General features: G+C 39.1%; 2 protein-coding genes and 18 non-coding genes across 20 annotated transcripts; 1 reads left to right on the plus strand and 19 right to left on the minus strand.

The window, feature by feature from the left end:
• Positions 1-10,186: 10,186 nt before the first annotated feature.
• TRNAS-GCU lies at positions 10,187-10,268 on the minus strand. Its single transcript has one exon. It is a non-coding gene; the product is annotated as a tRNA-Ser (tRNA).
• Positions 10,269-10,758: 490 nt separating this feature from the next.
• On the minus strand, positions 10,759-10,840 carry TRNAS-GCU. The gene has a single exon. It is a non-coding gene; the product is annotated as a tRNA-Ser (tRNA).
• A 512-nt stretch (positions 10,841-11,352) lies between these two features.
• TRNAS-GCU lies at positions 11,353-11,434 on the minus strand. Its single transcript has one exon. It is a non-coding gene; the product is annotated as a tRNA-Ser (tRNA).
• A 490-nt stretch (positions 11,435-11,924) lies between these two features.
• TRNAS-GCU lies at positions 11,925-12,006 on the minus strand. The gene has a single exon. It is a non-coding gene; the product is annotated as a tRNA-Ser (tRNA).
• An 822-nt stretch (positions 12,007-12,828) lies between these two features.
• TRNAS-GCU lies at positions 12,829-12,910 on the minus strand. Its single transcript has one exon. It is a non-coding gene; the product is annotated as a tRNA-Ser (tRNA).
• A 468-nt stretch (positions 12,911-13,378) lies between these two features.
• TRNAS-GCU lies at positions 13,379-13,460 on the minus strand. Its single transcript has one exon. It is a non-coding gene; the product is annotated as a tRNA-Ser (tRNA).
• A 552-nt stretch (positions 13,461-14,012) lies between these two features.
• Positions 14,013-14,094, minus strand: TRNAS-GCU. The gene has a single exon. It is a non-coding gene; the product is annotated as a tRNA-Ser (tRNA).
• A 1,147-nt stretch (positions 14,095-15,241) lies between these two features.
• Positions 15,242-15,323, minus strand: TRNAS-GCU. Its single transcript has one exon. It is a non-coding gene; the product is annotated as a tRNA-Ser (tRNA).
• A 512-nt stretch (positions 15,324-15,835) lies between these two features.
• On the minus strand, positions 15,836-15,917 carry TRNAS-GCU. Its single transcript has one exon. It is a non-coding gene; the product is annotated as a tRNA-Ser (tRNA).
• A 490-nt stretch (positions 15,918-16,407) lies between these two features.
• On the minus strand, positions 16,408-16,489 carry TRNAS-GCU. The gene has a single exon. It is a non-coding gene; the product is annotated as a tRNA-Ser (tRNA).
• A 467-nt stretch (positions 16,490-16,956) lies between these two features.
• Positions 16,957-17,038, minus strand: TRNAS-GCU. Its single transcript has one exon. It is a non-coding gene; the product is annotated as a tRNA-Ser (tRNA).
• Positions 17,039-17,657: 619 nt separating this feature from the next.
• Positions 17,658-17,739, minus strand: TRNAS-GCU. Its single transcript has one exon. It is a non-coding gene; the product is annotated as a tRNA-Ser (tRNA).
• A 460-nt stretch (positions 17,740-18,199) lies between these two features.
• On the minus strand, positions 18,200-18,281 carry TRNAS-GCU. Its single transcript has one exon. It is a non-coding gene; the product is annotated as a tRNA-Ser (tRNA).
• A 498-nt stretch (positions 18,282-18,779) lies between these two features.
• Positions 18,780-18,861, minus strand: TRNAS-GCU. The gene has a single exon. It is a non-coding gene; the product is annotated as a tRNA-Ser (tRNA).
• A 467-nt stretch (positions 18,862-19,328) lies between these two features.
• On the minus strand, positions 19,329-19,410 carry TRNAS-GCU. Its single transcript has one exon. It is a non-coding gene; the product is annotated as a tRNA-Ser (tRNA).
• A 443-nt stretch (positions 19,411-19,853) lies between these two features.
• Positions 19,854-19,935, minus strand: TRNAS-GCU. The gene has a single exon. It is a non-coding gene; the product is annotated as a tRNA-Ser (tRNA).
• A 951-nt stretch (positions 19,936-20,886) lies between these two features.
• On the minus strand, positions 20,887-20,968 carry TRNAS-GCU. The gene has a single exon. It is a non-coding gene; the product is annotated as a tRNA-Ser (tRNA).
• A 443-nt stretch (positions 20,969-21,411) lies between these two features.
• On the minus strand, positions 21,412-21,493 carry TRNAS-GCU. The gene has a single exon. It is a non-coding gene; the product is annotated as a tRNA-Ser (tRNA).
• A 19,602-nt stretch (positions 21,494-41,095) lies between these two features.
• Positions 41,096-43,476, minus strand: LOC111791022 (14-3-3-like protein). Its single transcript, XM_023672196.1, has 4 exons — positions 42,355-43,476; positions 42,107-42,229; positions 41,853-41,969; positions 41,096-41,433 (listed from the first exon to the last, which is right to left on the minus strand). The coding sequence occupies exons 1-4, from the start codon at positions 42,823-42,825 to the stop codon at positions 41,371-41,373; spliced, it is 774 nt and encodes a 257-aa protein (XP_023527964.1). The 5' UTR covers positions 42,826-43,476; the 3' UTR covers positions 41,096-41,370.
• Positions 43,477-50,638: 7,162 nt separating this feature from the next.
• LOC111789910 (zinc finger protein CONSTANS-LIKE 2-like) lies at positions 50,639-52,483 on the plus strand. Its single transcript, XM_023670629.1, has 3 exons — positions 50,639-50,903; positions 51,254-51,632; positions 51,897-52,483. Exons 1-3 carry the CDS (start codon positions 50,665-50,667, stop codon positions 52,293-52,295), a joined length of 1,017 nt encoding a protein of 338 aa, XP_023526397.1. The 5' UTR covers positions 50,639-50,664; the 3' UTR covers positions 52,296-52,483.
• The last annotated feature ends 6,331 nt before the right edge of the window (positions 52,484-58,814 follow it).

The raw sequence follows: 58,814 nt of genomic DNA on the forward strand, positions 1-58,814 counted from the left end.
AGAACGAACCCAATAAGTTTCTGCACCCCCAATGAATGTTTCCATAGAACACCACGAAGAGAAATAACCTCAGGAACGTGCCCAATTGAAGAAAATCAGTTTTGGATTGAAATTGGGGGTAAGTTTCGAGTTCCTATCTACGGTCCCTTTAACTTCAAATTGAGAATTCCTTAAGCTTCAGAGGATCAAGTTGAGTAACTTTGACAAAGAAATCGAGAGCTGAAACGTCGTAAAATAGGCTGCCCAAGAGAACAAAATTAAGGTCCCACACTCAAAGTCATTCCTCCAAATCATTCATTTAGCTTGAGAAAAAAAAAATAAAAATAAGGGAGAGGTTTCATGAAAAAAATCGGCCTTGAAAATCCTTAGAATCGACTACCCAATAAAGAATCCCATTTTTTTTTGCTCCGACGTGAAAACTAATCTTGGACGAACTTTGGAAGCGAATATCTTAGGCTACAATCCACGAGAAGGTACGAAATCAATCCCTAGCTCTTCCTTGTAACACCATCTTTAAGGTTCATGAAACGTTGTAAATGTGGCAGCAGAGGCCGAGTTTCAGACGGTGGCGCATGTAAAAAAGCGCGTCTTCTTCCGGTCCAAAGGAAGAAGACGATGACGTGGCTGGTTCAACTGAACCAGTCATGTGAACTCAAAACCTGACCTTCCATTGGTTTTTCTCAATTTTAACCCCATTCCAGACTAGTTCTCATGAAAAACTTTATGGTTCCCGAAAGTAGACACAATAAAGAGTCTGTGGAAGAAAATATGTGGTAATTTGGTTACCGGAAGCTTAAGAACGGGAGTCTTGAATGTCGACAACGAGGTAAGTAACCACCTTGGACTTTTTGTTAAGAAATACTTGTAGGAATCACTTAGATTTCCATATGAACCCTAAACCAAGTTTTAGTGAAGGATATTCGAAAGAAAAACTCAAAGAACCGTGAGTTAAGGCCGTGAACCGATCAAATTGCCTGAGATTTAGGTAACATTAAAATAACCCTCTAGATGAACTTCGCTGCATATAAAATTTTAATGTTGAGCATAGTATAGCATTTTGAGGTTATATATTAAATTTGGTGGTCACTCGATAAGGATAAGTAGGTAAACCAAGAAATGGTGCAAAATGACCATTATATCCCTAAGGATATTTACCTACGGTTCATGACCTAGATGACCTCCAATGCTATGAAACTTTGTAATACGTCTTATTTTATGATGCTTGATGATGTGGTGAAGTTTGAGAGCCATTGAAACTCGTTAAGTAGCAAAACCAAGAATTAGGGGTAAAATGACCAAAATGCCCCTAGGATTACTCATGATAATTCAAGGTCTATACGTGCTCCAAATGATTTGCTACTTTTGATAAGGTCTATTCTTTAGGGCATGAAGATATGTTTGAGATTTCAAGTTGATTGGAGCAAGTTTGGAACCTAAACCAAGTTAGGACCTAAGAAACACCGAGGAAACACCATAAGACTAAGACTCTTTTAGAAGCCTCTTCTAAAGAACTCACTTGGAATTTATGACCTTCTAGACTAACTCACGCTAAGATGGGCCATACGATTAAAAATGCAAGTTACAACTTATGCCTCAAGGAACTATGGACCTTAGAAACTTACAAGATTGAGAACCAAGAACAATACCAGACAAGCTTTACAACGACCCAAGTAAGAAGAATGCTAGATGTCAGACACAAAAACTCAAGAATGCTAGTAATACTCTAATCATATCCAAAGGGACCCATGAACTCCTACCAAGCGATGCTTTCTGAGGCCCAAGAATTCCTCTTCTAGGTGGGATGCCCTGCACCATGTTTCTTTCCAAGATGTCATGTTTGGCCTCAATTTTCCCTTATCTGGATAAGATGCCCTGCACCATGTTATGGGTACCCAAAAGATTTGCAGGATTTCATGTTTATGTATGCACTAAGCACGTGACCTTTATGTTCTATCATGGGGAGTAGTCTAGGGCCATGATGGAACAAGAAGAGAGCAATTACCTTAGCCAAGAATCAAGAACCTCCTAAGACCNTTTGATAAGGTCTATTCTTTAGGGCATGAAGATATGTTTGAGATTTCAAGTTGATTGGAGCAAGTTTGGAACCTAAACCAAGTTAGGACCTAAGAAACACCGAGGAAACACCATAAGACTAAGACTCTTTTAGAAGCCTCTTCTAAAGAACTCACTTGGAATTTATGACCTTCTAGACTAACTCACGCTAAGATGGGCCATACGATTAAAAATGCAAGTTACAACTTATGCCTCAAGGAACTATGGACCTTAGAAACTTACAAGATTGAGAACCAAGAACAATACCAGACAAGCTTTACAACGACCCAAGTAAGAAGAATGCTAGATGTCAGACACAAAAACTCAAGAATGCTAGTAATACTCTAATCATATCCAAAGGGACCCATGAACTCCTACCAAGCGATGCTTTCTGAGGCCCAAGAATTCCTCTTCTAGGTGGGATGCCCTGCACCATGTTTCTTTCCAAGATGTCATGTTTGGCCTCAATTTTCCCTTATCTGGATAAGATGCCCTGCACCATGTTATGGGTACCCAAAAGATTTGCAGGATTTCATGTTTATGTATGCACTAAGCACGTGACCTTTATGTTCTATCATGGGGAGTAGTCTAGGGCCATGATGGAACAAGAAGAGAGCAATTACCTTAGCCAAGAATCAAGAACCTCCTAAGACCTCCCATGGTACAACATGCTCATGACTTTGACTACGCTGCTTGGAACACATGAAGCCTTGAGTGTAGGTATTCAAACTGTATTATAGGGCAAGCCCTTGGATGTAGGTTTTCAAATTATGCTGCTTGGAACGCATGAAGCCTTGGGCATTGGTTAGCAGACCGTATCAAAGGGCAAGCACTAAGGTGCGGGTTTAGACTACGTCGCTTGGAACTCATGAAGCCTTGGACGTAGGTTAAGACTGTTTCGCTTGGAATGCATGAAGCCTTGGATATAGGATTGTGAGGTGCATGGCTAGCCGTAAATCCTAGGGGGAGCGTCTTGGAGAACGAACCAAGAATAGAACAAGAACCTAGAAAGTACCAAGAACCAAGAACAATAGTTCTAAGGCCCTTAGACGATAACCAAGGTTTTAGAATCAATGGACCAAAGTCCTCACGATAGATCAAGATAAGAACCCCAGGTCAAGAACAAGAACTAGAGGGCCTAAGTACTTACAACAAGAACAAGACAAGAAAGGATGCTTACTGAGTCTTTGTACTCATTCTTTATTCTCCATTTTTTTCAGGTAATAAGGAGCTGGTCGAGGTCAAGGTCGAGGTCGAGAGCGGACTCTAGAGCAGGTGCCATAGACGAACCTCACCTGTCGTCCTCAACCCCTTTGTTTTTAAATTTTTGTGTCCGTTCCTTATTTTGTGATTTAATCATTATGTTGTACTTTAAATTACTAATGTGTGCACACTATTTTGTTATAATATAATTTTTTTTAAAATTTAATCGTTTTATTTGCAAAAAATTTACCCATCCTTTTGGAGTCATCGAGTCAGCCTGGTCCTTACAGCAACCAGTTGATAATATAAGCTACAATGTTGAAGGTGTCAACTCAGAAATGAGGTGAAAGATGGGAGTGAAAGACAAGAGCTAGCCAGTCTCAGTCACATGACAATATTTTCTCTTAGCACGACCATTTTGAGCAGGTGTATATGGACAAGAGAATTGATGGTGGATGTCAGAAGTACGTAAAGTGAGTTTTGAAACAAGTGCTAGTAAGTTTGGCACCTTCATCACTTTGAAAAACCTTGATACGAGTAGAATATTGCTTTTTCACAAAATTTGGAAATCGAAGAAAAAAATAGCAAAGAAATCAGATTTAAATTTTAAAGGGTAAAGCCAAGTGAATCAAGAATAATGATCAATAAAAATAGCATAGTAAAGAAAATTCAAATTGGATTTGACGAGAGAAGAACCCCAAAGATCACAATGAATAAGATCTAACACATGAGACGACCTACGTTCATTGCAGGAATAATGTAATCAATGGCGTTTTGCAAGGTGACAAGTACTACATAGTGATGGAGAAGGCAATAAAGACATAAAAGAAAGATGACATTTTTTATTTAAAAAAGAAATAATAGAGTAATTCACATGACCCAAGCGAGCATGCCCTAAATCATATGAAGCACGTAAAGATTTGTTTCTAAGGACAGAAATAAAGGAAGAGTTAACGCGCTCCAGCACATATAGCCCTCCATCATATAGCCCTCCATCTCTTTTACTGGTTGCCACCACCCTTCTTGTTTGACGATTCTGGATAGTAATATGATTATTAGTAAATGTAATGGAGAGAGGAAAATCATACGTTAATTTACTAATTGAAAGAAGATTTTTAGTGAGACGAGGGACAACCAAGACATCTAATGAGTGAATTTTTGGAAGAGGAGGAAGAGTACCCGTGTAGGTAATGGGTAGGGATGCACCGTTTTCTACGATCAAAGAGTTCTTACCCATGTAATTTTTATAATGATCGAAAATAGATGGATCAGTGGTCATATGAGCCGAAGCCCCAATGTCCAAAAAACAATTAGCAGCCTCGAATCCAGCAATAGAACAGGACGTGTTAAAGGCTTCAGCAAGGTGAGCATGACCTGAATCAGGTTGAGTGTGTCGTTGGTTGCAACGGTCAGCATAATGGCCCTCCATGTGACATATTTGGCAGCGAGGGGGTTGACGACCCAGACCCGAGTGGGTTCGTCCTCGGTTGGAAGAGATTTGTTACGGGAATGAGAATGACCTTGTTGGTTGCTAAAGGAAGCAGGGTGACTTCCATGGGGTGCGAAAACAATTAGTGGCTATGAATGTCATAGGAGTGGAGTTAGAAAACTCAAGGGAGTGCTAGAACAACTCAAAACTTTCAAGTTTAGAGACTAAATCTACAAAATAGGATAGGCGGGTGAGACCTCGAGTAGTAGAAAAAATTAAAAAATCAGTGCCGAGTCCACGAAGGAACTAGTGCACTTTCCCAATGTGCTCAACACGTCTACCAATGGTATGAAGTTGATCACATATTTTTTTGAAGGTACAGACATACTCAACAACAAGTTTGGTCTCGCGTTTCAATAGCTACAAGTCATCCTTGAGTCTAAGTTCACGGGCTTTCGAACGATGATTGAACGTCGTTTCCAATGCGAGCCAAACGTAACGTGCAGTGGAGAGATCAACGAAGACAACGATGGCTTCCTCGGTGAGAGAGGAGAGCAGGAGACATAGAAGCTGTTGACCGACTGCTTTTAGCGCCAAATATTTGGTGTTGAGTGTTGAGATGGTTTCTTGATTAAAGCAAGGTGATGAAACCATAGTTCCATCAACATAGCGAGCATGTCTTATGCCTTTTTTCCCATACGTAAATAACTTGGAATTTTTGAAACTCGTGTTGTATGTCTTTTAAATCACGCAAAATTTAACTTATTGTCGTTTTTCGAATTCTTGAAACCTCAAAAATTGGGAAGTGACAGATATAGGCCAGCATGTCTTGTGTCTTTTTCCCCGTTCGTAAATAACTTGGAATTTTTTAAACTCGTGCTGGAGCAGAAAAATCTTTTAGTGGTGGTCTTCGGCTGTTACAAAAAGAAAAAAGAAAACTCTACGTGTTTGTGAGCAACGGGCCAAAGCGGACAATATCTTTTAGTAGTGGTCTTGCACTGTTACAAAAATAAAAAAGAAATTTTTATCGCCTGAGAGATTCAAACTCTCGTGGGAAAACCCCATGTACATTGCAGGCACACACCTTATCCATTCGACCAAAGCGACCTTTTTGTTGTATGAATGATTCTCGAATACACTCTCAAGGAGAGGGAGAAGTTGGTCACATATTTTTTTTTTTAAGGTACACGCATACTCAACAACAAGTTTGGTGCCATGTTTCATCAGCTGCAAGTCATCCTTGAGTCTCACTTCACGGGCTATAGTATGATGGTTGAACGTAGTTTCCAACGCAAGCCAAACGACATGTAGTGGAGAGACCAACGACGACAATAATTACTTCCTCGGTGAGAGAGGAGAGTAGGAGACATAAAAGCTGTTGATCGACTTCTATCCGCTCCAAATATTTGGTGTTGAGTGTTGAGAGGAGGTTTCTTGTTCAAAGCAAGGTGGTTACCATTGTTTCATCAACATACCCCTGAATGTCTTTGTGCCTTTTTTACCAACTGTAAATAACTTGGAATTTCTGAAACTCGTGATGTATGTCTTTTAAACCACGTAAAATTTATCTTATTATCGCTATCCAATTTCTTGAAACCTCAAAAATTGGAAAGTGACTGATATACCCCAGCATGTCTTGTGCCTTTTTTCCCGTTTGTAAATAACTTGAAATTTTTGAAACTCGTGTTGTATGTCTTTTATACTGCGCAAAATTTATCTTATTTTCGTCGTTCGAAGGGAATAATAATGATCAATAAAAATAGCATAGTAAAGAAAATTCAAATTGGATTTGACGAGAGAAGAACCCCAAAGATCACAATGAATAAGATCTAACACATGAGACGACCTACGTTCATTGCAGGAATAATGTAATCAATGGCGTTTTGCAAGGTGACAAGTACTACATAGTGATGGAGAAGGCAATAAAGACATAAAAGAAAGATGACATTTTTTATTTAAAAAAGAAATAATAGAGTAATTCACATGACCCAAGCGAGCATGCCCTAAATCATATGAAGCACGTAAAGATTTGTTTCTAAGGACAGAAATAAAGGAAGAGTTAACGCGCTCCAGCACATATAGCCCTCCATCATATAGCCCTCCATCTCTTTTACTGGTTGCCACCACCCTTCTTGTTTGACGATTCTGGATAGTAATATGATTATTAGTAAATGTAATGGAGAGAGGAAAATCATACGTTAATTTACTAATTGAAAGAAGATTTTTAGTGAGACGAGGGACAACCAAGACATCTAATGAGTGAATTTTTGGAAGAGGAGGAAGAGTACCCGTGTAGGTAATGGGTAGGGATGCACCGTTTTCTACGATCAAAGAGTTCTTACCCATGTAATTTTTATAATGATCGAAAATAGATGGATCAGTGGTCATATGAGCCGAAGCCCCAATGTCCAAAAAACAATTAGCAGCCTCGAATCCAGCAATAGAACAGGACGTGTTAAAGGCTTCAGCAAGGTGAGCATGACCTGAATCAGGTTGAGTGTGTCGTTGGTTGCAACGGTCAGCATAATGGCCCTCCATGTGACATATTTGGCAGCGAGGGGGTTGACGACCCAGACCCGAGTGGGTTCGTCCTCGGTTGGAAGAGATTTGTTACGGGAATGAGAATGACCTTGTTGGTTGCTAAAGGAAGCAGGGTGACTTCCATGGGGTGCGAAAACAATTAGTGGCTATGAATGTCATAGGAGTGGAGTTAGAAAACTCAAGGGAGTGCTAGAACAACTCAAAACTTTCAAGTTTAGAGACTAAATCTACAAAATAGGATAGGCGGGTGAGACCTCGAGTAGTAGAAAAAATTAAAAAATCAGTGCCGAGTCCACGAAGGAACTAGTGCACTTTCCCAATGTGCTCAACACGTCTACCAATGGTATGAAGTTGATCACATATTTTTTTGAAGGTACAGACATACTCAACAACAAGTTTGGTCTCGCGTTTCAATAGCTACAAGTCATCCTTGAGTCTAAGTTCACGGGCTTTCGAACGATGATTGAACGTCGTTTCCAATGCGAGCCAAACGTAACGTGCAGTGGAGAGATCAACGAAGACAACGATGGCTTCCTCGGTGAGAGAGGAGAGCAGGAGACATAGAAGCTGTTGACCGACTGCTTTTAGCGCCAAATATTTGGTGTTGAGTGTTGAGATGGTTTCTTGATTAAAGCAAGGTGATGAAACCATAGTTCCATCAACATAGCGAGCATGTCTTATGCCTTTTTTCCCATACGTAAATAACTTGGAATTTTTGAAACTCGTGTTGTATGTCTTTTAAATCACGCAAAATTTAACTTATTGTCGTTTTTCGAATTCTTGAAACCTCAAAAATTGGGAAGTGACAGATATAGGCCAGCATGTCTTGTGTCTTTTTCCCCGTTCGTAAATAACTTGGAATTTTTTAAACTCGTGCTGGAGCAGAAAAATCTTTTAGTGGTGGTCTTCGGCTGTTACAAAAAGAAAAAAGAAAACTCTACGTGTTTGTGAGCAACGGGCCAAAGCGGACAATATCTTTTAGTAGTGGTCTTGCACTGTTACAAAAATAAAAAAGAAATTTTTATCGCCTGAGAGATTCAAACTCTCGTGGGAAAACCCCATGTACATTGCAGGCACACACCTTATCCATTCGACCAAAGCGACCTTTTTGTTGTATGAATGATTCTCGAATACACTCTCAAGGAGAGGGAGAAGTTGGTCACATATTTTTTTTTTTAAGGTACACGCATACTCAACAACAAGTTTGGTGCCATGTTTCATCAGCTGCAAGTCATCCTTGAGTCTCACTTCACGGGCTATAGTATGATGGTTGAACGTAGTTTCCAACGCAAGCCAAACGACATGTAGTGGAGAGACCAACGACGACAATAATTACTTCCTCGGTGAGAGAGGAGAGTAGGAGACATAAAAGCTGTTGATCGACTTCTATCCGCTCCAAATATTTGGTGTTGAGTGTTGAGAGGAGGTTTCTTGTTCAAAGCAAGGTGGTTACCATTGTTTCATCAACATACCCCTGAATGTCTTTGTGCCTTTTTTACCAACTGTAAATAACTTGGAATTTCTGAAACTCGTGATGTATGTCTTTTAAACCACGTAAAATTTATCTTATTATCGCTATCCAATTTCTTGAAACCTCAAAAATTGGAAAGTGACTGATATACCCCAGCATGTCTTGTGCCTTTTTTCCCGTTTGTAAATAACTTGAAATTTTTGAAACTCGTGTTGTATGTCTTTTATACTGCGCAAAATTTATCTTATTTTCGTCGTTCGAAGGGAAGTGACAGATCACATATCGGTTAGAGAAGAGAACAAAGCATTCCTTATAACAGTGTTTAAACCTCTACGCGTTCGTGAGGCAATAAGCCAAAGCGGACAATATCTTTTATTAGTGGTCTTGGGCTGTTACAAAAATAAAAAAGAAACTTCTATGCATTAATGAGGCAACGGGCCAAAGAAGACAATATCATTTAGTAGTGGTCTAGGGCTGTTACAAAAATAAAAAAGAAACCTCTACGCATTCGTGACGCAATGGGTCAAAGCGGACAATATCTTTTAGTAGTAGTCTTCGACTGTTCCACAAATAAAAAAGAAATTATCGTGGCCTGGGAGATTCAAAACTCCTGCAGCGAAACCCCATGTACTTAGCAAGCACACACCTTAACCACTCGACCAAAGTGACTTTTTGTTGTATGAATGAGCCTCGAAGAGACTCTCAAGGAGAGGGAGAAGTTGGTCACATGTTTTTTTGAAGGTACGGGCATACTCAGCAACAGGTTTGATACCGTGTTTCATCAGTTGCATGTCATCCGTGAGTCTCAGTTCACAAGCTTTTGAATGATGGTTGAACATAGTTTCCAATGCGAGACAAACGTCACATGTAGTGGAGATACCAACGACGACAACAATGGCTTCCTCATTGAGAGAGGAGAGCAAGAGACAAAGAAGCCGTTGATCGACTGCTTTTCACGCCAAATATTTGGTGTTGAGTGTTGAAGAGGTTTCTTGTTCAAAAGAAGGTGGTAGAACCAATATTCAATCAACATAGCCCACCATGTCTTTTGCCTTTTTTACCGTCTATAAATAACTTGGAATTTTTGAAACTCGTGTTGTATGTCTTTTAAACCATGTAAAACTTATCTTATTGTGTCTTGTGCATTTTTCCCCTTTGTTAATAACTTGGAATTTTTGAAACTCGTGTTCTGTCTGTTATACCGACAATATCTTTTAGTAGTGGTCTTGGACCATTACAAAAATAAAAAAGAGAAGCCGCATGTATTTAGGGGCCACACGCCATAACCACACGACCAAAGCAACTTTTTTGTTGTATGAATGAGTATCGAAGAAACTCTCAACGAAAGGGAGAAGTTGGTCGTGCCATCAACATAGTCCAGCATGTCATTTATACTGCACAAAATGTATCTTATTGTCGCCGTAGAGTTGAACAATGGATTCCATTAATAGTGTTGAAACTGAGTGGAAACTTGCCAAAAAAGAAATTTTCGTCGCCTGAGAGATTCAAACTCTCGCGGGGAAGCGCCATGTACTTAGCAGGCACACGCCTTAACCACTCGGCCAAAGCGACCATTTTGTTGTATAAATGAGTCATGATGAGACTCTCGAGGAGAGGAAGAAGTTGGACACATATTTTTTTGAAGGTAGGGACATACTCAGCAACAAGTTTGGTACCGCGTTTCATCCTGCATGTCATCTTTGAGTCTCAGTTCACTGGAATGATGGTTGAACATACTTTTGAATGCGAGCCAAACGTCACATGCAGTGGAGATACCAACGACGACAACAATGGCTTCCTCGGTTTGAAAGGAGAGTAGGAGACAGAGAAGACGTTGATAAATATTTGGTGTTGAGTGTTGAGGAGGTTACTTGTCCAAAGCAACGTGGTAGAACAAATTGAGTGTTGAGGAGGTTACTTGTCCAAAGCAAGGTGGTAGAACAATCCATCAACATAGTCCAGCATGTCATTTATACTGCACAAAATGTATCTTATTGTCGCCCGTAGAGGAGAACCAATTATTCCTTGTAATAGTGTGGAAACTTGCCAAAAAAGAAATTTTCGTCGCCTGAGAGATTCGAACTCTCGCGGGGAAACCCCATGTACTTAGCAAGCACATGCCTTAACCAATTGGCAAAAGCAACCATTTTGTTGTATGATTGAGTCTCGAAGAGACTCTCAAGGAGAGGGAGAACTTGGTCACATATTTTTTTTTGAAGGTAGGGGCATACTCAGCAACATGTTTGGTACCGCGTTTCATCAGCTGTATGTCATCCTTGAGTCTCAGTTCACGAGCTTTTGAATGATGGTTGAACATAGTTTCCGATGCATGACAAACGTCACATGCAGTGGAGATACCATCGACGACAACAATGGCTTCCTCATTGAGAGAGGAGAGCAGGAGAAAGAGATGTGGTTGATCGATTGCTTTCCTCGCCAAATATTTGGTGTTGAGTTTCGATGAGGTTTCTTGTTCAAAGCAGGTGGAACCATTGTTCCATCAACATATCTAGTGCTTAATACTTGGTGTTGAGTGTTTATCATCAACATAGTCCAGCATGTCATTTATACCGCACAAAATGTATCTTACTGTCGCCGTAGAGTTGAACAAAGGATTCCATGAAATAGTGTGGAAACTTGCCAAAAAAAAAAATTTCGTCGCCTGAGAGATTCGAACTCTCGCGGGGAAACCCCATGTACTTAGCAGGCACACGCCTTAACCACTCGGCCAAAGCGACCATTTTGTTGTATAAATGAGTCATGAGGAGACTCTCGAGGAGAGGAAGAAGTTGGACACATATTTTTTTGAAGGTAGGGACATACTCAGCAACAAGTTTGGTACCGCGTTTCATCCTGCATGTCATCTTTGAGTCTCAGTTCACGGGAATGATGGTTGAACTTACTTTTGAATGCGAGCCAAACGTCACATTCAGTGGAGATACCAACGAAGACAACAATGGCTTCCTCGGTTTGAAAGGAGAGTAGGAGACAGAGAAGACGTTGATAAATATTTGGTGTTGAGTGTTGAGGAGGTTACTTGTCCAAAGCAACGTGGTAGAACAAATTGAGTGTTGAGGAGGTTACTTGTCCAAAGCAAGGTGGTAGAACAATCCATCAACATAGTCCAGCATGTCATTTATACTGCACAAAATGTATCTTATTGTCGCCCGTAGAGGAGAACCAATTATTCCTTGTAATAGTGTGGAAACTTGCCAAAAAAGAAATTTTCGTCGCCTGAGAGATTCGAACTCTCGCGGGGAAACCCCATGTACTTAGCAAGCACATGCCTTAACCACTCGGCCAAAGCGACCATTTTGTTGTGCAAATGAGTCATGAGGAGACTCTCGAAGAGAGGAAGAAGTTGGACACATATTGTTTTGAAGGTAGGGACATACTCAGCAACAGGTTTGGTACCGCGTTTCATCAGCTGCATGTCATCTTTGAGTCTCAGTTCACGAGCTTTGGAATGATGGTTGAACATACTTTTGAATGCGAGCCAAACGTCACATGCAGTGGAGATACCAACGACGACAACAATGGCTTCCTCATTGAGAGAGGAGAGCAAGAGACAAAGAAGCCGTTGATCGACTGCTTTTCACGCCAAATATTTGGTGTTGAGTGTTGAAGAGGTTTCTTGTTCAAAAGAAGGTGGTAGAACCAATATTCAATCAACATAGCCCACCATGTCTTTTGCCTTTTTTACCGTCTATAAATAACTTGGAATTTTTGAAACTCGTGTTGTATGTCTTTTAAACCATGTAAAACTTATCTTATTGTGTCTTGTGCATTTTTCCCCTTTGTTAATAACTTGGAATTTTTGAAACTCGTGTTCTGTCTGTTATACCGACAATATCTTTTAGTAGTGGTCTTGGACCATTACAAAAATAAAAAAGAGAAGCCGCATGTATTTAGGGGCCACACGCCATAACCACACGACCAAAGCAACTTTTTTGTTGTATGAATGAGTATCGAAGAAACTCTCAACGAAAGGGAGAAGTTGGTCGTGCCATCAACATAGTCCAGCATGTCATTTATACTGCACAAAATGTATCTTATTGTCGCCGTAGAGTTGAACAATGGATTCCATTAATAGTGTTGAAACTGAGTGGAAACTTGCCAAAAAAGAAATTTTCGTCGCCTGAGAGATTCAAACTCTCGCGGGGAAGCGCCATGTACTTAGCAGGCACACGCCTTAACCACTCGGCCAAAGCGACCATTTTGTTGTATAAATGAGTCATGATGAGACTCTCGAGGAGAGGAAGAAGTTGGACACATATTTTTTGGAACGTAGGGACATACTCAACAACAGGTTTGGTACCGCGTTTCATCAGCTGCATGTCATCTTTGAATCTCAGTTCACGAGCCTTGGAATGATGGTTGAACATACTTTTGAATGCGAGCCAAACGTCACATGCAGTGGAGATACCAACGACGACAACAATGGTTTCCTCGGTTTGAAAGGAGAGTAGGAGACAGAGAAGACGTTGATCGACTTCTTTCAACGCCAAATATTTGGTGTTGAGTGTTGAGGAGGTTACTTGTCCAAAGCAAGGTGGTAGAACAATCCATCAACATAGTCCAGCATGTCATTTATACTGCACAAAATGTATCTTATTGTCGCCCGTAGAGGAGAACCAATTATTCCTTGTAATAGTGTGGAAACTTGCCAAAAAAGAAATTTTCGTCGCCTGAGAGATTCGAACTCTCGCGGGGAAACCCCATGTACTTAGCAGGCACACGCCTTAACCACTCGGCCAAAGCGACCATTTTGTTGTGCAAATGAGTCATGAGGAGACTCTCGAAGAGAGGAAGAAGTTGGACACATATTGTTTTGAACGTAGGGACATACTCAGCAACAGGTTTGGTACCGCGTTTCATCAGCTGCATGTCATCTTTGAATCTCAGTTCACGAGCCTTGGAATGATGGTTGAACATACTTTTGAATGCGAGCCAAACGTCACATGAAGTGGAGATACCAACGACGACCACAATGGCTTCCTCGGTTTGAGAGGAGAGTAGGAGAAAGAATGCGAGCCAAACGTCACATGAAGTGGAGATACCAACGACGACAACAATGGCTTCCTCAGTTTGAGAGGAGAGTAGGAGAAAGAGAAGACGTTGATCGACTTCTTTCAACGCCAAATATTTGGTGTTGAGTGTTGAGGAGGTTACTTGTCCAAAGCAAGGTGGTAGAACAATCCATCAACATAGTCCAGCATGTCATTTATACTGCACAAAATGTATCTTATTGTCGCCCGTAGAGGAGAACCAATTATTCCTTGTAATAGTGTGGAAACTTGCCAAAAAAGAAATTTTCGTCGCCTGAGAGATTCGAACTCTCGCGGGGAAACCCCATGTACTTAGCAGGCACACGCCTTAACCACTCGGCCAAAGCGACCATTTTGTTGTATAAATGAGTCATGAGGAGACTCTCGAGGAGAGGAAGAAGTTGGACACATATTTTTTTGAAGGTAGGGACATACTCAGCAACAAGTTTGGTACCGCGTTTCATCCTGCATGTCATCTTTGAGTCTCAGTTCATTGGAATGATGGTTGAACATACTTTTGAATGCGAGCCAAACGTCACATGCAGTGGAGATACCAACGACGACAACAATGGCTTCCTCGATTTGAAAGGAGAGTAGGAGAAAGAGAAGACGTTGATCGACTTCTTTCAACTCCAAATATTTGGTGTTGAGTGTTGAGGAGGTTACTTGTCCAAAGCAAGGTGGTAGAACAATCCATCAACATAGTCCAGCATGTCATTTATACTACACAAAATGTATCTTATTGTCCCGTAGAGGAGAACAAAGCATTCCTTGNATGAGCTTCGAACTCTCGCGGGGAAACCCCATGTACTTAGCAGGCACACGCCTTAACCACTTGGCCAAAGCGACCATTTTGCTGTATGAATAAGTCTCGAAGAGACTCTCAAGGAGAGTGAGAACTTGGTCACATATTTTTTTTGAAGGTAGGGGCATACTCAGCAACAGGTTTTGTACCGCGTTTCATCAGCTGTATGTCATCCTTGAGTCTCAGTTCAGGAGCTTTTGAATGATGGTTGAACATAGTTTCCAATGCGAGACAANTGAATGAGTCATGATGAAACTCTCGAGGAGAGGAAGAAGTTGGTCACATATTTTTTTGAAGTTAGGGGCATACTCAGCAACAGGTTTGGTACCGTGTTTCATCAGCTGCATGTCATCCTTGAGTCTCAGTTCACAAGCTTTGGAATGATGGTTGAACATACTTTTGAATGCGAGCCAAACGTCACATGCAGTGGAGATACCAACGACGACAACAATGGTTTCCTCGGTTTGAAAGGAGAGTAGGAGACAGAGAAGACGTTGATCGACTTCTTTCAACGCCAAATATTTGGTGTTGAGTGTTGAGGAGGTTACTTGTCCAAAGCAAGGTGGTAGAACAATCCATCAACATAGTCCAGCATGTCATTTATACTGCACAAAATGTATCTTATTGTCGCCCGTAGAGGAGAACCAATTATTCCTTGTAATAGTGTGGAAACTTGCCAAAAAAGAAATTTTCGTCGCCTGAGAGATTCGAACTCTCGCGGGGAAACCCCATGTACTTAGCAAGCACATGCCTTAACCAATTGGCAAAAGCAACCATTTTGTTGTATGATTGAGTCTCGAAGAGACTCTCAAGGAGAGGGAGAACTTGGTCACATATTTTTTTTTGAAGGTAGGGGCATACTCAGCAACATGTTTGGTACCGCGTTTCATCAGCTGTATGTCATCCTTGAGTCTCAGTTCACGAGCTTTTGAATGATGGTTGAACATAGTTTCCGATGCATGACAAACGTCACATGCAGTGGAGATACCATCGACGACAACAATGGCTTCCTCATTGAGAGAGGAGAGCAGGAGAAAGAGATGTGGTTGATCGATTGCTTTCCTCGCCAAATATTTGGTGTTGAGTTTCGATGAGGTTTCTTGTTCAAAGCAGGTGGAACCATTGTTCCATCAACATATCTAGTGCTTAATACTTGGTGTTGAGTGTTTATCATCAACATAGTCCAGCATGTCATTTATACCGCACAAAATGTATCTTACTGTCGCCGTAGAGTTGAACAAAGGATTCCATGAAATAGTGTGGAAACTTGCCAAAAAAAAAAATTTCGTCGCCTGAGAGATTCGAACTCTCGCGGGGAAACCCCATGTACTTAGCAGGCACACGCCTTAACCACTCGGCCAAAGCGACCATTTTGTTGTATAAATGAGTCATGAGGAGACTCTCGAGGAGAGGAAGAAGTTGGACACATATTTTTTTGAAGGTAGGGACATACTCAGCAACAAGTTTGGTACCGCGTTTCATCCTGCATGTCATCTTTGAGTCTCAGTTCACGGGAATGATGGTTGAACTTACTTTTGAATGCGAGCCAAACGTCACATGCAGTGGAGATACCAACGACGACAACAATGGCTTCCTCGGTTTGAAAGGAGAGTAGGAGACAGAGAAGACGTTGATAAATATTTGGTGTTGAGTGTTGAGGAGGTTACTTGTCCAAAGCAACGTGGTAGAACAAATTGAGTGTTGAGGAGGTTACTTGTCCAAAGCAAGGTGGTAGAACAATCCATCAACATAGTCCAGCATGTCATTTATACTGCACAAAATGTATCTTATTGTCGCCCGTAGAGGAGAACCAATTATTCCTTGTAATAGTGTGGAAACTTGCCAAAAAAGAAATTTTCGTCGCCTGAGAGATTCGAACTCTCGCGGGGAAACCCCATGTACTTAGCAGGCACACGCCTTAACCACTCGGCCAAAGCGACCATTTTGTTGTGCAAATGAGTCATGAGGAGACTCTCGAAGAGAGGAAGAAGTTGGACACATATTGTTTTGAAGGTAGGGACATACTCAGCAACAGGTTTGGTACCGCGTTTCATCAGCTGCATGTCATCTTTGAGTCTCAGTTCACGAGCTTTGGAATGATGGTTGAACATACTTTTGAATGCGAGCCAAACGTCACATGCAGTGGAGATACCAACGACGACAACAATGGTTTCCTCGGTTTGAAAGGAGAGTAGGAGACAGAGAAGACGTTGATCGACTTCTTTCAACGCCAAATATTTGGTGTTGAGTGTTGAGGAGGTTACTTGTCCAAAGCAAGGTGGTAGAACAATCCATCAACATAGTCCAGCATGTCATTTATACTGCACAAAATGTATCTTATTGTCCCGTAGAGGAGAACAAAGCATTCCTTGTAATTGTTTGGAAACTTGCCAAAAAAGAAATTTTCTGTCGCCTAAGAGATTCGAACTCTCGCGGGGAAACCCCATGTACTTAGCAGGCACACGCCTTAACCACTCGGCCAAAGCGACCATTCTGTTGTATGAATAAGTCTCGAAGATACTCTCAAGGAGAGGGAGAACTTGGTCACATATTTTTTTTGAAGGTTGGGGCATACTCAGCAACAGGTTTGGTACCGCGTTTCATCAGCTGCATGTCATCCTTGAGTCTCAGTTCACGAGCTTTTGAATGATGGTTGAACATAGTTTCCAATGCGAGACAAACGTCACATGCAGTGGAGATACCAACGACGACAACAATGGCTTCCTCATTGAGAGAGGAGAGCAGGAGAAAGAGATGTCGTTGATCGATTGCTTTCCTCGCCAAATATTTGGTGTTGAGTTTCGATGAGGTTTCATGTTCAAAGCAGGTGGAACCATTGTTCCATCAACATATCTAGTGCCTAATACTTGGTGTTGAGTGTTTATGAGGTTTGTTGTTCAAAGCGAGGTGGTAGAGCCATCAACATAGTCCATCATGTCATTTATACGATGTTGAGTGTTTATGAGGTTTGTTGTTCAAAGCGAGGTGGTAGAGCCATCAACATAGTCCCATGTCATTTATACCGCACAAAATGTATCTTATTGTCGCCGTAGAGTTGAACAAAGGATTCCATGAAATAGTGTGGAAACTTGCCAAAAAAGAAATTTTCGTCGCCTGAGAGATTCGAACTCTCGCGGGGAAACCCCATGTACTTAGCAGGCACACACCTTAACCACTCGGCCAAAGCGACCATTTTGTTGTATAAATGAGTCATGAGGAGACTCTCGAGGAGAGGAAGAAGTTGGACACATATTTTTTTGAAGGTAGGGACATACTCAGCAACAAGTTTGGTACCGCGTTTCATCCTGCATGTCATCTTTGAGTCTCAGTTCACGGGAATGATGGTTGAACTTACTTTTGAATGCGAGCCAAACGTCACATGCAGTGGAGATACCAACGCCGACAACAATGGCTTCCTCGGTTTGAAAGGAGAGTAGGAGACAGAGAAGACGTTGATCGACTTCTTTCAACGCCAAATATTTGGTGTTGAGTGTTGAGGAGGTTACTTGTCCAAAGCAAGGTGGTAGAACAATCCATCAACATAGTCCAGCATGTCATTTATACTGCACAAAATGTATCTTATTGTCGCCCGTAGAGGAGAACCAATTATTCCTTGTAATAGTGTGGAAACTTGCCAAAAAAAAAAATTTCGTCGCCTGAGAGATTCGAACTCTCGCGGGGAAACCCCATGTACTTAGCAGGCACACGCCTTAACCACTCGGCCAAAGCGACCATTTTGTTGTATAAATGAGTCATGAGGAGACTCTCGAGGAGAGGAAGAAGTTGGACACATATTTTTTTGAAGGTAGGGTCATACTCAACAACAGGTTTGGTACCGTGTTTCATCAGCTGCATGTCATCTTTGAGTCTCAGTTCACGAGCTTTGGAATGATGGTTGAACATACTTTTGAATGCGAGCCAAACGTCACATGCAGTGGAGATACCAACGACGACAACAATGGCTTCCTCGGTTTGAAAGGAGAGTAGGAGACAGAGAAGACGTTGATAAATATTTGGTGTTGAGTGTTGAGGAGGTTACTTGTCCAAAGCAACGTGGTAGAACAAATTGAGTGTTGAGGAGGTTACTTGTCCAAAGCAAGGTGGTAGAACAATCCATCAACATAGTCCAGCATGTCATTTATACTGCACAAAATGTATCTTATTGTCGCCCGTAGAGGAGAACCAATTATTCCTTGTAATAGTGTGGAAACTTGCCAAAAAAGAAATTTTCGTCGCCTGAGAGATTCGAACTCTCGCGGGGAAACCCCATGTACTTAGCAGGCACACGCCTTAACCACTCGGCCAAAGCGACCATTTTGTTGTATAAATGAGTCATGATGAGACTCTCGAGGAGAGGAAGAAGTTGGACACATATTTTTTTGAAGGTAGGGACATACTCAACAACAGGTTTGGTACCGCGTTTCATCAGCTGCATGTCATCTTTGAGTCTCAGTTCACGAGCTTTGGAATGATGGTTGAACATACTTTTGAATGCGAGCCAAACGTCACATGCAGTGGAGATACCAACGCCGACAACAATGGCTTCCTCGGTTTGAAAGGAGAGTAGGAGACAGAGAAGACGTTGATCGACTTCTTTCAACGCCAAATATTTGGTGTTGAGTGTTGAGGAGGTTACTTGTCCAAAGCAAGGTGGTAGAACAATCCATCAACATAGTCCAGCATGTCATTTATACTACACAAAATGTATCTTATTGTCGCCGTAGAGGAGAACAAAGCATTCCTTGTAATAGTTTGGAAACTTGCCAAAAAAGAAATTTTCGTCGCCTGAGAGATTCTTACTCTCGCGGGGAAAGCCCATGTACTTAGCAGGCACACGCCTTAACCACTCGGCCAAAGCGACCAGTCTGTTGTATGAATAAGACTCGGAGAGACTCTCAAGGAGCGGGAGAAGTTGGTCACATATTTTTTTGAAGGTAGGGGCATACTCAGCAACAGGTTTGGTACCGCGTTTCATCAGCTGCATGTCATCCTTGAATCTCGCTTTGGAATGATGGTTGAACATACTTTTCAATGCGAGCCAAACGTCACATGCAGTGGAGATACCAACGACGACAACAATGGCTTCCTCGGTGAGAGAGGAGACAGAGAAGACGTTGATGGACTACTTTCCACGCCAAATATTTGGTGTTGAGGAGGTTACTTGTTCAAAGTAAGGTGGTAGAACAATCCATCAACATAGTCCAGCATTCATTTATATGGCAAGAAATGTATCTTATTGTCGCCCGTAGAGGAGAACAAATTATTCCTTGTAATAGTGTGGAAACTTGCCAAAAAAGAAATTTTCGTCGCCTGAGAGATTTGAACTCTCGCGGGGAAACCCCATGTACTTAGCAGGCACACGCCTTAACCACTCGGCCAAAACAACCATTTTGTTGTATGATTGAGTCTTGAAGAGACTCTCAAGGAGAGGGAGAACTTGGTCACATATTTTTTTTGAAGGTAGGGGCATACTCAGCAACAGGTTTGGTACCGCGTTTCATCAGCTGCATGTCATTCTTGAGTCTTAGTTCACGAGCTTTTGAATGATGGTTGAACATACTTTTCAATGCTAGACATACATCACATGCAATGGAGATACCAACGATGATAGCAATGGCTTCCTTGGTGAGAGAGGAGAGTAGTTGTGTTGAGTAGGAGTGTTGAGTAGGTTTCTTGTTCAAAGCAAGGTGGTAGAACCATCGTCGCCTGAAAGATTCAAACTCTTGTGGGGAAACCCCATGTACTTAGCAGGCACACGCCTTAACCACTCGGCCAAAGCAACCATTTTGTTTTATGAATAAGTCTCGAAGAGACTTTCAAGGAGAGGGAGAACTTCGTCACATATTTTTTTTGAAGGTAGGGGCATACTCAGCAACAGGTTTGGTACCGCGTTTCATCAGCTGTATGTCATCCTTGAGTCTCAGTTCACGAGCTTTTGAATGATGGTTGAACATAGTTTCCAATGCGAGACAAACGTCACATGCAGTGGAGATACCAACAACGACAACAATGGCTTCCTCATTGAGAGAGGAGAGTAGGAGAAAGAGATGTCGTTGATCGATTGCTTTCCACGCCAAATATTTGGTGTTGAGTTTTGATGAGGTTTCTTGTTCAAAGCAAGGTGGTGGAACCATTGTTCCATCAACATATCTAGTGCCTAATACTTGGTGTTGAGTGTTTACGAGGTTTGTTGTTCAAAGCAAGGTGGTAGAATCATTGTGCCATCAACATAGTCCAGCATGTCATTTATACCGCACAAAATGTATCTTATTGTCGCCGTAGAGGAGAACAAAGCATTCCTTGTAATAGTTTGGAAACTTGCCAAAAAAGAAATTTTCGTCGCCTGAGAGATTCGTACTCTCGCGGGGAAAGCCCATGTACTTAGCAGGCACACGCCTTAACCACTCGGCCAAAGCGACCAGTCTGTTGTATGAATAAGACTCGGAGAGACTCTCAAGGAGCGGGAGAAGTTGGTCACATATTTTTTTGAAGGTAGGGGCATACTCAGCAACAGGTTTGGTACCGCGTTTCATCAGCTGCATGTCATCCTTGAATCTCGCTTTGGAATGATGGTTGAACATACTTTTCAATGCGAGCCAAACGTCACATGCAGTGGAGATACCAACGACGACAACAATGGCTTCCTCGGTGAGAGAGGAGACAGAGAAGACGTTGATGGACTACTTTCCACGCCAAATATTTGGTGTTGAGGAGGTTACTTGTTCAAAGTAAGGTGGTAGAACAATCCATCAACATAGTCCAGCATTCATTTATATGGCAAGAAATGTATCTTATTGTCGCCCGTAGAGGAGAACAAATTATTCCTTGTAATAGTGTGGAAACTTGCCAAAAAAGAAATTTTCGTCGCCTGAGAGATTTGAACTCTCGCGGGGAAACCCCATGTACTTAGCAGGCACACGCCTTAACCACTCGGCCAAAACAACCATTTTGTTGTATGATTGAGTCTTGAAGAGACTCTCAAGGAGAGGGAGAACTTGGTCACATATTTTTTTTGAAGGTAGGGGCATACTCAGCAACAGGTTTGGTACCGCGTTTCATCAGCTGCATGTCATTCTTGAGTCTTAGTTCACGAGCTTTTGAATGATGGTTGAACATACTTTTCAATGCTAGACATACATCACATGCAATGGAGATACCAACGATGATAGCAATGGCTTCCTTGGTGAGAGAGGAGAGTAGTTGTGTTGAGTAGGAGTGTTGAGTAGGTTTCTTGTTCAAAGCAAGGTGGTAGAACCATCGTCGCCTGAAAGATTCAAACTCTTGTGGGGAAACCCCATGTACTTAGCAGGCACACGCCTTAACCACTCGGCCAAAGCAACCATTTTGTTTTATGAATAAGTCTCGAAGAGACTTTCAAGGAGAGGGAGAACTTCGTCACATATTTTTTTTGAAGGTAGGGGCATACTCAGCAACAGGTTTGGTACCGCGTTTCATCAGCTGCATGTCATTCTTGAGTCTTAGTTCACGAGCTTTTGAATGATGGTTGAACATACTTTTCAATGCTAGACATACATCACATGCAATGGAGATACCAACGATGATAGCAATGGCTTCCTTGGTGAGAGAGGAGAGTAGTTGTGTTGAGTAGGAGTGTTGAGTAGGTTTCTTGTTCAAAGCAAGGTGGTAGAACCATCGTCGCCTGAAAGATTCAAACTCTTGTGGGGAAACCCCATGTACTTAGCAGGCACACGCCTTAACCACTCGGCCAAAGCAACCATTTTGTTTTATGAATAAGTCTCGAAGAGACTTTCAAGGAGAGGGAGAACTTCGTCACATATTTTTTTTGAAGGTAGGGGCATACTCAGCAACAGGTTTGGTACCGCGTTTCATCAGCTGTATGTCATCCTTGAGTCTCAGTTCACGAGCTTTTGAATGATGGTTGAACATAGTTTCCAATGCGAGACAAACGTCACATGCAGTGGAGATACCAACAACGACAACAATGGCTTCCTCATTGAGAGAGGAGAGTAGGAGAAAGAGATGTCGTTGATCGATTGCTTTCCACGCCAAATATTTGGTGTTGAGTTTTGATGAGGTTTCTTGTTCAAAGCAAGGTGGTGGAACCATTGTTCCATCAACATATCTAGTGCCTAATACTTGGTGTTGAGTGTTTACGAGGTTTGTTGTTCAAAGCAAGGTGGTAGAATCATTGTGCCATCAACATAGTCCAGCATGTCATTTATACCGCACAAAATGTATCTTATTGTCGCTATAGAGTAGAACAAAGGATTCCATGTAATAGTGTGGAAACTTGCCAAAAAAGAAATTTTCGTCACCTGAGAGATTTGAACTCTCACGAGGAAACCACATGTACTTAGCAAGCACACGCCTTAACCACTCAACCAAAGCAACTTTTATATTATATGAATGAGTCTCGAATAGACTCTTAAGGAGAGGGANCCATTTTGTTTTATGAATAAGTCTCGAAGAGACTTTCAAGGAGAGGGAGAACTTCGTCACATATTTTTTTTGAAGGTAGGGGCATACTCAGCAACAGGTTTGGTACCGCGTTTCATCAGCTGTATGTCATCCTTGAGTCTCAGTTCACGAGCTTTTGAATGATGGTTGAACATAGTTTCCAATGCGAGACAAACGTCACATGCAGTGGAGATACCAACAACGACAACAATGGCTTCCTCATTGAGAGAGGAGAGTAGGAGAAAGAGATGTCGTTGATCGATTGCTTTCCACGCCAAATATTTGGTGTTGAGTTTTGATGAGGTTTCTTGTTCAAAGCAAGGTGGTGGAACCATTGTTCCATCAACATATCTAGTGCCTAATACTTGGTGTTGAGTGTTTACGAGGTTTGTTGTTCAAAGCAAGGTGGTAGAATCATTGTGCCATCAACATAGTCCAGCATGTCATTTATACCGCACAAAATGTATCTTATTGTCGCTATAGAGTAGAACAAAGGATTCCATGTAATAGTGTGGAAACTTGCCAAAAAAGAAATTTTCGTCACCTGAGAGATTTGAACTCTCACGAGGAAACCACATGTACTTAGCAAGCACACGCCTTAACCACTCAACCAAAGCAACTTTTATATTATATGAATGAGTCTCGAATAGACTCTTAAGGAGAGGGAGGAGTTGGTCACATATTTTTTTGAAGGTAGGGGCATACTCAGCAACAGGTTTGGTACCGCGTTTCATCAGCTGCATGTCATCCTTGAGTCTCAGTTCGCGAGCTTTGGAATGATGGTTGAACATAGTTTCCAATGCGAGCTAAACGTCACATGCAATAGAGTTACCAACAACGACAACAATGGCTTCTTCGGTGAGAGAGGAGAGCAGGAAACAGAGGGAGAGCAGGAAACAGAGAAACCGTTGATCGACTGCTTTCCAGGCCAAATATTTGGGGTTGAGTGTTGAGGAGGTTTCTTGTTCTAAGCAAGTTGGTAGAATCATTGTTCCATCAACAAGACCAACATATCGAAAACTTGCCAAAAAATAAATTTTCATCACCTGAGAGATTTGAACTCTCACAGGGAAACCCCAGGTACTTAGCAAGCACACACCTTAACCACTCAACCAAAGCAACTTTTTTATTATATGAATGAGTCTCGAATAGACTCTTAAGGAGAGGGAGGAGTTGGTCACATATTTTTTTGAAGGTAGGGGCATACTCAGCAACAGGTTTGGTACAACGTTTCATCAGCTGCATGTCATACTTGAGTCTAAGTTCACGAGCTTTTGGATGATGGTTGAACATAGTTTCCAATGTAAGCCAAACGTCACATGCAGTGGAGATACTAACAACGACAACAATGGCTTCCTCGTTGAGAGAGGAGAGCAGGAGAAAGAGAAGCCATTGATCGGCTACTTTTCACGCCAAATATTTTGTGTTGAGTATGGAGGAGGTTTCTTGTTCAAAGCAAGGTGGTAGAATGATTATACAATCAACATAGCCCAACATATCTTGTGCCTAATATTTGGTGTTGAGTGTTTAGGAGGTTTCTTGTTCAAAGCCCAAGGTGGTAGAACCATTGTTTCATCAACATAGCCGAGCATGTCTTGTGATTTTTTTTCCTTTTGTAAATAACTTGGAATTTTTGAAACTCGTGTTGTATGTCTTTTAAACCATGCAAAATTTAGCTAATTGTCGCCGTTCAATTTCTTGAAACCTCAAATATTGGGAAGTGACAGATATAGCCCAACATGTCTTGTGCCTTTTTTCCCGTTGGTAAATAACTTGAAATTTTTGAAACTCGTGTTGTCTGTCATTTATACCGCACAAAACGTATCTTATTGTCGCCGATCGGAAATCGCAAATCCCATGACAGATATAGCCTAACATTTTATGTGCCTTTTTTCCCGTTTGTAAATAACTTGGAAGGTAAGGCAACGGGCAAAAAAGAAATTTTCGTCACTTGAGAGATTAGAACTCTCACAAGGAAACCCCATGTACTTTGCAAGCACATGCCTTACCACTCGACCAAAGCAACTTTTTTGTTCTATGAATTAGTCTAGAAGACACTCCCAATGAGAGGTTGAAGTTGGTCACATATTTTTTTGAAGGTACGGGCATACTCAGCAACAGGTTTGGTGCCGCGTTTCATCAGCTGCATGTCATCCTTGAGTCTCAGTTCACGGGCTTTTGAATGATGGTTGAACATAGTTTCCAATGCGAGCCAAACGTCACATGCAGTGGAGAGACCAACGACGACAACAATGACTTCCTCAGTGAGAGAGGAGATAAGGAGATAGAGAAGTCATTGATCGATTGCTTTCTACGCCAAATATTTGGTGTTGAATGTTACGCTTTGGTAAGGCAACGGCAAAAAAGAAATTTTCATCATCTGAGAGATTCAAACTCTGAGGGGGGGGAAACCCATGTACTTAGCATGCACATGCCTTAACCACATGGCCAATGCAACTTTTTTGTTATATGAATGAGTCTCGAAGATACTCTCAAGGAGAGGGAGAAGTTGGTCACATACTTTTTTGAAGGTATGGGCATACTCAGCAACCAGTTTGGTGCCGTGTTTTATTAGCTGCAAGTCATCCTTGAGTCTCAGTTCACGAGCTTTTGAATGATGGTTGAACATCGTTTCCTATGTGAGCCAAACGTCACATGCAGTGGAGATACCAACAACGACAACAATGGCTTCCTCGGTGAGAGAGGAAAGCATGAGACAGAGAAGCTGTTGATCGATTGCTTTTCACGCCAAATATTTGGTGTTAAGTGTTGAGGAGGTTTCTTGTTCAAAGCAAGGTGGTAGAACCATTGTTCCATCAACATAGCCCAGCATGTCTTGTGCCTTTTTTTCCGTCGGTAAATAACTTCGAATTTTTGAAACTCATGTTGTATGTCTTTTAATCCACGTAAAATTTATCCTATTGTTGCCGTCCAATTTCTTGAAACCTCAAAAATTGGGAAGTGACAGATATAGCCTAGCATGTCTTGTGCCTTTTTTCCCCTTTGTCAATAACTAGAAATTTTTGAAACTCGTGTTGTATGTCTTTTATACCGCGCAAAATTTATTTAATTGTCGTTGTCTGAAGGGAAGTGACTTATCTCATATCGGTTAGAGAGGAGAACAAAGCATTCCTTATAACAGTGTTGAAACCACTTCCGTGAGTCAACGGGCCAAAAAGAAAAAAGTGGAGAATATCTTTTACGAGTGGTCTTGTGCTATTACAAAAAGAAAAAAGTAACCTTTACCCATTTGTGAGGTAATGGGTCAAAGTGGAGAATATCTTTTAGCAGTGGTCTTGTGCTGTTACAAAAATAAAAAAGAAACTTCTACGCGTTCGTGGGGCAACGGGCCAAAGCGGACAATATCTTTTAGTATTGGTCTTGGCCTGTTACAAAAATAAAGAAGAACTTTTCGTTGCCTGAGAGATCCGCACTCTCGCGGGGATACCCCATGTACTTAGTAGGCATACGCCTTAACCACTCGACCAAAGCGACTTTTTTGTTGTATGAATGAGTCTCGAAGAGACTCTCAAGGAGAGGGAGAAGTTACTTTTTCCAAAGAAGATAATTGAAGGAATAAAGTTTGATGTTGATCATATGGATTAGAGTATTGAAAGAAAGAAGATGGGCAGAGTACTCGGAAGCCATAGAGAAGTTTTTAAAAGATCAGGGTTGCTCAACCGAAAGGGCTTTAATACCATGAGAATATTTGCTAAAATCACCACACCTAAATGGTGGTGAAAGTTCTCTATTTGTAATCATGTACCGAATCAAATAAATTACAAAGGATATGGAAAGAGCAATAAATGGAAAGAGTAATAAATTGATACAAGATATTTGCATATATAAAGGTTTAAATATGATACATATGTTAAACAATAATTCAAGGCTAAATATCCTGAACCGATATTAACTTGAATGAGTTTAGAAAAATTGTTGTAATTGAAGGCAAATATCTAGACATTTGCCTGTAATAAAGTAAAATATGATACTTAAACCATAATGAAAGGCTAAATATCATACAAGATATTTGCATATAATAAAGGTTTAAATATGATACATATGACAATAATTCAAGGCTAAATATTCTGAACAGTTATTAACTTGAATAAGTTTAGAAAAATTGTTGATAGTTTGTTTTAGAGAATGGTTATTCCTTTCTCTGCTATAAATACTCATAAAATGTATGCTCTATTCACGTCAATAAGAAAATTAAAAAGAATAAGTGATTAAGGTTCTTTTATTCAAAAGATCTCTCCCCTCAATTTGTTCTTATTTGCCTCTTTTATTTATTTCGTTATATTTCGATCGTGAACGATAAGGAGTAGAAAGGAGGAGAGTGGAGTACTTCAGTACCCGTTACTAACAAAGAGTAACTATGCAGCATGGTCGATAAAGATGCATGTTAACTTACAGGCACAAGGCGTGTGAAAATCCATCGAGCATGGTGACGTTGAGGAGCGTAAAGAGAGGATGGCTCTTGTCGCCATCTACCAAGCAGACATGAGCAGTCACGTCCTTCTCATGTTGGTAGAATAGGACTTGGCAAAGGCAATGTGGGAGACGCTGCAAACAATGCATGTGGGGTGTGGAACGTGTGAAGGAAGCAAAGTAATAGACCTTGAAGAGTGAGTTTGAGCTATCCTCATGAAGAACGGTGAGTCAATAGACGATTTTTTCATGAAGTTGACGAAGATCGTCAGCGACATCTGTTTATTAGGCAACATCGTGGAGGAGATCTCTATTGTTAAGAAGTTTCTTTGAGTTGTTTTCCCAAGATTCATGTAGATTGTTACCTCCATTGACCAGTTTGACGACCTCAAGAACATATTGGTTGAGGAGGTCGTTGGTCGTCTTAAAGTCCATGAGGAGAGACTTCATGACTACAAAGACAAAAAGGAGGAGAAATACCTCTTACTCACACATGAGGAATGGCTCGGACGAACAAAAAAGCATGATGTAACTGAGTCTTCTTTTTCAGGTATGAGGGGACGTGACAACCATAACAAGGAAAACAGAGGTCGTGGACGTGGTGGTAGAGGAGGTCGTGACAATACCTCACAAATTCATGACAATGTCAACCCCTAGAAGGACAAGAGTATGATCAAGTGTTACTCTTGTGGAAAATACAGGTATTATGAGGCAGAGTGTCGCAATAAACACAGCGATGAGGAGACAAACCTCATGTTCATTGATGATGAAGAGCTCGTATTGATGTTGGCCGAGAAAATGCCCAACTTGTTGATGCTCAATGAAGAGAAGATCATGGCAAACCCCTTCACATATGGAGAAGACCAAGTGGAGATCAACCTGTGGTACCTAAAGAATGGAGCGACCAACCACATGACTGGAGATCAAGAAAATTTCAAGGAGCTTGATGATAAGTTTATTGAAAACATGAAGGTTTGCAACAAATAAATTTTACCGATCCAAGACAAAGGATCAATCTTGTTCCAGTGTAAGAACGACGATCAATGTCTATTGACTGGTGTATTACATCCCGAGTTTGATGAGCAATATTATTAGCCTTGATCAAATGACAGAAGAAGGTAGCAAAGTGGAGATAGTCGACCTATTCCTCAAGATATATAACATAAACGGAGCCCTATTGATGAAGGTAAAATGATCGCAAAACCGCATGTATAAGATACTATTGAAAGACCATCAACATCTTCCAAAAGTATCGATTGGCGTTGGCAGAAAGAAAGTGAAAAAGAAACCACTGGGCCAGGAGAAAAAGGAACCGAAGATATATCCAAGAAGAAACTAAAGGTTGCTTCAATCATCGAAGTGTTCAATGTGTTTCACAAGACTTGTCATCTCAACCAAAGAAACCTAGAAATAGGCCTAAAAAGAAGGTTGAAAAAGAGTAAGTTACAATAAGTTTCTACATATAAGCATGATAAGGATCAGAATCTTCCAAATGTTCCAACTGGACCTATTACATGATCCAGCCAAGAAGATTCAACAAGCATTCATTCTTGATTTACAAAATTGGATAGACTCAGTTCAACAATTATTTCTGTTTTACAAGCTGATTTGATTGAGGAAGGACCATTTGGAGCTTCAAAAGTGAATATTTACACGGTTGAAGTAGTGAATGAAGTTGCTATCAATTGCATTTGATTGATAAGTTGTCAGAAAATTGTATTTATTATTTTTAATTTCATAATTCTGGTAACGGGAAAGGGTGAAAGTTATTGGTCAAATTGACTCCTCTTTGTAAATTTAAGGGGATGGCGATTAAATTATGATCCTGGGATTAAATTATGGCACTAACTTTTTTTAGTGAGCATCTCAAGGATTGAAAGTTTATTTTGTGGGATACTATAAATACCCACAGATTATCATGTAAAAGTCAGATTTTGATGAATAAAATTGAGATCTCAAATTGAGATTTATACCCTTGAGCATCATCTTTGTCATTTCTATGTTTCATGTCATTCTTGTAGTAGATTACATCCGAGCCATTCAATTAGGCCTTGATCAAGTTCGATTGTGGAGTGACTCAATTTAGAACAACGTTCCAAAATTTTGTTTCTAGATCTTTGATCTTAGGAGATAATCTAATTCTAGAATTATCTCTTGATTCATCCAAATTTTGTATAATGAGGTGTTAATTTCTTTTATTCCAGGGTTCTTGCTTCATCAAAAGCTTGAATGGTTGGGTTGAGGAGTAGGATTGTGTTATCAAATCCCGATGATAAATTTTCTGCACATAAGAGAGGAGTGGAAGAAATTGCATGTTACTGAATTAAAATTTCAGTCAGAGTTGACTAGGGACAAAACAAAGATGAAACTGGAGAACAATGTGCGAACATTCTCACCAAGATCGTAGTAAAGGTTAAATTTGTAGACATACCGGAGTTGATTGAAGTGAAGAATCTCGAGTAAAGTCAAGCTTATAAAATAGAATGTGAGTTAATAAGTCTAACTAATCATAAAAAGTTAAAGTTATTAACTTTGAGCAATTTTAGGATAATTGTTAGTAGTTATGAACTTGAATAATTTTAGAAAAGTAAGTCGTTTTGTTGAAGAGAATGGTTAGTAGTTCTAATTTGTGGAGAAAGTTAATTTTGTTAGTGCTTTCTCCCTAAAAATATTCATCAATGTATGTTCTATTCACATAAACATAGAGAATTGGAGAATTGGAAAGCAAAGTGCTTTATAAAAAAAATCTCTACCTCAAATGGTAGATTTTTACTTTTATTTGTTTCGGTATATTTTGACATGGATCATATCCAACATGATCGTGGGCCATATACTTCGATTTCAAATACTCAACATGCCCTTTCCTTACCTTAAGAGCCTATTCAAGAATAGAAAAGAAGCCTAAGAAAAAAGAATAAAAAAGAAGCCAAAGAAAAGGAAAATGAACAGATATCGTAAAATATACAAGCTAACTCAAAACTATAAGCTCGTACACAATTAAACAAGTAATAGTCAAGAACATTTTTCTGCACATATTTTATACTTACGGATACGACTTTCATATTGTTCATGTACTGTTATAAGCGTTGTTGATCTGTTGAAAGCTAAAACCAATCATTTGCGGAGGAAATCATCACATCTTCTTCGAGTTTTTGTCATTCTCATCCAAGAGCACTTTGCATTTAACCATAGAAAACCTATGGCCATGGAAGCAACCACAAAACACCTGAAAAGATACTGCTCAACACAGCTGCTTATGATCTTTTCTACCTATATGTATATAAGACTTTGAAGCATCCCGCCATCATGAGAAGCAGTTGAGATCGTTGGGTTCTTATTTTGGAAGGCTTCAAGGTGGTGGGAATAAGAAAAATATAGACTGTGAAGAAGATAAAGGTGCTTGATACAGGTCAATTCAAAGCAAAGAAAGAGCTCGAGTTACTTGGCACTTATTTTGAAAAAGTTGATAAAGGAAACTCTTTGATCCACATTATATGTTTTTATTCTATGTTTCATGACTTAGTCATCCTAAATCTAAACGTCAATCACAAAAACTATTTAAAAGATTATAATATAAGATTGATACCTAATTTAGCAATTATAGAGCAATTCTAGGAGAATGGTGGTTAGTTACCAAATTATGGAAGAGATTTGTGAGTAGTCTTCTCACTCGAAGAGAAAGTTTAAATTTGTTAGTGTCTTTCTCTGCTATAATACTTCATGTACAACAACCATAAAAAGAATTGAAAAAAATAGTGCTAAGGTACTTTTGTTCAAAAAAACTCTCTCCTATGAGTTGTTATTTCCGCTGCATTTATTTGTCTTGACATATTTTGATGGTGGGTCATATTCAACAATTGGTATCAGAGCTAAGATACTGAACCAAATTTCATCACCATGTAAATTTTTCGAAGGAGATATGAAGATGATAAAGAGTGAAAAAGAGGGAAGTGTAATGCTTCAGTACTTGTTACACACGAAAATTAACTATACAATATGGTTGATAAAGATGTGTGTTAACTTATAGGCACAAGGCGTGTGAGACGCAATCGATCAGTGATGACGTTGAGAAGCATAAGGAGAGGATGACTCTTACCGCCATCTACCAAGTAGTCCCGAAGGACGTCCTTATCATGTTGGCAGAGAAGGACTCGACAAAGGCAGCGTGGGAGACGCTGCAAACAATGCATGTGAGTGTGGAATGTGTCAAGGAAGAAAATGTCCATACCTTGAAGAGTGACTTTGAGGCTATCTACATGAAAGACAGTGATTCAATAGACGACTTTTCCATGAAGTTGACGACGATCGTTAGCGGCATCCATTCGTTAGGCGACAAGGTAGAGGAGATCTCCCTCGTTAAGAAGTTCCTTCGAGCTGTCCCCCTGAGATTCATGCAAATTGTTACCTCTATTGAGCAGTTTGGGGACCTTAATAACATGTCGATTGAGGAAGTCGTTGGTCGTCTCAAAATCCATAAGGAGAGACTTCATGGCTACGACGATAGAGAAGAGGAGAAACATCTCTTGCTATCACATGAGGAGTGGCTCGAACGGACAAAAAGGGAAGATGCAACTAATTCTTCCTTTTTCAGGTACGTATGGACATGACGACTACAATAAGAAAAGTAAAAGTCGTGGGCATGGCAGCAGTCATGGTTGCAGACATGGTGGCAGAGGAGGTCGTGACAATACCTCACAAATCCATGATAATGTCAATTCTTGGAAGGACAAAAGTATGATTATGTGTTACTCTTGTGGAAAATATGAGCACTATGCAGTAGAGTGTTGTAAGAAGAAGTGTGATGAGGAGGCGAACCTCACATTCACACATGATCAAGAGCCCACACTGATGTTGGCCGAGAAGATGTCTTACCTATTGATGCTCAACGAAGAGAAAGTTATGGTGAACCTTATCACAAAAGGAGAAAACCAAGTGGAGACCAACATGTGGTTCCTAGACAACGGAGCAAGCAACCATATGACCGGAGATTGAAAACATGAAGTTTGACGATGGATCAATGGTACCAATCCAAGGCATAAGATCCATCTTGTTTCAGTGCATGAACGACGACCAACGTCTACTAACCAAGATATATTATATCCCAAGTTTGAAAAGTAATATTAGCATCTTTAGTCAGATGACGAAAGAAGGCAACAAAGTAGAGTTAGCTGGCTTGTTCTTCAAGATGTTCAACGGAAATGAGCCTTGTTGATGAAGGTAAAACGATTGCATAACCGCCTATACAAGATACTACTGGAGACAAACCAATCTCTATTGACGACACTCGCAGACCAACTTGGCTAGGGCATGCAAGACTTGGGCACCTAACTTTTAGCATTCGAAATGATGGGAGAGAAGAAGATGGTTGTCAGAATACCCAAAATCATACACCCGAACTAACTATGTGAAAGTTGCTTAGTCTCCAAACAAGCAAGACTGTTGTTCCCCAGCTCAAACCAGATTTTTTGCTAAGCAACCACTGCAATTGGTTCATGCAGATTTATGTGGTCTGGTCACTCCATCATCAATTGCTGGTAACAAGTATTTTCTCTTACTTGTTTAACTATTACAGTCATTGGATGCGGGTGTATAAGCTTAGAGAAAAATAACAAGTATTATGTACGTTCAAGAAGCTAAAAAGACTCGTTGAAAACAGGTCTGATCACAAGCTAAAATCCTTATGCATTGACCGAGGTGGCAAGTTTTATCCCAGAACTTCTCAAAGTTTTGCGAGGAGGAAGGTATCAAGGGTCAACTCACCGCACTATACACTCCACAACAAAATAGTGTGATGGAGCAAAGAATCTCAAAGTTTTGCGAGGAGGAAGGTATCAAGGGTCAACTCACCGCACTATACACTCCACAACAAAATAGTGTGATGGAGCAAAGAAACCGCACCATATTGAACACTGCAAGAAGGTTACTCAAAAGCATGCAAGTCCCGACGATTTTCTAAGGTGAGACAATTCGACATGCAATTTATCTTCTAAACTATTTACCAATAAAGGCACTGGACACTCGTACCCCTATTGTAACGACCCAAAATTTTCTACTTAATTTAAGGTCGCTACTTTATACATACCATAAACATTGAATGCGGAAGACTTCATTTAAATTCCATAAAACATAACCTTTAACTTAAAAACACAGTCATGGACTTACGTGTTTTGAAAACATCTTTAAAACGACACAACAAAAGACCCGAAATAAAATAAATAAGCGTTTAAGTTTAAAACATCCTATTCTATCCTAAATCTAAGAAAATAAATACCACTATCCTATGCATGTGCCATGATCTCGAGTTGCGATGCCGTCGTCAGCCGTACAGGAATGCCTTGCCTTAACCTGAAAAATGTAGTAGCACATGGCCTGAGTATTTAAAGAAATACTCAGTAAGTGACCCCACTATTGGGGTTAAATGCAACAATCACATGCAATGAAATGATGGGACCTATCTTTCATTTCGTTTCGTTTCCTTTCGTTTCGTTTCGTTTCGTTTTCCCTACGGTGTAATCCTAACAGGTAATCGTGGACGTGTACCATATACTCTACACGCAGCCCATACGTGCGAGTATGGGCTCACCAGCTAGTTCGCACACCGCTGGGCCACTGTCCCTAGCCGGTGGGCATGCTCTGGGGGCCCACCGGGACCCGTTAAAACTAAAACCGTCACGGCAGCGCTATGCAGGGCATAACGATCGTTGTCCTGCCATTTGGATGTACGCGTCCGTACCCTCGTGATGGGATAGGGGTATCCCCCCAAATGCATGATCACACAATATGCATGAGGTCCCACTAGTCCTACAGTCATCATTTAATGAACATAACCCCGTGTCACGTTTTCATGCTTACATGTCATTCTCATTCTCATTTCGTTACATATCATACATATTCCTAGCGGGGTTATGTATCATGCAATTTACCGTATTTCATGTCATACAATTCATTCAGTTACATTCCAATACTCATACAACAAGCCATAATCGTACAAGGGTCACACATCGTCACATGCATTCATATCACATCAACTAAGCAGCATAAATAACATACATTCACGTTCACATGATTTCGTACTTAAGCACAATAATCTAGCATACAATGTATCATATCATAACCAAGTCATAACGTAAACACTTCATAGTCATATCGTTCTCTAACTTACCATAGCCTTAACGTTCTTATACCTATCACAGACATATCATTACGTGACGTACCTTAGTCATATCGTCACAAGAACGTACCCTAACGCTATCGTTCTATCAATCTATCACAAACCTATCCCTTTCTACCCATAACCTAACCGTATTCTTTCATCAATCTCTCCTATCCATAGCACTCCGGTATGTAACCTAACTCTAACGTTTCATGAACGTATCTTACTCCTATCGTTACATTTCGTTTTGTGCATCCTTCTCGTACCCTATCTCAAACATATCCTTGAGCACATCGTACCATAATTATTATCATACAAACCACATATTATAACATAACATAACATATAGGAAGCATATCGATCCACAGACAATTCACACATATCAACATATATGACACGTGCAGAACCACAAGGCACGTGTCAACATCAAATATAACCCTGCCGATAGTAAGGTCACTTACCTAGTTAGCTTAAGTCGTTGTCACGAATATATCCTTAATGAAAGTTCGATTCCGTCGTTATCCTTGATGAAAGTCCATTGAACTCCAAGTCAACCTATGTGAGCCCATGACATCAGTTTCAAGTTTGAACTCTATAAAATTATTTCTCTAATTTATGTTGATCCATGTGTTATACTTCATGCGAACGTTAGGGTCTTTGCTTGAGTTAGGTGTTGAAATATTTATATATGTTTGTTATAGTATTATTTTCATACAAACCATTTAATACTCATCAAAATTTACCAGATATTCTATTTTCTCTGATGGTGTTTAATACCCTTTTAACATTTTTCAGATAATTTTCAATTATATTCACAGTCTTCCCTCTCTGACTATGTTTTCTTTCTTTTAATTATCTCTCTGTTTGAGAATGACTCTTAATATCATTAAATAAAATAAAAACTACTGACCTCTCCAAAATGCAATATCTCTTTTTACCAAAATATCTCTTTCTACCAAAACAAAACTGAATGTGAACGGTTTTTGTGCTTGTTTTTGCATGAGAGAAGAAATTCTAATTAGTTAAATCTGTTTAATCCTTTCTTTTTATTTTCTTTTTATTTTTGTTTGTTACTTTTCAATTAGGTTGGCAATTACTTCTCGCCAATTTAATCGATTCTATTTTGTTTCTGCTATTAATCATGACGTATCTTTCTAATTAAATTGCTAAATAAAACTAAATAATTGGATAGAAGAAAAGGAGATCTGAAATATAACTTACAGACAAATCTCAAATCTCTCTCCCCTCTCCCAAGTAAATCTTGATCATGTCTGTCAACCCATCTCCTATAAATTTGATGCTAAGGCATGTCTGTTTTCTCAAATCTGAGATTTTCCATTTCTGTTTCATTTGCGAGGATTGTGAGGTGTGTTGAAGAGAGATTATTGGGGAAGTGACTTACGGGAGAGAAAAGAAGGAATAATGGTTTTTTTTTTTATTATTATTTACTTATTTATTAATTTATTATTATTATTTTTTTTTATACATAATAATAATTTTTATTTGTTTATTTATTTATTTTTGGGCTGTTACACCTCTGATACATGGTTTGGTAAGGCGCCTTCCTTTGAGCACTTAAGAGTCTTAAGTTGTACAACACATGCTAAAATTGTCAAGGCATATATCAAAAAGCTTAATGACAAAAGCTTAATGACAAAAGATGGTATATTTTGGCGTGGATGATGGGACCAAGGTAAACATATTGTATGATCCTCAACAAGAGAAATTCATATGAGTAGAGATATCGTATTCAAAGAAGAGAAGAAGTGAGATTGGTGCAGCGTCAGCAATAACAAACAGACTGTTACAGAATTTACTATACTGGAAGAAGCGGGAGATGCGATAGACCTATAAAGTGCACTGATAGCGAGACCAACAAATCCACACATGTCATCACGGACTGAGGGTGGAAAAAATAAATTTCGTTCTCTTGCTAAAATTTATGCATATACATCTGAAGAAGAATTGGATCCTGAAGAGTTAGTGTTGCTCGCGGCCGAGGAGCCGACAACTACCATGAGACAATAACTAAGAAGACATGGCAGGAGACCATGCAAAAAGAACTTAAAGCCATTGAGAAGAACGAGACATGAGCACTCACTATCTTACTACCTAGACAACAATCCATCGGTTTAAAGTGAGTGTTTAAGTTGAAGAATAATAGGGAAGGAAATGTCATCAAGCATAAAACAAAACTTGTGGCAAAATAATGTGAAGGAATAAGGAGTTGATTTTGAAGAGGTTTTTGTGAATGTGGTTGAAGGGAATGAACTCTTCATCTATATAGCGGAAGCATTGGGAACCGTTATGATTTTATTAAAAATTAAAAAAGTTAACAAATACGAGAGTAAGAACTCTACCTTTGTAGAAATCCTAGCTTGTAAGATTTCTTGAAGTATTCCAATGTAAAAGTTCTTCACATTCCACAAGTTCTTTCTTGCTATGACTCGAACACAAATCTAAGGTTTGTGGGAGCCTTTTGAAAGAAAATGTCAAAGGGATTGGAGAGGAGAGTTTCAAGAGAATTCTCTAGAGAGTAGTTTCATTATCTAAGAGAGATTCATATGTTTTGGCTCAACTTGAAGATCCTAAGGGACTTAGGAGAATCTTTATCGTATAATATATTTAAATATCTAATATATTAGAAGATAATATCTTCTATAAATCATATTTAAATATTATAAGATATTTTATTATATATTTAATTAATTTAAATCTCATTCAAATTTTAAATATATTTTTATATAATGTATCAATATATATTATTTGTTTTAATATTTAATTTATCAAATGCAATGTATTTTTTTTTTCTTTTAATTATCTAATTATTAAATATTAATTTGAATCCTTCCAATTAAATATATTTTTATCTATTTATTTAATATATCTAATATATTAAATATCAATTTTAACATTCAAATTAAATCTATTTTATTCTTTATATTTAATATATATAATATATTAAATATTGATTTGAACACTTCAAATTAAATTGAACCTTTTAGCATTACTATGACTTAGACTTATGGACCTACAAATTATAACCTCCAATGATACAAAATTAATAATAAAAAAAATTGATTAATCAATTTTTATTTATTAACTATGTCACTCCACTATAGATCTAGAGTGTCACTGTAGACCTAGAGTTGCACTCTTATGTACGGTACAACAAGTTATGTCCATAGATATAATCATTACAAGGAGGTCAATCTTTCACGGGTTGTTCATAATTGTAGTTGGGTCAAAAGTACGTTTTACCCCTATAATTACAACTTTCATGTAAGGACAAAAAAAATGTGGTCGTCGAAAAAAGGGGCCGAGAATTTCGAAGACTTGCTAGAATTCTCACACCCTCATCCTATAGGTTTCCCTGACGCCAAGAATACTCCAACGACCTTCAGCCACGCCTCACAGAATCTACCTACAAAGAAAAATAACATGATATAGAAGAAAAATGAGGGAGAAGAAGAAAAGACTGTTGAGTTACCTCATGACAAGCACGACGACGACAATCACCTCGTCAAGACTCATTGCGTCGTATAGTGTAGATAACACGATGGAAGAGAGGACTGACAAGCCAAGAAACACCATGATGCACACGAGCTATTACTACAAAACAATATTGCAGCTTTATCAGCCAAGAGGATGAACTGATAGTTAGTTCCACTCTCTGTGTGCACATTTGAACCTTGGTAGGCATGCATTCAATGTTCATGATAGGTATAGAGTAGCGACCTTAGATTAAAATTTAGGGTCATTACATTTCACCTTAAGCACTACTGATTTTCCAATTATCAGGGTCGTTACATTTCACCTTAAGGACCACTGATTTTCCATTGAACAATTTGTTTATGATTAGTCCCTCTCTAGCCAATGAGAGGGTGGAGTCCCTTCTCATGATATTATGCTCCCAACTCCACGTTTGGTCAAGTCTCCAAAATGGTAGGCATAGACATATTGAATCGACTACAAAAGTCATTCTCACTCATGCAAATTAAAGGACAATCCCAAGCAGAAGTTCATAACTCACTAAGGATTAAGATCGAGTCGTATATGATCATCATGTGAAATATTAATCTTCTCAAATTAACGAATTTATAAAAAGAGATTAAATATTTTTTAGTCCAATCTTATACAAACTCATTATAAAGGATACTCCCACTTACATGTCTCTACATGAACGCTTTTGATCAAATCATTTGTAACGATTACAAAGTGGGTCGTATAAATAGTGCTATCAGGATAAGACACCCAACCTTATCCATATACTATGGGCTCTTTAGGTTATTACTTCAAGACGATTTTCTTGTATGTCAATCACATACTCTTCAAGATTACATTTATAACCTTTGATTTTCATACCATGGATAATATTAAATTTTAAATAAAATAATAAAAATTATTATTAAAATTAATTACGAAGCTTTAGGGCATAAATCTCAATAGTGGTAGATGGGACATTGCAAGGCTGATTCTTGCTCTCGCAACTCAACATGGGTGGGAGGTCCATCACTTGGACGTCAAGTCAATGTTCCTAAATGGTGACCTCCAAGAAGAAGTGTACGTCGCCCAACCTGAAGGTTTTATCATCAAACCGAAGGCTCTCTACGATTTACGGCATGCACCGAAGGCATGAAACATACATCTGGACAAGAGTTTAAAGAGTCTAAACTTCATGAAATGTTCGCATAAACAAGCAACGTAAACAAGAAACAATGGAACTAAAACACTCATAGTTGGCGTGTACATTGATGGCTTGATCGTCACTAATACAAGTGAGGAAGGCATCAAAGCAGTAAATGATGAAAGAATTTGAGACGACTAATCCCAAGTTACTCAAATACTACCTCGGTATTGAAGTAGACCAAAGGAAGTTTCATCATGATAAAGCAATCGGCCTATACTAAGAAGGTGTTGCAACAATTTAAATTGACAAGCGCAACCCGACCAAGTATCTCCTGGGAGCAAAGTTACAACTCGAAAAAGATGCTGAAGAAAGCTTGGTGAATTCCATTGAGTATAGGCACGTCATCGGAAGTTTGAGCTACTTGACTCATACTCGTCCGGATCTTTCATACGTTGTTGGAATGATGAGTAGGTACATGGAAAAGCGTACTATGATGCATCATCAAACGGTTATGCACATTCTCCACTACGTGAAGGAAACCACAAGCTACAAGCTAATGTATCAAAGATGGTGAGATCCCAAAGAACTAGTCGGTTTTACTGGTAGTGATTTAGGTGGAGACACTTACCATTGAAAAAGCACCGCCATCTCAATGAAAATTTAATCTCTTGGCAATCTCAGAAGCAATGAACTATGACACTATCTTCTTGTGAGGCTGAGTTCATGCTAGCAACTACGGCATCATGCTAAGCATTATGGCTGAGAAAGTTGTTGAGCAAAGTGACCGAAAGTGAACAAAAGTCAATAACTCTCAACGCTGATAACAAATCTACGATTGTTTTGATGAAGAATCCGATATTTCATGGATGCAGCAAACACATTAACACTCGCTTCCACTTCATCTGTGAGTGTGTCGAGAAGAGACAGATCGTTGTGGAGTTCCAATGCACCAGAGAGCAACGTGCGTATATTGTCACCAAAGTCCTACCAAAGGTTAAGTTTGCAGAGATGCGAGAGTTACTGGGAGTGAAGAATCTCGAACATAGTAAACTTAGAAATGTGGGAGTTACTGGAAGTGAGAATCTCGAATAAAGTAAGCTTGCCAATGTAAGCTTGGAAGTTACTAAAAGCAATTTTAGGAGACTGGTTAGAAATTGACAAATTGTGGAGGAAGGATTTATTTAGGAGATTTGTTGTAGTCCTTCCTCTGCTTATCTGATTTATCACAAGAGGACGTTTAGGAAATTTGTTAATATCTTCTCCACAAATATTATTATGCTCTATTCACAGCCACAAAAGAATTGGAAATCTAGCATTTAAGTTGCTTCATTTCAAAGTTCTCCCTTTGAGTCATATCCAACATAGACTTGATACTAAAACTATTAACATGAAATATAGAGAAACCATCTGGAAAGAGTTTAAACCTAGGACAAATTTAATCATGTCCTATATCCCAAAAGCTATTTCAATACCTTGCAATTTGTAGCCATTTCTGAACTTGATACCCAAAAGTCCTACAGATACAGACTTGCACAACCCTTCTGTGTTTGCTCTTGCCGAGCAACATTGGTCTTCACATCATTATTTCCCTTTTGAAGATCACGATAAAGATGAACGCTTATATGATGTGAGAAATTGAATGGTATGATTCACAGTTGCACACCAAAACTACTCAACTACAAAAACATGTTTTTCATCTCTTTCGCTACAAGGTTGAAACTTCTCATAAAATAATTTTCGCCATGTTAATGCACTTTTTTTAGTGTTTCAAATGCGCCATTCATCAATGGGCTTTTGACTAATATTTAAAAAGTACGAGCAAAGCACAGTTCCAAAATAAGATTAAAGAGAAATGAAGCAGCCCTCAATGAATATAGATACTGAAGAACACAGTGGATCAATGAGTTTATACCAAAAAGTTGATATTCCATGACATTCGAACACCAAACACCAATTTCTTCTCGTGAATAATAAAACCACATTACTTGTGTAGGAGTATTCAAAGGCCCTAAAAGTGCATCCAGATCTTGCACTCAAAAGCCAAAGCTATCAATCAAGAACATTTCATTCAGAACTACTAACAACAACAACAACAACACTAAAGAACAGGGGAACAATGAAAAGAGTACAGAGTACAACACCTATCAAGTATCAACTAACAACCCAAACTACTGTCCGCCCTCCCCTGATTCACGTTTCGATGCTTCCTTAATCTCATCGCCAGCTTCATCCTACAGAAGTTGTCACAAAATTAGATATGTAAGATCAGATCAGACCAGACACAGCAGGTTCCAGAACATGACAGGACATTGCTACGAACTTTCCCTATATGGTCATTTATGGCAATTGGCTAAGAGCCAGCTCATGTGTACCACCACCATCTTGCTCTAATAGAGCAATTTGGAAGTTTTTAGGTTTGTGGTTCATCTCATGGATCTGTTCTCTACTTTGGATCTAAAGACTATTACTATTAGAGGAGAAAAAGACAATAGAAGACTTCTACAGGTTTACAACTTGATTGTGCAAAGGTAAGATTGGTAGCAGTGCAAAACAGAAGTCGAACAGGAGTAGCAAGACGTTTCTTGAAAAAAAAAAATTGTGTAAGCAAAGCAATTCGTTGTTGAGGCACGAGCACAGACACATTACTTACCCCAATATCAGAAGTCCAAAGGGTCAAGTTGTCTCGGAGGAGTTGCATGATCAAGGTGCTATCCTTGTATGATTCTTCACCCAATGTGTCGAGCTCAGAAATTGCTTCGTCAAAAGCCTTTGCATAAAAGAGAATAAGCACGGCGTGAGCAAAATAATGTTATCATCAGCTAACCAAATTGAGTTATTAAAAGAAATCAATTTCTTTTAATAAAGCATTACCAAATTGAATGCAATTGAGCATTAGAGCATTACCTGCTTTGCCAAATTGCAAGCACGGTCTGGCGAATTAAGGATCTCATAATAAAACACTGAGAAGTTAAGAGCAAGACCGAGCCTAATTGGATGAGTAGGAGCCAATTCAGCAAGAGCAATATCCTGTATTTATGGTTGACAATCATCCAGAAAACAGAGACTAAGTGTTACCAAAAGCACCACCAAGTAATAGAAACAGTAATATATATGAACTGAGAGGAAGAAAGTCGAGGTGCGGGCAACTTGACCTGAGCAGACTTGTAGGCTAACAGTGTGCTCTCAGCTGCTTCTTTCCTTTCAGCTCCAGTCTTAAACTCAGCAAGGTACCTGTGGTAATCACCTTTCATTTTGAGATAAAACACCTTGGACTCAGCAGATGAGGCTGATGGGATGAGATGAGACTCAAGTAGGCTCAAAATCCCATCACAGATCTTGCTCAGTTCAGTCTCAATTTTGCTACGGTAATCCTTGATAATTGCGACATGGTCCTCATTTCCTCGACTCTCTTCCTTCTGCTCAATGGAAGAAATAATCCTCCATGAGGCCCTTCGAGCCCCAATGACATTCTTGTAAGCAACAGAGAGGAGATTCCTCTCCTCAACGGTCATCTCCTCGACATCCACTGTCTTTGCAACTTTCTCCATGAACTCAACCATTTCCTCATATCGTTCTGCCTGTTCGGCCAACTTGGCCATGTAAACATTTTCCTCCCGCGACATCCTCAATTTAACAAACTACTAATTCTCTACCCGACAAACACAAAGAAAAGTGGAAGAAAATCAGATCACATACATTGCAATTCAAGCTTTTACAGTTCCAGAATTAAGATCCAGCAACAATTTCGAATTCAATTGTTTCAGGTTTGAGCCACTCAAATGTGTTTTTCCATTTTTCTATCCATAGGATCGAATCATACATCAGTAGAACGAACATAACCAGAAATTGAGTGATAAATGAATACTTTAAATTCATCAATCTTCCATACAGCAATACAACTAGCATTTACCCACCCACTCATACCCAAGAGAATAGAATCAATCCAAGTCTCCAAATTAAATCACAAAGGAAAGAAGAGAATTCAGGTCCCATTTTTCGTATACTTTATAGGTAGGCTAAACAACAATTAAATTAAAAAACTAATCAAAAAAGGCAATATAAAAGCAAATCACGATCAATTAATCAAGGAATTCCAAAAACAGAAAAGGAAATAGAAAGGGAAAAAAAGCAAAAACTCTTTAAGTCACCCTCACGTTAACCCTAGATCTCAACATCCAGCAAGAAAAATCGGGAAAAGGAAAACCTCAAACCTATAAAACAAACAATCCGAATGGAACGGTGTAAAAGTAACGAAATCCCTAGACCTAATCGAACTTAACAAACACCTATATTTGAAGAGTTGTGTCTTATCACAAAATGAGAAAAGAAGAATTTATTTAAAAAGTCGGGTAAAAGATCAAACAAAAGATTCTCTTCCATAGCTNAGGGGGAGGGGTTTTAAAATGGAGGGTTGAAGAGTGTGGTCCAATAGGAGAAGGACACGTGTAGGTAACGGAGAAACCGGGCAAGGCGTTTTTGGACTTCTAACGGAAAGGGTTGCCATGTAAGCATTGACTGTCAACGATGTGAAGTGGCGTTGTACTTCATTGGGTCGCCGACTGGTCGTAAAAGATCGGGAGCTGTTTTTATATTAAACGCAGGTTGTTGTATTGTCTGGAGCCACGCGCTTTCGACGTGCCGTCCTTCCACAAGTATAACTCTTCTTTGAATTTTGGGAAAAAAAAAAAAAAAAAAAAAAATTATTTTGAAAGAACTTACCCTATTATTTAGATATGTTATAGTCTCTTCTCTTTTTCCTTTATAAAATTATCTTTCAAGCCCACCATTTTTATTATCGAAATTGCCACCATCCCATCCGATTTTTCAGCTCGAGTTGCGATTTAAAAACTTGAAAACATAAAAGACGAGATAAAATATAGTAAATTTTGTTTACAAATCTAAAATAGAGTTTAATATATTTAACTGAGTAAACAAAACAATTTAAAAAATTTGAATAGTTGAAATACGTGTAGTCCTTGTATGCACCTGCGTTCAGATCTACGTCTATCCTCAACCAGTTCCTTCTTATCACCTAAAAAATATGAGAGAAAGGAATGAGTATAAAGATTTAGTAAGTAGTTTACTTAATAGTTTCTTAATCATGTTCTTGAGAGTTGTTAGGGTACCACACTCATATGTTTTCATGTTCTTATTCTTGTCTTGAGAACTAAGGCCTTTAGGTTTTATTCTTGAGTCCCGAGTTCTTTTCATGGGCTTGCTTAATGACCTTGGTCTTGGGTTCTGAATTCTTAATCTTTGTTTCTGATTTAAGAACCTTAGTTCTAAGTCTCTAGATTTTTTGTTTTGAGAATTTGGATCTCAATTTATGTTTAGCTCTTATCCTTGGTTCTTAGTTTTTGGTCCATCCTTGATTCTTGTTTATTGAGGGGTACCTAACCATCTTTGTATCTCAATGGATTTGGGACTTATATAGTGTTACTTTAGGGCTTGAGAGTGTGGTAAACTTGATTCATTGCCCTAAGGTAATCAATGCAATAGCATGTTGATTACGTAAACATCAAAGTCTACCTAAAACTTATCTTGAGGCTGCATCCCGATTACTTAAAAATCAAGGGCTTACCATGAGCTCATCTTGAGTTAAGGTAGCCTTATCGATTACTTGGAAGTCGAAGGGTAATCTAAAGCTTATCTTGTGGTAGCATCATGATTACTTGAAAATCAAGAGCTATCCTGAGCTCGTCTTGATTTAGGGTAGCCTCTTGATTACTTGCAAATCAAAAGCTAACCCTAAGACTTATATGTTTACTTGAAAATCAAAAGCTAACTTGAAAATTAAAGTTTTTCTAAGACTTGTCTAGAGGTGACGTCCTAATTATTTGAAGACAAATTTAAAGCTCATATTGACTTAGGGTAGCCTCTTGATCACTTGAAAATCAAAGACTAATCTATTCTGGAACATAAATCTAACAAACGTATGAAAGAATATTTTGGTTGATACTTATTTTATTTTATTTTAATATTGGATGAGTAGTGACATCAAATATAAGGATATCCATTCACCTTTCAAATTGATATCAAATCTTTCATTTTGCAACAATATCCACATGTCAATATATAAATATTCTTTGTATTATATTTTATTTTGAAAACCGAGACTTTGTTTTCTACCCACCACAATAAATATTCTAATAATTTCTAGAAAGAATAAAGAATTAGAACACATGAAACTCTTGGAAATGAGTCAACAAAAGTGTTCCAAATTATTTGCTTTTATCAACCAATTTGTTACCAAGTTCTATCAATGAAAATCAAAGATCAAACATGCTCTATTCTAAATAATATAACACCCACATCAATTTCATGTATAATTTTAAAATCCTTTGACCAAATAAATCTCGACGGTAGGTGATGTCCAAATCCAGATCCAAATACGGACTGCATAATAGACAATCAGTGAGGGGTATAGTTACCCCTCTGTGCAATACATATAGGAACATTTTGGGTTGGGCTACCTCGAATGGCGTGAGCCACATGTGGGGAGACAGTCGCATCCCTCTCGGATCAAGAAGCCGAAGCATGCCTTATATGAACCCCAGAACAAATAATACGAAAGTGTTAAAAAATTCACCAATATGACAAAAATATGAACCTAACTTGAAACAAGAGAGTTAAATTAGGTTATGCAACCTCTCGATTTTGAGCTCTTGGAGTAGGTTAGGTTGAGTTTTGAATAACGATATTTTTTTTAATTTATTAAACTTATACCAAACCAATTTTAGTGTATGTTATACAAACGTATATTGTTGTTGTAGGGTTCGGTTTGCTTTCTACTCTTTTTAGGACAATAAATAGTTGATACAATAGCTAACGAATTCACAATATCTAGAAAACTCATAAATATTCGAAGCAAAGGAAGACCGACTTATGACCCAATCAACAATCTTCTTTGTCTTCGTTGTCTAACCCCATTATGCCCTTACCTTTATCTAAAGTAAACAAAATTTTGACGAGATGAATATAAAAATATACTGAATAAGTAGTCCTGTTACTGATATTAGATATGCAGACACACGCAACAATAATGTATGGTAAAATTGAGGGACTTAACATCTTTTCATGTATACACCGAGTAATTGTGACAAGTAATTTCTATAGAGACCTTGATCAAATAACCTTTAAGACACCTAATTAATTTAGAACTTTATACACAACCTTGAAATAGGATTATCAAGGTACTAGTAAGTTTTCACGCTCATGAGATCACGTTAGGTTGTCCTCTAATTTCTACCTAAGCTATACCTAATAAGTTTGTAAGACAACAAGTGTGCCTAGGTTCATTGATGAATGATGTACCAAGAATATACCTAGGGTTTTACACCAAGAAAATACCCTAAACTCTACGCCCTATGGTAAATAAGTTGTTAGGATTCATGCCAAAAAGTGATCGTTATCTCTCATCACGCAGTGCGCTACGAGGTCCTTATTCCTCTTCTAGGTGGGATGCCCTGCACTATGTATCATGAGTAGGATGTCATGAAGGGTGTCCTACTTCCCTCGCCTAGATAATATTTCTTGCATTAGGATTTACCAGCAGGATGACACGATCATGATTGCACCACTCATCTGTTCACAAGGAGAGAATTAAGGGTCACTTTAGGGGAAGTTTTTAGGATGAGAAGATGAGCTTTTAAGTGTGAAGCCCCTTAAAACCCAATAAGATTCAACATCCTAACTTGGTTACGATTAAGAGCCGACAAGAAGGCTACTTACTATTAAGAGCGGACAAGAAGGCTACTTACTGAGTTTTACTCACTCCATGTTATATATATTTTTTTTAGATAATTAGGAGCTAGTCGAGGATGTGAGTGAACTTTGGAGCGAGGGTCATAGACTAACCTTCATTTTCAAACTTAGTATATTTTGAAATGTTTCTTTTGAGTTCGTTTCTTATTTTGTGTTTGAACTATGTTGGTATAAATGCTATTTTGATATAATAATAGTTTATGTATGAATTTATGTATAAAATATTTTATTTCAATGTTGAACTATGTTGGTGTCTTGTCTGGGTAACACTATTAATATGACCCACTTTATAATAATTTAATCCAAATCGTTCTTGTGGAGACATGCAAGTGGGGTACCCTATACCGGAGTTTGTATAAGACTGGACCAAGAAATATGTAACCTCTCTTTATAATCTGTTAATTGAGGAGATTAATATTTCACATGACGATCATGCGACTCAATCTTATTCTTGAGTGAGTTATGAACTCTTGCCTATGAGAGCTTGTCCTTTGATTTGCATAGGTTAGAATGACTCTGGTAAACGATTTAATATGCCGACCATTTTGGTACTTGACTAAATAAGGAGCTGGAAATATAATATCATGGAATGAATTTCACTCATTTCCGTATAAGAAAAATAGATAAGTTGTTCTTAAGTGTTAATTTCGAGACTTGAACAATAGGGTCCGACCCTCTCATTGACTCAAGAGGGACTTGGTTTATGATTGGATCATAAACAAATTGATTATTAAAGAATAAATGATACTTAAAGGTGAAAGATGCAATTACCAGAGTAAAACAGACTTTGTAATTATAACTCATGAAGTATTAACTTGTTTCTAATAATTATATCAATAGAATATAACTTGTCCTGCAATACATAAGAGTGCTAGCTCATTTCTAATTAATGGACAGAAGCAGATCAATTCAAGAGTCTAATTAATTAATTATGTATCATTGAAGTTTATAATTTGTAAGTCTATAAGGTCCCTTACTAGTTCATAATAACGATCAAAAGTTCAATCTAATTATAAGAAAATTGTGAAGTCTTCAAATTAATATTTAAATATTAGATATGTTAAATATAAAAGAGGAAATAGATTTAATTCGAGGGAGAGTTCTCTCTCATATTTATTGTTTTTTCTTAATTCTTAATAAAATGAACAAACGGTATATTTCTACTCAACCTAAAGTTGCTATTGTATACATATCATAAATATTTTACGCATAAATAATTCATTTAAAACTTTATCATAGTCTTACATGTTTTCTAGAAGGCCTTTAAATAAAATAATAAAAATTGAAAATAATATAAAGTAAAATGCACTATTCTAACGTATATGCTACGGAATGAAAATGCAAACGAACTTATACTAACCTATAGTCTATTAAATTCAAATTGCAAACTACCCTATGCATGTGCTATGGTCTCCTAGGTTGTGATGTCACTGTCCCGTCGTACAGGGGAGCCTTGCCTCTACCTGGAAAAAATAAAATAGCACATGACTTGAATATTTTAAGAAATATTCAGTAAATGACCTCCCCTATCGAGGTTAGATGCAAGCATATACAATCATAAGTGGGACCTATCATGTCAGTCTATATTCCTACTACGACTATCCTAAGCAGGTAATTGGATGTGTATTTACTATTCTACACACGGTCCACACGTGCGAGTATGGACCCACCAGTCAGTTCGCATACCTCCTGAGCCTCTTTCTCGTCAGGTGAGCATTCTCTAGTAGCTGCTCATGTTGGACACCCATTAGAAATAGCGACCATCGTAGCAATATTATGGTAAACATAATGATCGTTTCCCTGCTTCGTAATATATGCATATGTACCATCGTAAAAGGAGAAGGGGAATCCCCTAATGCATGAACACACAATGATGCATGAGGTCCCAACATTTTTCATTTCATTATCAAGTATAATAACCCCTCTAGCATTTTCCTTTATATCATAACTTCCATGTGTATATCGCGGTTGTGCATTATGCAAAATCATCATTTACATGTCAATCATATCATATATCATTCACATCGAACATATATCATATCATAAACTTATCATATCTTGTAACGTATCAAATCATATCATACACATAACATATCATATTATATATCATAACATTCACATATTATATCACGAGCATGTCTTCAAACATACTCTATCTTAACATATCATATCGTAAACATATAATTTTATCACATACAACATAACATTCACATATCATTTTATAACCGATAGAATATACGAGCATATGACACGTGCAAAGTCACGGGCACATCTCATCATACAACATATAGTTATAACCAAACCGATAATAAGACGACCTACTTAGTTGGCCTTAGTCGAAATTTTCCTAAATTCGAGTACGTTTTCTTTTTGTCCCTCCAAATTATTTCAAGTATTGCCAGTTGTCGTTTACTATTAGAACGCCCATTTCCTGCCGTTCTTCCGTCTCAGGTCTTGCAGTTTCCTTCTCGTGCTTGCTCACAACGTACGTACCTATTTGTGTAGATCCATGGTATTTAAGTAACGAAGGAAATTTCGAGTATCGACAAAGACGGTGAGAGGTGTAAAGCTTGCTGTAAGTAGGAGTTTCTTACCGTGAGTGTGCTCTGTCTATTGTTCCATTCTCTCTTCCTTGCAGGTTGTCTTTGGGAGAAGCGGCTGAAGAGTTGGTGCGGCTTGGGCGTAATGTGAGCGTCGAGAAAAGCGTGGAACGCATACTCCGTGCGTTGCCGAGAATTCTAGCGCGAGTTTTTTGAAGACTCAATTTTTATTTTTTTATTTAATTTGCTGGCGTTACAAGTTCCCAATACTTTGGTTACAGAATGAAGTGTTCATTCCCTTCAATAACCACATCACAGAAGACCTAAGGGATTTTTGAGATTACTAGTTATAGGCAAAATTCGAATCTCGACCCAAGGAGATGTCAGGGACGTATTGTGCAAAATTCGAATCTCGACCCCAAATGCGACCTTTAGAAAATCTTTCAATTCGATCAACTCTACCGGTTTGAGACCCTCACAGTTCTTGATTATATGACCTTTAATTCTACAGAGAAATGAGTTCCAAGTTCCAACTAGCTTACCTTCAATATTCATGGGTACATAAATCAAATAAATATTTTGAAAAAATCTTATAATAATAAATAAATAAATAAATAAATAAATAAATAAATAAATAAATAAATAGTGTTTCTGTTTAAGCCTTCCACGTCAGATGTCCCCGGTATTGTGGTGTTTAACTGCCACATATTTGATCGAATCTAACTCGAGTGGGGCCCAGGAACATGTGGCCAAGACACAGCGAGTATTATATATTATTTCTACTCGCCAACCTAAGCCCCAAACAAAATACTGACTTTTTAGTGCACCAAATACTTCCAAAAAGCCAAGGAGGAGTGGACGGAGACCATCCACAGAATCTTATCAAACTATTTTACTATATTATTTAATTCCTACTTAATTATTTTACTTTTATTAAACTCAAAATTATATTAAAAATAATCCCAAACTAATAATTACAAAAATACACCCAAACATCTGACTCACACCTGGGTCCCACCATTGATTCAGAAGATAATGCATTGCCTTTCTTGCAGCCACTAACTAAAAGCCACGTGGTCCAACGTGGATTCTGAACCCCAAGTTCTCCCCCTATTCATAAAAAGGGGAAACAAGTAGTAAGCAGAGAAAATAGGAATTATGTTGAAAACGGAAGGTAACTACGGCGGCAATGGGTGGGGGTCTATAATATGCGAGGCATGCGAGACAGCCCCCGCCCAATTCATCTGCAAAGCCGACGCCGCCTCGCTGTGTGCGGCGTGCGACGCGGAGATCCACTCGGCTAACCCACTGGCTCGACGGCACCAGCGCGTGGCGATCAGCAGGGGCGCCATGTTTCCTACGGCGGAAGAGGAGGAGGAGGAGGAGGAGGAGGAGGAAGTATATCAACACATCCTATGGTCTCCACCACTAGGTTACACCGTGAGAATCCCATGTTCTGTCTGCATGTTACCCTAGAGCAACTACCCATTGGGAGGGTCGTAACATGGGAGATGGAACAACGCAAACTCCAAAAATAGATAGAATTTCTTAGGTCCATTCCCAACTTTGGCTTTTTTATTCGATAGCATTGTTGGTGTCGACCTCTGAGGTCTGAAAATGGCGGGTCACACTTACGAAAAATTATTAAGAGTTAGTATATTCTTGACCAAAGTAGCAATAACTAAAACACTATAGGAATAAAGAGTTGTTCTAGGATTAGTGTTCCAGTCAAGAATGTCTTGGTTTNGGAGGAGCAGGAGGAGGCGGCTTCTTGGCTGCTGATGAATCCAGTGAAGAACAATAGCGGCGGAAGCAACAAGAACAACAGCAATAATGGGCTGTTTTTGTTTGGTGGGGAAGATGAGGAGGCGGAGGAGGAGGAGTACTTGAACTTTGTGGAGTTCAATGGGAATAATAATGGATTCGGCAATGGGGATGAGGAGTTTGAGGGATTGAAGAACAACTATGGCGGCGGAGGAGACAGTGTTGTGCCGATTGAGTTCGAAGGGAATAAGGATGATCGGATATTGTTGCAACAGAGCTACGGAGGCGTTGTTGATGCCTCTGAATTCTTTCACTCTGCTTCCAAACCTTCCTACTCCTATAATGCCTTCCTCACCCACGCGGTAAAACCCTCTTTCACCTCTCTTTTACCTTCACAATTACCCAAAAAAACGAAACTAAAATACTATTACTATTCTATTAACAAATATTAATATATTTTATTGGAATGATTACTTGTAATATATTAAGTATATTTATTTTTACTCCTTTGATTTAATTATTTTATTATTTTATTATTTTTTAAACTTAATACCTTATCAAATGAGAATTAGTTTACCATTGAATTAAAATCATTAAAATTCTCTGTATTTGTGCAACAATATCAGATATCAGTGTCATCAATGGAGGTCGGGGTGGTACCGGAGTCAACAACGGCGGCCACCGTCAGCGACATATCAATCTCTAACATGAGGCCACCAAGAGGGACAATAGATCTTTTCTCCGGCACGACGGCGGCGTCGGCGGCGGCGGCGGTGGTTCAATTGCCGGCGACCCAATTGAGTCCAATGGACAGAGAAGCCCGAGTTCTACGGTACAGAGAGAAGAAGAAGACAAGAAAGTTCGAGAAGACCATCAGATACGCGTCCAGAAAGGCCTATGCGGAGACCCGGCCTAGAATAAAGGGCCGGTTCGCCAAACGAACCGATGTTGAGGTCGAACTGGACCGGAAATTCTCCAACCCGTTGACGGTGGATGGTGGGTATGGGATTGTGCCTTTCTTTTGAAGGTGATGAAGGTGATGAAGAAGATGGAAGAATAGGTACGGATTGTTGTTGTTGGTGAAATTAGTAAGTAGTAATTATAGGTGAATTTTAATTTGACGGTTTAATTATAACATTTGGGTTAAATGTATATGAATTTTGTATTATCTCTAACTACGTTTCATAATTCAGATATAGTATTTTCAGTGTCGGTTTAAAACTCATTTTACTTGAAAAAATTCAAATTAAATTCAATTTAGAACTTCTCACCCTCAAAATTCAAATTCAAATTCAAATTCATGCTAGTTGTACTAGATTCTGTCACCATAGGTCTGCTCGTTGTCAGAGTTTATAGTGTTAGGATTGCTCAACTTACCCCTTCGACCTAGAACATGAAAAAATAAGATTGTAACCCAGAACATGAAAAAATAAAAGATAGTAAATATAAAGTGTAAATATAAAGTGAAATATATGTGGCTAACCATTCTTTTCTTTGGTTTCTAATTCACTCTTACAATATGTTAACACACCTCTGACACAAACTAAAACTTTACATCATTTCAATTTTTCAATATTAACACATTTTGTCAATATGTTGTTGGATTTTTTGCATTTTTTTTCTTCTCCAATTGCATATCATCTTCTTCTACTGATCGGTGAGTGAAATGATATCACCTTCTAATGTATTATTGTCTTTGAATGATAGACAAAGTTCTTCATCAACTGTATGACATACTAACTATCTCCATAAAGAATCTTCTCACGATATTTCTTGTCTAATTCTTCTAGATAATTTATCATTCATATCATCTCTTTTCTAACTTCACCTATTGTTACGTACTCAGACTTAGTAGATAAAACATCAACGCAGTTCCCTTGCTAGAGTCAACATCTCCATTAAGATCAGCATCCACAAAAGCTTGTAAAAGTTCTCTGTCATTGTCCTAACGAAGTGAAGTATTAGATGTACTTCTCAAATATCTTAGAAACTACTTCACAAGTTTCCAATATTTTTTCGCTGGATCTGCCTTGTACATGCTAACAATTTTCACTGCTTGTGTTATATCAGGCCTAGTGCAAACCATTGCATACATCAAGCTCCCAACTACATAAGCATATAGAACTAATGTCATGTACTCATGCTTCTTAGCTGCCTTGGGAGATTGCCCTTTTGATAATTTAACATGATTTTTCAAATGAGTAGTTCTGCGTTTAGCATTATTCATCCTAAATTTGGACCATATCTTCTTAATGTACCAACGGATCTATCTCAAGAAACCCGAATTTGTTTGGATGCACTCAAATATTTCATTTCAAATACTGAAAACATGCTTGCCTTTATATTGTTTATCTTCCTCATATTAGATCATACGATCAATATATCATTCATACATAAGAGTAGAAATACATCAGAATTAATACATTCTTTGAAGTAACAAGACGGATCATTTTCAGTTTGGTAAAAATCATTCCGGCTCATGAGGGAGTCTGTCTTAGTGCTTGTTTCAATCCATACAAGCCTCTATTGAGCTTGCATACCATGTGTTCCTTGTCTCAAACTACAAACCTCTTTGGTCGTTGAATATAGATCTCCTTATCTAGATCTTCATGAAAAAAATGTTGTTTTTACATCAATTTGTTCAATTGCAAATTATCTTATGCAATAATACTCAACATAATTTAGATAGTAGTTAATTTCACAACTAGTAAATCTTTCAACATAATAGATACTTTTTTTTCCGTGAATATCCTTTAACTAATAAATGAGCCTTGAATCTCTTTTTGTCAACTAGTTTAACCTTGATTCTGAATACCCACTTGTTCAACAAAACTCTTTTTCCTTACGTAACTCACAATACTCCATGTGTTTTTCTTTTCAGGTGAACTCATCTCATCATCTATGATTTACTCCTACTTCGTTGAATTTTTCATTTGTAAGGCCTCATTAGAAGACTCTGGTTCCTCCTCATCGGCCCATATTTAATAGATAATGTATTGAAGGTGAATACCTATTTGGTGTTTTGATGGTTCTCGATAACCTCCTCACACCTGCTCAGTTGTCACTTGCTCTACTTCTAGTTCCTTACTTTGAGAGTTTCTTGAGTTTCTGTTGCAACACCACTCGGTGAATTTTTCTGCAACTCAACCTCAAGTGTCATGTACTTCGTAGTCTCTGAATCTTTCTTCTCTTTTTCCTTGTATAGGACATTTTCATCAAATTTCACGTCAAAATGTCTTAGGTTTTTTTTTTAATTTATTTTTATTTTTTATTTTCATCTGAGACCCAAACATATTAGAAACATAGCCTATGAAGTAGCACTTTACATGCAGGGTAACCAAAAGTTCTCAAAGTGAGAGTACTTAAATTATTTTCCCATCCATACCTCTTCTAATATCTTAAACCTCAAAGATACTAAGTCCTCTATTGATCAAGTTAAATTTTGTATTTCGCAGCATAACTCAGAATGTTTTTGGCAACCTACCATGAATCCTCATTCTCTTTGCCTGCTTATTTAATGTTTTGTTCATCCTTTCAAGTTAAATTTTGTCTTAACTTACTAGAAACTGTCCTCATTAGTCTTTGTTTGAAGGATTGAATGAATAACAGAATAGAGGTGAATGAGCTCTCTTGTCAACCACTAACCTTGTTCAAGAATAACTCACTCGAACTGAGGGGAATAGAAAGAGAAGAGGCTCCGGTTCAGTCATCTTAATCTTTCATATGATTCCCTCCGTTTCATAGAATACTTTTGAATTTTGACTTGTCATACTCTCCTCCATTGTCATACCTCATATAATTGATTTTCAAATCGGTTTGATCTTTAACTTCAACTTTTCACCTCTTGGAGGTGACAAACACATTTGACTTGTATTTCAAAAAATAAACTCATACTTTCCTGCTGAAATCATTTATAAAGGTGAAGTAGAACTTAGATCCATTAGAAGATGAAACTGAAGATGGTCCCAAAACATCGTATGAAAAAATTTCAACCCTACTTTCTTCAATTATCAAATCTGTGTGAAACTAACTCATTTCTATTTACCTATAATATAGCTCACAAAGACCCATATCTACCGATTTCAAATCTTTTAATACTTCTTTCGCAACCATCATTTTCATTCCTTCGATGCTCATATGTAGTCTTTTGTATTATAGACTTGAATTGGAAGCATTCTCGGCATCAATATACATATTTATACACCTTGTAGAGGTGTATAAAGTTCCATACTTTGTGTCATGTGATATCACCCTAGCATCCTTCACAATTTTCTACTAACTCTTTCCAAACTCTACTACATAACCTATGTTGTTCAACTGACCAATAGAGATCAAATTTTTCTTAAGACCAGGAATATATCTGTCATCTAAATGTCTAATGATTTTCTACTAGATTTTGCATGCAAACCACCCCTTTCGTTCAATCTCGAAGGTTTTGTGGTAAGCACGATACACCTTACCAAAGTTTTCATATTTGAAATTTTGAAACAATTTCTTACTTGGAGACAAATGGAAAGAGACACCAAATTTAAAATTCAAGATTCACACTAAAAATTAGAGCATCTCCAGTATCTTCTGCTAAATTTGTAGAATCATTATCATCTCAAGATTTGTGATACAACTTCTTCTTTTATTTTATATAATCTGTCCGAAAGTGTCGTTTTCTCCGTAATTCTAACACTCTCACTTGTGAACTTTACATCATTTTATTGTATGCTTTCGCAAGCGACCAATTCTTGTTCTTAGTTCTTGTTCTTGATTCTTTTTCTTGTCCTAGTTCTAGTTTCTTGTCATGTTCCTTAAGACATCCCCCAGAATTTACCATTCAAGACATGAGCATGACAACTTGTGTTCAAGACTTCATGCATTCCAAGCGACACAGTCTTAAACTACTTTTAAGGCTTCATTCGTTCCAAGCCACGTAGTCAATACCTATATCCAGGGCTTCGTTATCACAAGTAGCAAGTAATTTACTTATTACTGTCTACTTGTGATAGTGTATACTTACACTCATACTTGTGAACTTTACCTCGTTTTATTTTATACTTTTGTAAGTGACCAATCCTTGTTCTTGATTCTTTTTCTTGTCCTAGTTCTTATTTCTTGTCATATTCCCTAAGACACGCCCTAGGATTTACTGTACAAGACATTAGCATGACAACTTGTGTTCTAAGCTTCATGCATTCCAAGCGACACAGTCCAAAACTACGTTTAAGGCTTCTTTCGTTCCAAGCCAAGTAGACTATACCTATATCGAGCGCATCATTATCACAAGTAGCAAGTAACTTATTGTTTGATACTTTTGATAGTGTAGAATTGCGCTAATACTTGTGAACTTTACATCATTTTACTATATACTTTTGTAAGCGACCAATCATTGTTCTTGTCCTAATTATTGTTTCTTAGGCTGCTAGTTGTGTGAACGGTATCTATAGCTTCGTGGGAGGACCAGGGGTTCCTAATCAATTTTCACTACTCCCCAGCCATTTCGCATGGAAAATATATCGCCACATTGTACAACTCATTAACTGCATGGGAACGGGTTGGGTCGCCCCCCCCCCCCCCCCCCCCTATCCTCGACACAGGAGTAGCAAACCATATGAATGACCGAGGCTAGATTCGCGGGACGGTGAAATTCGGCGAGCCGTCGAGATTGAAGGGCGCGGCATCATCTTGTTCATCGGCAAGGGAGGCAAGCACCGCAAGCTGACCGACGTCTACTTCATCCCGAGGCTCAAGGCTAACCTTGTGAGCCTGGGTCAACTCGATGAGGCTGGTTGCTTCATTTCCATCGAGCATGGGCTACTCAAAATCTGACGATCGTCTTTACATCCGAGGGGCCGAGCAACATGAGCACCGGTGATGGGTCCTCGACACAGGGGCAACAAACCATATGACCGGGGCTAGATTCGCAGGACAGTGAAATTCGGTGAGCCGTCGAGATCGAAGGGCGCGACATCATCCCGTTTGTCGGCAAAGGAGGCGAGCACCACAAGATGACCGGCGTCTATTTCATCCCGAGGCTCAAGGCTAATCTTGTGAGCCTGGGTCAACTCGATGAGGTCGGATGCTTCATTTCAATCGAGAGCGGGCTACTCAAAATCTGCGATGATCAACGACCGTCTTTACATCCTAGAGTTGGAGATAAAGTAACCGGTCAGCCTCTTGGCCAGGACCGAAGAAGTAGCTTGGAGGTGGCACCCAAGGGGTATGGGCACCTGAATTTCCTGCTCAAGAAAAACTACACAAGGAGAAGATGGTGCACGGTTTACCGGTAATCAAAGGCGTGAACAAGCTATGCGACGGGTGCCTCATCGGCAAATAGAGGCGCACCCCCTTTCCGTCTCAGACATCACATCCTACTGCGCCGGTGAGCCGTTGGAGCTTGTGCACGGTGATATCTGCGGGCCCATCAAGCCGGCGACCCCAAGCGGCAAGACCCTTTTCCTCTTGCTGGTCGATGACAAAAGCCACTTCATGTGGTTGATCCTACTACAAGCGAAAAGTGAGGCGGCAAGGCGATGCGAGAAGATGCGAATGCTACGTACGGACCGAGGCAGAGAATTCACCTAAGCGAGCTTCGGTAAGTACTGCGACGAGCTTAGCATGTAGCGGCAACTAACGGTGTCCTACTCTCCCCCAGCAGAACGGGGTGGTGGAACGCCAAAATCAGACCATCGTCGGGACAGCAAGGNGTACACCCCTAGGCAAGATGTCATGTCATCTCAAATAGCCATGCAGAGGTAGCGCCTCATAGAGAGACATCGGTTATTACAGCTTGGTATAAGAAATTCTTGGGGACTAAATGTAAGGACGGAGGACCAGAGAAGCTCCAAGGGGCAGCCCCAAGGGAGTAAGACTAGAACAAGATGTCCTAGAGCCAATTAGAAGCTCATGGGAATCTATTAAGCCGATGAGAGCCTACAAGTGGTGGCTTACTAAGTATAATTTTTATACTCATCCTTGCTACATCTTTCTTTTTTCAGGTGCATGAGGAGTTGGGTCGAGAGAGGGCGTGATCAAAGATGTGGATTCAAAATCCACGGAGCTCGGCGTAACCGGCTGGGGAGCCAATTCAATTGAAGGAGGGGCCAAGCAGCATGAGCACCGACGATGGATCCTCGACACAGGAGTAGCAAACCATATGAATGACCGAGGCTAGATTCGCGGGACGGTGAAATTCGGCGAGCCGTCGAGATTGAAGGGCGCGGCATCATCTTGTTCATCGGCAAGGGAGGCAAGCACCGCAAGCTGACCGACGTCTACTTCATCCCGAGGCTCAAGGCTAACCTTGTGAGCCTGGGTCAACTCGATGAGGCTGGTTGCTTCATTTCCATCGAGCATGGGCTACTCAAAATCTGACGATCGTCTTTACATCCGAGGGGCCGAGCAACATGAGCACCGGTGATGGGTCCTCGACACAGGGGCAACAAACCATATGACCGGGGCTAGATTCGCAGGACAGTGAAATTCGGTGAGCCGTCGAGATCGAAGGGCGCGACATCATCCCGTTTGTCGGCAAAGGAGGCGAGCACCACAAGATG

The sequence above is a fragment of the Cucurbita pepo genome, chromosome LG03, assembly GCF_002806865.2.
Source record: "Cucurbita pepo subsp. pepo cultivar mu-cu-16 chromosome LG03, ASM280686v2, whole genome shotgun sequence".
Lineage (NCBI taxonomy): Eukaryota > Viridiplantae > Streptophyta > Magnoliopsida > Cucurbitales > Cucurbitaceae > Cucurbita > Cucurbita pepo.

Coding starts and splice junctions, on each gene's coding strand:
- LOC111789910 (XM_023670629.1), top strand. CDS start 50,665: ATGTTGAAAACGGAAGGTAACTACGGCGGCAATGGGTGGGGGTCTATA. Junction 51,633..51,896: donor ATGCCTTCCTCACCCACGCG/GTAAAACCCTCT, acceptor CAACAATATCAG/ATATCAGTGTCATCAATGGA.
- LOC111791022 (XM_023672196.1), bottom strand. CDS start 42,825: ATGTCGCGGGAGGAAAATGTTTACATGGCCAAGTTGGCCGAACAGGCA. Junction 42,230..42,354: donor TAGCCTACAAGTCTGCTCAG/GTCAAGTTGCCC, acceptor CCATAAATACAG/GATATTGCTCTTGCTGAATT. Junction 41,970..42,106: donor CTTGCAATTTGGCAAAGCAG/GTAATGCTCTAA, acceptor TTTTATGCAAAG/GCTTTTGACGAAGCAATTTC.